At 42.4% G+C, this 60,948-nt stretch overlaps 2 protein-coding genes across 3 annotated transcripts in view; both read right to left on the bottom strand.

The window, feature by feature from the left end:
- Positions 1–1,120: 1,120 nt before the first annotated feature.
- On the bottom strand, positions 1,121–48,302 carry syde2 (synapse defective 1, Rho GTPase, homolog 2 (C. elegans)). Of its 2 annotated transcripts, none has more exons than XM_056378375.1 (8): positions 45,955–48,302; positions 37,663–37,964; positions 37,145–37,538; positions 26,399–27,540; positions 20,648–20,774; positions 11,432–11,613; positions 9,999–10,230; positions 1,121–6,102 (listed from the first exon to the last, which is right to left on the bottom strand). In XM_056378375.1, exons 1-8 carry the CDS (start codon positions 48,056–48,058, stop codon positions 5,372–5,374), a joined length of 5,214 nt encoding a protein of 1,737 aa, XP_056234350.1. In that variant the 5' UTR covers positions 48,059–48,302; the 3' UTR covers positions 1,121–5,371. The 2 variants fall into 2 exon arrangements, with proteins under 2 accessions (XP_056234350.1, XP_056234351.1); XM_056378376.1 differs by having other exon boundaries at positions 47,935–48,302.
- A 9,170-nt stretch (positions 48,303–57,472) lies between these two features.
- The window catches only part of c6h1orf52 (chromosome 6 C1orf52 homolog), a 3,971-nt gene continuing 495 nt past the window's right edge, over positions 57,473–60,948 (bottom strand). The window contains exons 2-3 of the mRNA XM_056379346.1: positions 59,992–60,202; positions 57,473–59,335 (exon numbers count right to left, since the gene is read on the bottom strand). Coding sequence (XP_056235321.1) covers positions 59,181–59,335; positions 59,992–60,202 — 366 coding nt within the window. The 3' untranslated portion in view covers positions 57,473–59,180. The remainder of the gene's footprint in view (positions 59,336–59,991; positions 60,203–60,948) is intronic.

Genomic DNA, 60,948 nt, shown 5'->3' with positions numbered 1-60,948 from the left:
GAGCATTATTCTCCATGTTTAAAATGATATACATTTTCCAACTGTATATGAAATATTTGACTGTCTCCACATAAATTCCAGTCCGAATGTTTATGGAGGTTTAAGACAGGTAGATATCTTCTTTTTTTTTTACTTCAGTGGGGATATAAAACAGGGCTGCAGGGTGTGTGTAAATTTAGTGTGTACATTCTGTACCCTAAAGCTTCCTCATACCTGTGAAGAGAGCCATAAAAACATGATATGAACCCACAGTAGTGACATCAAACAAGTCTGAAAACCATTTAGTGCTGAAAGGCCTGCGGCTGCTCTGACTTCTCATGCTAACTGCCAGAGATGTGTATCACCTCAGCTGCAGCCACTTGGGCACAGTCTTGACAGTCCTGAAAACACATAACATTAAAATGCTGTTTTTAACTGTTTCAGCTAACTGCTTTGGAGTCTACCTGTGGTACACTTAGTAAAGGTTAATTGTGTATATATCTCAGAAAACGTTGCTGGTAATGTTGGTTTTTGGAGCCGCAGCCTTCCAGCAGTGGATTTTACTGGACGGCTAAATGCAGCTGCATCCTGGGAATGTCCCTGAAGCTGAAAGTTGTTCTGGGAGATTCCCACAAGCCAGCAAGGGCAATTCCCCGACTTATTTATCTGTACTCTGCTGAAGTTGGGTTACAATGCTCCCACAGCAAAGAGATGAATCAACAAAAACAAAAAAAAAAAAGAGTAAATTTTCCTGAAGTTAAGATAATCTTTTCCCACTGGTTTTCAATAAAACAAAAACAATCTTCAGAATTGTTTGGGAAAGTGTGGCTGCAGGACTGAGTCATTTCAACAGTGATATGACTGCTGAGCCACATGCAGATTACCAGATAGTGCAAAAAAAAAAAAAGTAAGAACAACGTTTTTTATGAATGAATTCCAGGTTTGTACGTGTGCGTAGGAGTGAGAAGACATTAACTGTGTACTACCACAATTCTGACTGCGTAAATAAATGCTTCTTTGCTCAGACGGGTGCACAATTAGAATTTGTCCTGCAAAATGAATCACAAAAAACAAGCGCAAAAGTGTCCAAGAGCCAATGATGGAGTTCCTGTCACTGGCAAAAAGACACAGAGGCTACGTGTGAATGTAAAATAATATACTTTATTATGACCATACATTTCTCAGGATCAATACAAAGCAATTTTCCGTTTTGTTTAGCGATGCTTTCCATGTGGCATTTTCTCTCCAAAGGACAAAGAGGACAAGACAGGTAAAAAGTAGTGAATTTAGACCTTATTTTAAGTGTTTCAATTTTTGTTTAATGCCAAAATCCATTAAAAAAAAAAAAGACTAGACTAGTTTCAGTGCATCCTTTGAGAATCAATTTGAGGGCCTCTTAGTAAAAACACCTCAGTCAAATTGGATCTTTGAAATGTGTGTTGGCAGCTTTCAGATCTAAAAAACAATCTTCCAATTTCAATGAAGGATCTAAAAGGTATCAAAGAGCAGCCGACGCTCCACACTGACTTCCTTAAATGAGGCCCTGGTTGTTTCTGTGTTGCCTGGGCAGACAGATGGTTTGAAAGGAACCCCGCTGAAACTCACTTTCACCAGAGCTGCTCGGACTGACAGCGGCAGCCACAGCTTCACCGGGAAGCAGCAGGATCATTAACAGATATCATGTAGGAGGGTGTGGAACAAAAATAAAATGAAAATTGTATAAATGCAAATAGATGCAAATAAATGACAGATTCACTTATTGTCAATTCAGTTTCTCTTGTTTTTGCATTTGAGGGATGAAGTCCTAGAAAATAACATTTGATCAAGGTGATTCTGATTTGGATCACATAAAAATGAAATTGAAATTTAGATTTTTAGACTGTGGATGATCTGAGATGGACGTTTTTTTGCAGTGTTTGTGTGGAGATGGATGCGGATTGAATATTTGCCCATGTTTTCAAATAAAAAAATCACAGGTTCAAGCTTGTAACTTTTGAGGAATGAGTACATTTTTATCTTTATCTTATGTGAGAGTACACTACATCTTTGACTTGTGAACTGTGGGTTGGACAAAGCAAGTATTTTGAGGCTGTCACACTGGGCCTCTCAGAATTGTGACTGTGACAAATTGTGAGTTTACACAATTTTCACAGACCAAACGATTCATGGAGAAATTAATTGGACAGTTATTTAGCCAGAACTGCACCAAACTGAGTCACTGTCTGCCTTTAAGTCCTCTGGAGAAAAGCTTGAACAATGCAATTATCTGTCTATTGGAGGTACAGGGTGACAAACAAACGAGCATACATAACAAAATATTCTTTTTACACATAAATATCAAATACAAAGGCAGATGAGAAGGAGCCTTGTTTATGTCAGTAAAGCTTTTGACCATGCAACGTTCAGTACCTTTAAAAAAAAAAAAAATACACATGAACATAGCTTAGTCCACCAGAGACACGAAACAATGTCAAATATATACACAATATAACAAAAATAACAATATCACTTTTTCTGCAAGGACACGATTTTATCATATATTTTACAGCTAAAGTTGTACCATTAGTCCAGCACATTAAGATGTGTACAGGTAGCTTGAAGGGAGGAAAAGCGACTATTGCTACAAGTCAACACTACGAGGTCATCGGAAGTATTTAAATACGGCATTGAAATAGAAGCTGTAAAAATAATATACTCCGAATACATTTATATAATTATATACATATACATATAGGTTAAATACTGATCATTCTGAATCCCTGGATTGCTGAAAACGTCCTTTGTCGATTTAGGCAGCTAGCTAAGTCGCACTAACTGGAGCCCACCGCTAACAGTTCCCACTGCTGCTCTGGAAATTGTGCTTCACATTTGGGCTGTTTTTATTTCACGGTTTTGCCAAAAGCTGGGAGAAGCGGAAGGATTTTAAAGGAGTAGTTTGATGTTTTGCGGAAAATGCACATTCGGGTTCTCGAGAAGAGTTAAATGGGAAGAGCAATACCACTCTAACATCTGTATGGTAAATATGTAGCAGGAGCCGGGAGATGCTTGCTGAGCTGAGCATAAAGATCCTGTAAACTTCTTACTTTTTTTTTCTTTGTTTTGTACTAATTAAACAAACATGATATAACATGTTAAAGGTGCCTGGAGACAGATTGTTTTCTAGTGGTTGATTGTTAAAAAACATTAACCAGTGCATACAGTCAGAGATGTGACTAACTATAGGTTTATACCTGCTGTAAGTAACAGTAGCTGCTCTCATTAGGCAGCTAATGTTACTTCAAACTGTAAACTGAAACAGTTACTGAAGCCAGGCACTGTTTTGTTTACAATGACATCATCACTGAAAATAGCAAGGAACTGAAGTAAATAAAAGACAGGGACAGAGGACAACATCTGGGCTATGTAAAATAGAAATTGAGAAAAATAATATATTTATTTTAGTCACTTTTATTATTGAAGTGAAAGTTTTTGTTACAAATTTAGCTGTAATAGTCCCAGGCTAGAAGTTTCCTCCTGCTTCCAGTCTTTACGCTAAGCTAAGCTGACAGTCTTCGGGCTCTTGCTTAATATTTAGCGCACAGACATGACAGTGATACTGATCTTCTCATATCACTCTGGGCATGAAAGTGAATAAAGAAATTTCCCAAAATGTCAAACTATTCTTTTAAGCCTAAACTGAACATGATGCCATATGAAACACGTGTTCTCTCTTTTTTTTCGTTGCCTGCTCAAAATCAAAACACATCTCTACCGTACGCTTGTGAACAGAGATAAACAGAGATACAACTGTTAGTCCCCTTATCTCGTACCCAAATCTGACAGGCGTGTGTATGCCTGTAGATGGTGTCTAGACATTGAAAATCTTGCTCAAAGAAAATACATTTCAACCCATGGTCTTTCATATTTATCTGTAAGAGGAGGTTTCAGTGGCGGCTGTTTCTCCCTCAATTCAGTCCACAGCCAGAATATTTTTTACTGCATGATCTATAATGAACATCTACACTACTGCCTGCCTCATAAGTGCATTATTGTTGTACAACATTTAGTGTTTCATACCTCAATAGAAAAGCTCTCTGCTGCCTTAAACAAGGAAATCCACCCTGAAACAGAATATACACAAGTTCCTCCTGTGATCTTGGTTTAAATCAAAGGAACACTCCACTGATTTTACACGTGAAGGTCAGTTTACTCATCAAAAGGTGTTCAACACAACCTCAGAAACATGGTTGTTTAATATCTACTATGGCTAGGGGGAGAAGCAATATTAAATTCTTCAAGAACTGATTCAATAAATAGTAAAAGCTTGTTACAAGCTGGAAACTAGATGAAAATAGATGCTTGAAGCATGAATTCAGAAACAAATCCTGGAGTTTTCCGATTCAGCGTTAAGAGATTAATGTTCTGGTAAATATCAGTGGGGTTCAATAAAATATCGGAACATATTTCTTCTGCAGCCAAAAATGACAGAGGGGCTGCCTTGATCAACAGGATGGTTTTGTTGTCTTTGCACATTTTTTTTATTAATTTAATTACTTAATTACATATTTTTGCTGGAAACCACTTCTTAATTGAAAGGCCTAATGTATCCCAGATTTTTTCCTACCACTGAAAGGATGTGGAAATGTCCCACGTCCACACGCTGCCTCAGATTCTGCCAAGACTTGGGGAAACTCTGAAGCACCCAGAAGCACTGGGATGTTTTGGTACGAAAATGGTCAAGTTTAAAAAATGGATAAATACAGTCTATCAGTAACTTTGCTCTGCATGAGTAGAGTCCTGTAGCACCCAGGGTGCATTCATACCTGCTAAAAATATACCATACTGTATTTAGCCTTTTTCAATGTAAAAACTCTACATCACAGAGGTCATCCTGTCGGTGGCCAACACTGTATCAAGATCAGGGGAGGAGATGCATTTTATTCCAGGGTGGATTTTCATATCGACGTACCACCTTCACACAATTAAGGCACCTTTTAAACCCCTGAGGGGTCAATGGGTTCTTCTAATAAGAAGAGAAGCAACAATAACAACATGGAACACAGAACCGGATTGAAACAAACCAACAACAACATGAAGTAAGACAGTCGACAAAATAAAAGGAAAATAAAAACATTAGGAATGTCTATGGGTAAGGTACAAACGTCAGAAGTGCCCCATTACGTTTCTTCTCATGTCATCCTTTAGGTTTTTACAGCAGCACTGCACGCCACATTGCCATGGTGACCTCACATGATCTCCATGGCAACACTGTGGCTGTATCCTGAAGCACCTTGATCGGTAAAGAAGGTCTTCCCCAAACCTCATCAGGCTTTGTGAGAGTGTGTGTGCGTGTGTGTGTGTGTGTGTGTGCTTGTGTGTGTGTGTGTGTGTGTGTGTGTGACTGTGGTAGGAGTCAGTATCCGACATTGAGCTTGTTCTTGTTGAGCTCTCTCTCCAGGTTTCCTATCAGAGTGTCGATGCTCTCCTGCAGGTCTCTCAGGTTGACTCTGTTGCTAAGCACTGGGCTGATGTCCTGGATCTTCATGTAGGCCTGGTAGGTGTGCTCTTTGGGCAACCGGGGCGGCAGGATGTGATCGCACACCCTCTCCTCTTCCTCCTCATCGTGTAATGGCTGCCCGATGCCTGAACTATCATTCTCTCCTTGCTTCTCCTCCTCCTCCTCCTCCTCCTCCTCCTCCTCCTCCGATTTCTCCTCTTCCTCCTCCTTCACCACATCCTCTCTTGGAGGTTGCTCCTGCTCAGTGGGATCATACGCAGAGCTTGTGACTTTCTGCGCTGTATCTTCCTCTGCGTTCTCAGGCTTCTCCTCCCCCTCCTCAGCTGCCTCTGTATCCTCAGAGGGCACATCGTCATAGTCCGCCTCCTCTTTGCTGGGAGGCAGCAGCATTTCAGGGAAGTAGCTGTCACCACAGCCGCTCCAGTCACCAGCGTAGCGGTTGCTGGGGCTGTCCAGGCGCCCCGGTTTGGGCCGCAGGACACCCGCCATCTCCGCCTCAGTGAGGTTCAGGACCTGGGGGCGTTCTTTTCTCCGCCGTAGAGGAGGAACTACCAGTAGGTCTGATGAGGCCTGTGCCAAAAAGGTTGCAGGGGACTGAAAGGAGGACTGGCCATGTGGGTCTATAACTGGAGGAGCAGAGAGGAAAGGAGACAAAAGACCAGCGGAGTTAATCAGATGTGCAGCATACAGGCCATTTGAACTAATATCCTTAAAGGAGTAGTTTGATTTTGGGAAATATGTTTATAAGCTTTCTTGCCAAGACAAGAACATAAAGAACCTCTCCAGGAGAGCTATTTGGTGGAGTTTTTTTCAACCTCTGGAAAGAATATTTCCCAAAATTATGAAATATTAATTTAAAGGGTTTAGTTCACCCATATTACAAGAGGAGAAACATTTCCCCACCCTAGTGGTGTCTAACCATGCAGATAGCAAGTTTTGCAGATGAATGTCTCCGATGTTTCTGCTGCCACGCCAATTCTCATAGGGACTATTTTTTTGATAGGAAGCAGTTCAGTTTTTCCAGTGTAGTTTTCAATTGCTTTCAATGCCACAAACTAAATTCCAGAAATCTCAGAGGCAGGTATCTGAAAACATTGGCACAAAAACTGAAGCTATCTGCGGAGGTAGATCTCACTAGTAAGTGGAAAAATATTGTAATATGTAATCTACATGAACTAACCCCTTAAGTGACACAAATCCCCCTGTCGACAAATTCACAGTGAAACTGACCTTGAAAATCATGCCTTGGAAACAAGAAGCCTTTATTTATTTTCACACATCTAATTCTTACCATTTAAAAAAGGTTTATATCTGAGGATTCCTCAGTCATAGAAATCTAAACAAGTCAACAGTAGGTTCACAAAGTTCTGCAAACCCTGATATATGACACACGTTCTGCCAAAATAATCCAAATATGAACATGCCATGCCGTGCTCAAAGTCAAACACATGCTGAAGCCACACCAACACACTCTGTGACTTTGGTGCCAACCTCTTGTGCTGCTTGTTATCAACTGTTGACTAAAGCAAATCTTTTTTTTTTTTTTTTAAATTAACTAAACTGAGACGCAGTTTGGACATTATGAAAGGAACATCTGACTTGTGCTACAGAAAGGAACAGAGAGCACTCCAACACAACCAGCACAGTCCAGTTACCTGTCTCTCTTTATCTCAGTGTACCTACACTTGTTGACACCTCTAGCTCTCCCTTACTGGATTGGAAAGGAAAAAACAAAACAAAAAAACAAAACAAAAAAAAAAAGTTTAAGCAGTTAGGGCTTTAAGTCACATACAAGAGGTACAATATGAGACAAAAGTGATTCTGATTTTATCTCCAGGGGGGGTGAAAGATATTTCTATGCAATATTACACGCTTCATAAACAAAACTACTGATGAATTGTGATCCATGTTGACTCCGGTTCAATTCATCAGGAGTGGCAGGTGCTGATACAGTATTTATGTGCAGCGGTTGCACGCTTTGCAGCTCTCCTGAGGCTAAAGACTCGAGCAATTATCGCCTAAAACAAACAGAAATTATCCTCCTTTAAGAGGCACTGTGTTATTTCATTTCAGACATGATTCACTGATGACACGATCAAAGTTATTGGCTGTCAGCAGAGAAAATTAAGGCAGAAAGCAAACAAAAACACGGCACATTGCGTTACAATAGGTTTTCATCAGTGGATAAATAGACTTTCAATGAAAAGGCATTTAAAAAATCAGAACCTAATACAATCAAACGCTTTCGCACCCTCACTGCAAACACACACATTCTCCTCTTCTTCCTGTCAGTCAGTCTGTCTAACCATCTGCTCACATCTCCTCACACATACAGTTGGCACACTGCATAATTCACACTCGACTCAACAACACCTCCTCAGCCTCTTCAGCACACATATGCTCATGCTCTCTCACACTTCCTGTAAATAGAAGTGCCAATGATTTTATGCAGAGATGTCCCCTGCACTTGCCCAATGCACACTTGAGGCCCGAGCAACAATGCCTTGGAGGGATGGGTTATGTGTGTGTGTGAGAGGCGTGAAGAGGCGGCTGGAAATATCCTATAATGATTGTGAAATGTTAGGATGAAGCTTCAGGGGCTGAGGGCTAAGGTTAAGCCTGGAATGTCTTTAATTATAGTCCAGGCGTCCTATATGCTCTGAGCTAGGGAAGCAGACAGAATGGAGATGTCACTGAGGGAGTAAACAAAGGTTTGAACCTGGACCATGACCTGGACTAAAAGCTTTGTCAAGGTTATTACAGGTCATTATAGGCACTAGCTGGGTGACATCACCTGCAGACAGGAGCACAGAATCACTTCTTTGCAAATAAAAAAAAAAAAGCCTACAAAAACATGATTACACAGCAAAATTCCTCCAATCTCCTCATTTGACTGTCTACAATTGTGTTCTAGCCTATAAGACAAAAATGTCTTTGCACTTTTCTGTTTATCTTTTTAAAATTCCACTTGTACTTCGCTCAGCTACCTGCAATTATAAGATTCGCAAATGCTGACTTATTCATTTTCTCTCACTCCGTTTCTTCCCCAGTGGATGCACAGGAGGGCAGAGGGTGCTCGACTTCAGCGGTTTACACGGACTTGGTTCAACGTGGGAGTCAGAGGGTGCAGTTAAATTTAGAGGCAGGACCAGACACAGTGTCAGGGCTTCGTCTGACATCGATGGGCAGGTCCGGTCAAAGCTACGGGTCACGGGCAAGAGCTCTGGGGATTTGAGTCTGTCAGGGATGGAGTCTGTCCGACGTGATATTAGGAGGAGGAAGGCTTGGAAAAGATTTTTTCAAGATACAGCATGCATGTGCTTTTGAAAAATGTGTGCTCTCGGGACACACTGAAACAATGCTTGACAAACTTAACAGGATAACACTGCACTCTGAATTGAGAAACAGTAAGCCGGCTAAGTTTGAGATTGATGACCGCGCATGTTTAAAATTGGATGATGGATTTTCAACCACTCTCATTAACCCTAATGTTTATAAAAGTGGCAACAACCCACAGAAGAAAATCCATTTTTTCAAAAGAGGTCAGAACAGGCAAACTGCCAACAGCTGCACCACGGGCTTTTGTCCTGATAGCACTAATGGATTTTCAAATGGAAATATCTGATCAACGCGCCTAGGGAGAGTACACAGGTCAATTTTGTCTTTTTTCTTTTCTTTTTTTTTGCAGCAGTTTTTGCCTTTACTCGCAGCAAACGGCCATGGGTCGGACTCGAACCCGTGGTCGCTGCGGTAAGGACGCACTCTACCAGTTGAGCCACCGGGGCGCCCCAGTTTTGTAATATTTTGATTAACTTCTTGGAGGGGCTGAGACTTTAACTGCTTGACAGCAGCCATTCACACACTGCTTAGAGATGTGGTGAACACAAATACATAAAAATATTGAACCCGCAAGTTTCAAAAACATTTCAAATTAGTTGCTGTGACCAATATAAATTGTACAGCGCCTGCAGCTCTTTTCATCATTCTCAGCTCCCTCCTGAATAATCTTTGGATTCCTTCATGTCTCACACGGAGCAGACAGCTGCAGCTGGCACAGAGCAGCTGTGCAGGCAGACAGATGACCTGTGCTGAGCGAGGCTGGTACTGGGTATCTGTCCTTGGTTGGTGATTTATCTTAAGACAGGGGGGCCACGCCTCGAAACTTTGGTTTACATTAGGGTTTAGTGGCTTGGCTCTGATTGGCTCAGCCTGCCATGATGAAGTACTCTGTGGACAGTTTCGTCTCTGGGGAGCCAACAGATGGTGGCCAATAGCTATCAGCTGTACTTGTGCCAGTGTTGGATGACCTCAACGATCAAAGCAGCCCAGCCCCAGAACAGTCCTTTGTAGAGCTGAACCACAGAGCTGGTGCTGATCTGTGCGAGACCCTCAGGCAAAACACTGGTATATACAGTACAAACATATAATCTCACAGTAAAATAGATGTTTTATAAAGCCATGATACTTTGTAGAACGTATTTAAATCAAAATGTGCTCAGGAAGGGAAAAAAAAGCTAACAACCTGGCCAAAGCTGCAGCAGGTAGTGCAGGACTTCGATGTGCTTTTTGAAGTGCAGGGCGCTGGCCAGCTCCTCAGAGTCGATGAAGACCCGGTTGGTGTGGCAGGACGCCTCCTGACGCTGGCTCAGCAGCACTGGGCCGAAACACACCGCCAGGTTCTGACATGTCATCTTGTTGGCTTCCTGGTAGGACGCCACCAGCTTCAGATGGTCGAGAAGCTTCCGCAGTGTCACCTGATTCATACACACACACACACATGCATACACGCACACGAGTGTGCAAACACAGAGAAATAAGACATGTTATTATTATGATTAGTAGTTGTAGTAGTACCACTGGCAGCAGCAGAGCTACACTGTAACATCTACTTCAACATGCTGTTTGTAGCAGTGAAAAGCTGTTTCATGTAAGAAATGAAGAAAAATTACAGTTTTTGCAGACAAGGCAAAATGTTACATTAAGGTGAATGCTTTACATCTTGCTAGATATCCCATTATTGTAACAGCTATGACAGTAGTTTGGAAAGTTTAAGCAGAGGAGCCTTTCAAATGATTATTCCAAGGGGGATTTCTAAAGACAAATGTCCCCAGAGTTATCTGATGCCACGTGGCCTTGGCAACACACTGTACACTGTAAACTCTAAGCAGAGTTTCATGTGTACTGGTTATATCTAGGATTTATTTATTTATTTATTTTCCACATTGTGTGACCTTAAATCCATTAAACATGTGTAGCAGAGAGTTGAGCATTTATTTCCTGCTGACAGTGAGTCTAAAATGTCTGTGTCATTGTCGCTCCCACTTGCAGCTGCTACTTATTGTCATTATTAGTGCTATAGAACAATAAACTGGCTGAGCAGACACAGTTTAATGGAGGCTCATGGCAGATACTCTGACAACAGCATTTATATTGGTCAATAAAAAGAAGTTGCAGTACATAAAATACAAAGATATTCTTGTAGCAGTTGAAAAGCAGTGTCTCATAATTCATAAATAACTATATTCAAGGGATCCTTAAAATATTTGTATAAGACAAGATAATAAGGATATCTGGGGATTAAACCTCTGCGATCTTTGTTTGTTTTCCATCTCTCTCTCCCTCTCTCATTTCATTTTATATCAAATTTTAAATATTAAAATGCTGAAGTCTGTGTCATCCTCAAAAATCCAGCATCAGTCGGACTTCAGTTTCACTTTGTGTCGTACATCAGTAGTCTGAAAATCCTTATATGCAGGTGATAAGATGAAGATGTGGTGTAGCCACCACTAATATCACCCGATGTAAAAGCCTACGTAATAGAAATTAAACATAGTAATCTTAACATCGTAACCATCATTATCTACGCCACAATTATGCCTTTCACGACCACTTCTGTGACAGTATTCCAGCTCTGTGATGACTGTGAGATCAAGCGGGGGAGTTTATCTTCCTCACCCTCTCCACCTCTGGCAGGTTCTCCAGCAGGCTGACGGTGTGCTCCGAGTCGGCCTGGTCGTTCTCGCAGCCTGCTGCTCCAATACGCAGAGGCCTCACGGCCATGGACTCCAGCACGGCTTCATACAGCTGCTTGGTGATCAGAGGGTAGGGTAGCTCTCGTAGGTAGTCCTTCAGTACTCCTGAAGAGAGGGAGACAAGAGAGAAAATACAGCATGAGAGAGAGTCAACAAATTAAAAAAACACTTCTTTGCAGCAGAAGTGAGTCATTCTTTTTTCCCGCATTTGAACTGAGAAGTACCTCTTTATCTTCCACGCTAGCACCTTTAATTCTTGACAAATCACCAACAACACATCTTTATGAAGTGCTGTCACTGAGAAATAAAAAGCTTTTATTTCCCCCTCTCCTTTAAACAAATGAACCTGGCGCACTCTCTTGGCTGCAAATTGAGGTGCTATTGTTTCCGCGGGTGATCCTGTGGCGTCTGCCGGGATGCCTGATTGGAGTCAGGCGCGACTCTGCAGCCAAAAGTGTTAGGGAGCCCGGTGTCTGTGACGGTGCATTCACACCTGTGACCTGTCACACCCGCAGTTCAGACAAAAACCACAGCAAAACATGAAACCCACGCTGTCTGTCTCCACTAAGCCCCTCAAATAGCCCTGGCATGTCTTTTCATCAAAGGCAAAGGGGGGGGGGGGGGATAAATACGGGAATAAAAAAGGCTCTTGGCAGTGCGACAGCTCTTTGTGGTGAGTGTCTTCTCTGTTCCCTCTGCATGAAGCTGGATCAGTTTTCAGAGAAGGCTGTGGGCTGTGTAATCAGCAATATTGGTTATGCTCCAAAGTAATACACACTGTGTATGAACACTAACAATAATTTTATATTTCTTAAGAATTACAAACACCAAATAATCCTCATATAAAGTGTGTTGTTGGGCAAACCAATTAGAAACTGCAAATAAAACACTTAACTGACAACTTCCTGTTTTCCCACATGCAACTTTAATGTTAGTTTTATCACAAAGAAAGATTTGACAGACTTGAGCTACAAATACTAGACGCCTGTGAGCCAGTATCAGACAGATACGTTGTCTTGTGCTGCTGTAATCAAACGGCAGATACTACACTCGATCAATACATCCACACTGCACCATATACACGCTGCTGCTGCTGCACTGCTCAATTGCAAAGACTTACAAACTGCTGCAAACACTTGCTACTGATGCTTGAACAGCATTTTTCTAAGCAAGCTCACCTGGCAACAGTCCAATCCCATTGCTTCAGGATGGCTTTGTTGAGGAATAATCACGCTGCTACGGCTGCTGGTGTTCTGCAACGTTGTTTTTCAGTCACTTATCTTATCTGCTGCTGGGTTCAAACATGCACCCGAAGCCAGAATGAGAGATTTCCTGCCCGTGATGTTGGCAACTTTGGAGCGTGACGACCACTGAGATGCCAGAGATCACAAGTTTTCTACATCAGTTGCTTGCGCTAACATGCTTATCATGAGATGTCTTGAATCTCTTCTGGGTTCATGTGCTTGGTTAATATCAGTAAGCTGCTGATGCCGATGGCTGTTTTTATCCATAGCCCACAGACCTGCTTTGTGGGCAGGGTTTGTCTTGGTGTCTGCTGGCCTCTGCTTTCTGCTCTTATGAGTCTTCTTTCTATTTGTATGCAGCATTTACATTGCTATTAATGATTATTGATCTTTTTTGTGGCTGAGCTTAATTTTTGGGTTGCTGCTGGTGGTTGCTGATTTATGCATTGAAATATGAATAGTCATGATTTGAGCTGAATGCCTAGGTTGTCCTTGAGGTTGATCTCTGATAGAGGCTAAGACTGTGTGTGAGCTTCAGGGACGTGAACATGACCCGTTCATATGTGTTTTTCCCTGTAATGTTGGCTACATGCTTAACACTGTAAACATTTTTACCAAGACTTCATATTCAGTGAAGCACTAGTGAAATATTTCACTCGAAAGCAGTTGGTTTTTGTTCACTTTAATCTTCAGCTACTTCTAAACACTTGAGTTTCTTATCCACATGTTCTGGGTATATTGATTATGATGATGATATTCTGCTTATCAACACAACATAACATGATAAGATAATTGCCCCAAGCCATGATTTTATCAGTTTTGCCACATACACTGTACATAGAGAACACAACAACAGTACGACTAGGTTTAAAAAAAAAAAGGTTAAAGGTAAAAAGTATCTGTGTCGAACACCATCCTGTTCCTTGCAATTCCCAAAGTAGTGACAAAATCCCTGGAGCTTTTGCAGCAGATTCTGATTAGGATGCTGTAAATAGAGGCTCCTCCATCATCACTTCTACATCGCCGGACACCCGAGGTGTTTTTCCTCTTTGCCTCTCGGCTTCTATTTACAGAAAACTGCAATAAGATTCACTGTAAATCCACTGACATCCCTTTAGGCCCAGTGAGGAGAATGGAGGGCACAACTTAACACGTTAACTTTTTAATCCCCGTAAATCCCCACTCTGCTCTTTAAGTGAGCCTGAGGATTAACGCTTTCCAGTCTATTCCTTACGAATGTCGTCGGTCAGTCCATCACACATCAGTCTGTGTAAAGTGCAAAGACAAATGTTTTTAGGTGATGACACTTAAATGTCCTGTCTTCTTTCCCAACAGTTACACGGGCACAAGAGCCTTTGAATACAGGATTAGAGAGTGGAGGAAGCAACTAAATTCAGTTCAGTGTTACACTACAATTAGGATTAGGTTAGCTCAGATTAGCATTAGGTTCAGTATCGTCACACTGACATTCAGCGCAAAAAAAACTTCAACATTCATCAGGAGAATGATCCACTGTAAACCGCAAGCATTACCTTTACACACCAAACCCATCACAACCCAATCACAATACCACAAAATATTTAGGAGGTAGGTAAAAAGAATATGAATCTCTGTAGCCTCTTTTCTTTGTAATTCGTATTATTGATTGTATTTTTTTTTTTACAGTTGCACTTGTATTTTTTGTGTTGTTCTGTTTGTGTATTTTATATACAAACAAGTCAGGGACCAATATTACAATTAACCTAGATTGTAAATGCTGTAATATGTGGATTTTCACCTCTTCTGAAGCCCCTCCAGTCCTTTCTCTGAACTTGAGATTCAACACGTCCTAACACACGACACACACACACACACACACACACACACACACACACACACACACACACACACACACACACACACACACAGAAATGTTGTGCATTCCTGAGGCAGTTAGTGTTAGCTCTGAAGAAAAACAACCCATACCCAAAACGACATTGGCGTATTATGTCAGCTCGCCCATCTCAGGTAGACAAACACAATGACAGCTCTAACTCAGCGTGGTCAGACTTTAACACGGCTTCAGGCAAACACACACTTAAAACTTGATAAAACGTCCTCGCAATTAAACATGTCCCCTGTGGCCTGTGAGCCAGCGTAGCCGATCTGTGGGTGTATGTTTCCATTTTGTTTTAGTTCTGATTCACACTGATGAATGCTTCTGCTATCTTTCAACTTCATCAGGCTTGGTATGAAATCTGGTATGAGCAAAATGCGATAAGCACACATAAACACAAGATACATTCAGTCTCCTTAACGCTTCCCTAGACATGCTGATTTCCAAAACAGATTACACAGAAATGCTTTGTGAACATCCTCCTGCTTCCCGTTGTCGATCTTTACTGAGACTTTGCAGAGATAATAATAATCTGCTTGTTCCATCGCAGGAAAACAGGCTGCCTGGAAGCAAAGAAGAGCCGTGTGTTTTTATCTTTATCTCTGCAAAGTAAAGCTTTTTTTTGTTACTCGAGTGTGCAAATAAAAAGCAGAGAGGTACCACTTTCCTTCACATGTAAACTCAAGCATGGTAGACCCTGTGACCTTCCCTGTGCTGTGAGGCAGATCGTCTGGAAACAGAAAGCACGACTGTTTCACGTTAGCATCGCCTCAGAAAACTAAACAGCCAACGTTTCTCCTCACATGCGATTTATGAAAATATCATGCACATGTTTAGGCTCTTTCTATTGCAATAATGTTAAAAAAAAGAAAAAGAAACACACCAGTCAGTCCAACCTTGTGTATGTTCATGTGCATGTGTGCTTGTGTTTGTCTGAAGTGAGGAGAAATACAGCCATTCAGGTAAATCATTAGCCTGCTATGAGTCAGTGTTAGTGTTTACTTTAGTGTCTTAGCCCCTGATCAGCACACACACACAGTCACGCACACATGCTCAGTGAAACGTGAACACACACACACACACACATACGTGCACAAGGTCATGGGCTCAGGGGTGAACAGGTGTGCTTCCCCTGCAGGTTCTTCACTCTTTTTCACAGCCAAGCTGACAACAAGCGCACGCTGAGCGTCTGCGCTCTCACATTTAAACTGCTGGGGTTTGGCTTCACACCAGCAGAGATTTGAACTATACATACACACACATCTCCGCCTACACCTACAGGCTGATAAAGACTGTGTAGAGGAATATACTGTAGCCCTGAAATGCCAAGCAGCTCATCGAGAAAAGCAGAACAAAGCCTTGAAACACAGCTTCAGTACACGCACTTAAAGCTACAGATGACAGCAGCTTAAAGTATATGCATGTAAATAGTTTTCTTTATCATTATTTCAGACTATTTCAATGTTTCAAATGTGCCACCAAACACTACGAGGCACACAATGCACTGGGGCACGGCTCTACCTTTGACCTCTTGTTCAAACAAAGCGGAAGGTCACTCCTCTTGTCAGTGCTGCAGTCAACGCCTCGCCTAGAGAACAAACGGGGGTTTGTTCTCCGTCCTGCCCCCTCCCTGCTGTCCTGCACGCCCCCACAGCACTAGGGGGGGCCAGAGGAGATGTGTGTATCTCTGCCTTGTCCAGTGCCACGGTAAAGCTTTACACTGCGGTTTGCTTCAAACTTTCCGTAGCCCCCCTCCACCCCCACCCCCCCACCCCAAAAACAAAACAAAACGTGCAAACCCCAGCTCAACTCTGGAAACAGTGGAACTCATCAGAGATATGTCTGCAACCGGTTTTTGGTCCCCGACCCGCAGTTTAAGAAATATTCTGACACCCACACAGGCCTGGAGCTCTTTGTAAAGTGGTTGCCTGCTTCCCTGGCCGGCCCAGGGTTCAGCTAATCCCCCATGCATGAGCCAAATACCATCTGTGTTTGTTCGGCAACAAAGGGGGCACTTGTTAATGACTTTCCATGTCTTCACTGGAGTACTGCCGAGGGTGGGGGGCAAAGTAGGGAAGTAGACTATGGAAAAGAGGAGTCAGGCAGGGCAGAATTAAAAACCCCAAACTAGGATCAATAACTGTACCCAACTTTCAACCGGCAAGAGTCAGGACACACTAGTTCCTTTTTTTTTTTCCCTCAGAGGACAAATAACTGAACCTGTTTCCCATCACTGGATCACAAGTTCTCTCTCCATACAAAGGCCAAACAGGTCGAGCTGAGGGCTTAATCATTATTCAGCGTCACTAAACTGACCTCGAGAAACACACTTTGATTGACAGTGATTCAGTGTTTATTTGTTTAATCCAACCAGGAATATTTGTAACTGTGTGAATTCTAAAATAAACTGTGATTTACTGTAACGTGTGTCGTAAACATTTTGAGGTCTGCTAATGCTCACTTGTTGCTGTTGTGGCTGAAAGCACTGCTGATGTCACAAAGCTCTAAAACATATACAGTATATAATAAAACTTCATAGCCAACATCCGCTACCATGTAAAGCCTTCTTCACCCAGTAGAAAAACATCATCTGGTATTCTTCTTCTAAATTAGAGCTATTGCCATTTTTAGATTCAGGATATTTACCAGATATTTCAGGCATGTTTCTGATAACAGATTGTTGTCTCTTTTGCACCGTCCATGTCTAAACTATCTGAGAGCAAAAAAGTCCTGCTCCAATAAAGCAACATCTATTACAGAATTAACATTAAAATGGGAAATATTGGGTATATTCAATATAAACTGAAGTAGACAAGAATAAGCAGCACTTCCAACCTATTTAATGGATTAGCTAAACATTTTGGGCAATACTCCAAGTGGTGCATCCAGTCTTTATGCTAAGAAACAAGCTTAGCTTAGCAAAAAGACTGGAAACAGGTGAAACAGCCAAACCAGCCCTGTCCAAAAAATAATAAAACCCACCTACCAGCCCCTCTAGAGCTCACTAATTAACACATCATATCATCATATAAAAACTGAAGTGTAAAAATGTCAAGCTGTGGGTCTATGGGGGGGGTTTCATCTGCCCAACTACCAGATCCTTGCATTTCATCAACACTGAGAGACATCTTTTGCGGTCTGAATGTCTGAATGTCTGAGATTGTCTGTAATTCCTCTGCTGATTCTGGAAATAATCACAGGGAGTTTAATGTGTCCAGTGTTTGGTACATTCAGTGTAGATTTAATTAGTTCCAAATTAAACTGAGCCACTATCCTCACAAGTCGCTCGATGATTGCTAGGAGTCAGTGGAGGTTATGAAGACCTCCGTGTCGTCCCCCATGTTGCAGCTGATCTACAGCAGCACAGACTCTTTCTGTGACTGCTTTCTATAGGCTCATACATAGATTAACTACAGAGGAGAAAGAGTGACTACTGAACACAAACTGCTGAAGATAATGCTGTTTGCCTTGATTTTTCACAGCATGTTGCTCATGTTGATGACACGTTTCTGTTCCCTTTGAGTGAATTGTGGTTTGAAACAAAGGACTGAGATTTGAAACAATGGAGGGCTGCGCACTGAGCATGTTTTGCAAGCTTTGGATTGAACTCTGACCCCTGGATAATCCCTTTCACTACCTCCGCTTTTAAATTAGCCGTGTGACACGCCAGCCCTCTTAGCTCATCCATTTGCTGCTCGCTTATTAGCCGCTCATCTGACTGCACACTGCAGAGACTCCTTTTTAATCCAATATTCAGCACTTCAATTATAAATTCAAATTAGAAGGTGTTTCTTGAAACATGAGGAGATTACATTTCAAAATACTGGCAGGAAAAGTAAAATCAGGTCTATCAACTGGCAGGTTTTTACCAAATATTTCAGGAAAGTATGTTTTAAGACTAAACCCATGATTATATCCCAGATGGACATTTTTGCTGCCCCCCCCCCCCCCCCCCCCCCTCTTTCTGCCCTCTTCCACTCACTCAGGTCCAACTGCAACAGCAACTCGCTTGGCAGAGCAAATTTAGGCAGCGAGCAAAAACCAACAATCCACGCTGGTGCTGGCCCTTTTTTTCTAACCCGCTCAACTGTTAACTGTGTTCTTTGCCCTGCCATGCAAATGCATGTGGATCAAAGCAGGCATGATAGGACGACGCCTATACGGGGCCTCTTCCCAAAACCAACAGCAGTTCCTACAATGCCCAGGGGTTTCCATGGTCTTCCTCTTTTTGTGGGAGAAAAAAAATCATGACCAAGTCATTTTCTACAATTTTGCCCCCACCCTCAAAATCTGTCACACTGCTGGAGTCATTACTCAATCCAGTGACAGGGCTGTTTTTGGAAGCTGCAGACTCTGTGAGATGCGCTGTAATTCATTTTGTTCGTTTACAGAACAGAGCAGAGAGAAGCTGCAACTGACAGGTATTTGAGTGGCATTTAAATTACTGGCTTTAAATAATGAGACGTGAGATGTGCAGCACTGCTTTAGGGACACCCAAACAACATTTACACTTACACTACCTCCATTATCAGGAGTCGCTTACATCTGAAGAAAAACCCCAAAAAAACAAACCCTCGGAGCTGACTAAAACGTGACCTAGAAGGAACAGTACAAAGCATGTCTCAACCACAAACCTGAAGGAGAAAGAATGACCTGAATGTACAGCATGGTCTGATCTGTGTGTGTGTGTGTGTGTGTGTGTGTGTGTGTGTGTGTGGGGGGGGGGGGGCCCTTCCCTAAGGCATTGGCCTATAGCCTATACTGGTATGTTGACTGCTGGAATGCTTTTACTACAAATGGCAGACTCACACATACACTCACAGACGTACGCATGTGCTGACCCATCTGCAGCGGACAAACAGGTTCAGGCACGTTCACTGGAGCAAGGTGTGGATCAATACGACATCCAGACTGCATTGGGGCATTGCGCCATTTGTTTTGTTATTAATGTACATGTGCTACACTGCCTTACTTTCTTCACCGAGTAACTCTTCTTCTTCTCTTCTTTGCTTAAATCACGTCTCTAATCCTACTTTTACTACATCTTACCCTGATTTGAGTTAATCCCATTTTATTCATTTTTACCCACTCCTTGTTTTTACAGCCTCGTGTTTTGATATCTCCCTAGTTTCTATTCTGTTCTTATATTTCTATTTCTTTTAGGTTTTTTAATGTTGTAAAGCTGTGTAAATAAAGTTTTATTATCATTATAAGTGAAAAAAGTCTAAAATAAAGTACTGTTCTGACAGTACTTTAATATAGATGTAATGAATATTTTTGACACATAACTCATAAGCTTGTGCCTCCCTTTCCACAACACATCTCCAAATGTTTCATAAAATGTTTCAATTGTCTCAAAAATAAATCTCCTCCTCTCCTGCTTCATGACGTAACTGAGTTCAACATGTCAAAACTAGAGCTAAAGCAATCAATTGATCAGTTAATTAGGGAAATCGTCAGAAAATTAATCAGCAACAAACTTAACATTCAGTTAATCATTTTTCAATCAATAATGCCCAAAAAATTCACTGGTTCCAGCTTCTCAAATGTGAGGATGTGCTGCTTTTTTTTGTTGTCATTGGTGGGACGTTAATAATTTTTGGTTTTGATTGTAATTTTTAAGACGAAACAAACAACTTGAAGATGCCAACTTGTGCTCTTGGAAATTGTGATGGGCATTTTTCACTGGATCAGATGATTGATCTTGGAAATAATCAGTGGAATAATCCGTCAAAAAAAATAAAAAGTTGTTGCAGCCCTGATGAAGACCCAATGACTTTTATCTGCGGTCGACTGCTCAGTCAGTCTCAGATGTTTGTATACTGAGTGTACTGTATTATGTAATATCCTAATGAAGTACAGGTAAGACGGTATTTTTCAGACGTATCCTAAGACCAGCGGGACATCTGGGCTGTTTGGAAATGCCATCTCGTTAACTAACAGTCCCTAATTACACTGAGTGTGTGTGGTGATCTTGTGCTTTGCGTCTCGTGTTCTCCGTTGCTCATGCTCAGTTTACCTGTGATGACGTTGATGTCAGGATACGTGTTTTCACAAAGCTCCACGCCGTGGCTGTCTCTCTCGAACGCCTCACGTAGTTCCTTCTTTACTGCTGCAGACCCACACAGACGGTAGAGACCCACCACCTGGAAACACACACACACAAGTAGGTCAAATAAACAGGCATGGCTGAAAGAGTCAAACAGTTGACAGTGAGGCAGACATCCTCACAACCCTATCGATCAACTTCTACGTCTGCACTCAAACAATGCGCTGGACAGAAGCCAGAACTACTTTCACAGAAAGTCTCAAAAGTCTTGTCTGCCTTAACTCGACAAAATGACAGTTTATGATACAATTATCTACCAGGACTCACTTTTTCACGAGACACAGGAGGCCCAGTATGACACAGAACCAGATTGTGACAAGCTGCTTACAAAACAACTGAATCCCAGTGAGAAGACTGACTTATCACTATTCTTAATAACTTCTTGTACCACACTTTAATTTTTGTGCACTTACTATCCTAATCCTGTATCTCCATATTGCGTTTCTATGTATTCCTGTCTACTCCGCACACACCGCATCTATTAAATGTATGTGCATCGAGGAAGAGGATCCCCCCCCTTGAATAAAAGGTTTCTCTTTTTATTTGTTGTATTTTTTTCTTTTTTTTTGTGCAGGTTTCTCTGATCTAGATCGAGGGCTGTAGGATAGAGGGTGTCACACTGTATTTTGCACACATTTCAAAGCCCTGACACAAGCTCATGAGAGACAAATAACCCTGACTTGACATCACTGACCACCAGCTGCTTCCTCTCAGCAGAGACAGACAGAAGATAGACTGTTATAACATGTTCATTGGAAACATTTACAGTAAGACTATATAATTGTTGCTGAACATAAAACCTGTGAAATATTTATCTGATGCACAATAAAACAGATGGTCTAAGAGGGGCACAAATAGGAAAAAGGCGCAAAGAGAGCTGCAAAGTGGCACAGCAATGTCAGGCTACAAAGCATTAGCAATGTATATGCAAACAATAGGTAATATAAGCTAACAGTCACACCTGACCATCTGCGGCTGTAGCAGCAAAAGTCTGCCAATTAGAGCAAAAGACTTGACAATGAGTTGCAGGTCACAGCAGAACAAGAAAAGCTGTAGCAGAAAAAGTCCTGAGTGTATCAAGAAGAGCAATGGTACATTTTATTACTTAGGAATAAAAAGACTATTGTGTTAAATATTCACTTTAAAACAAGACTGTGCAACATTTGGCCATTACATGATGATGCTAAAAGCAGCACATCATTAGCCATCATTAGCTAGTGGTCAGACCATAACCAAAGAAAGGCTGTAGCAGTAAAACCCTTGAGTGTGTGTTACTGAAGTGGTGGGTGTGTTGTATTGCTCATAAATTCAGCTTTTCATTTGTAAGAGGAAGATTTGGTTGATATAATTTTTTCAAAAGATATAGTCTCACTTTTCTCTGAAAAAGTAGCCATTAGCATCATTTTCAACACATCTGTGAACATAGTTTCATCACTTGGCTTATTTGAAAATGGAAATGTGTTCTGACTTGTACCTAACTTCACTCAGAAGTGTGATAAAAGTGTCACGTCCTTATGACTGAACGGATAAACACAGAGCTCTTCTAAAAACCAGGCTGACAGGTCAGCATTAAAAATGGAAGCACAAACCATTTATGTTTCTTCACCTACACCTCCAGAGTGTGACCTGAAGGAACTCTTAACAATTTCCTCAAGACGTTGACATTTGATAGTTGAAACTCGGCACCAGTGGTTTCTTTGTTATGTTGGGATTAGGCCTGGCTACAGACATACCATAATTTCTCCTACATGTGTCTGTCTGGTATGTGGCATAGCAGACCAACTGGTGTGGTTGCCCCGGTAACGTGTTAAGTCAGTGGGCTGTGAATGGCGGGTCGGGTCCAGATCCACACAAACACACACATACACACTTGTACACACACACACACACACACACACACTGCTGGCCTTTCCGGGCTCCAGCGTAGGAGCGCTGTAATGTCTCCCCATCCCACCAGACCAACTATTTGTGAGCTCTCCTCGTCCAGTCGAGCAGTGTTTTCTAAACCTCACACGAGAGGGAGAGAGGAGGACAGATTAGGTAGGGATTTGGCTTTGTGTGAGAGTAAACAGAAGTCACTGGGCACAATGAACAACAAGTCCATTCAGAAAAAAAAAAAGAGTCTCTCTCTTTGGGAGAGAGCCGATTGCAGGCGGGGAACAGCTGTTGGCAAAAAGAGGGCCTGCACTCCTGCTCTGCGGCTGCCGGGCAACACAGCAAGCAGCACCAGCAAGGACCTATATGTAGAATAAGGCAGACACAATAACCACAAACCAAAAAACGAGTTCCCTTGACAGGGACGTGGATGCTCGGTGACCGAAGGACCAATGATGGGATCAGTTTCTTTTTTTTTTCTTTTTGTCTGGGATCAGCTTAAGGACTTTATAGAAACATCAAAGGAGAAGAAAGGAAAGAAAGAAAAGTGCATTTGACCGCAATAATGCTCCTCAGTGTTTGAACAAAGTCAGGGAAGCAGGGAAATAATCATCTGTTCACACCTTTGTGACAAAATAACAGCACAACACACTTTGCTGATTATTTTCTCAATTAATCAATTAATTTTTGAAGTGTCAGAAAATGTTGAAAAATGCCTGTCTCATCTTCAAAGATCTAGTTTTGTCTGACCAACAGCTCAAAACACAAAGATATTTAATTTACTATTCCAGAAGAAAAAGAAAACAGCGAAACCTCACAAATTAGAGGAACCCCCAAGACTTTGGGTGTTTTTGCCTTAAAATCTGTTGAAAAATGTATCAATAATGAAAATATTTGCATGTACATGTATATGTTGGTATCATATCTACAAGCCTCCAGGTCACCTTTCTTCCCCACAAGTCAAAATTGCCACCTTACAAGGATGGACAATTCCTTAACATTTCCTACTGGCTCAATACTGAGTAAAATGGAGTCACATTAACAAAAAGGCCACATCTCAAGGACACTGTGATACTCAGACTGTTTCATCACTTCGTATGCACACACAAATTAAAGCACTTAAATAAACCAAGAAACATTAGCATTTCATGTCAGATCACTATATAAAAATGTGTTTTATGTGTTTGTTCAGGGGCACCATCACCGTGTCAGTTTAACTTTAAGCTTTCACTCATGACAGCTGCTTAGAGGATGAATATCTAGCAAAGGTCTCCACATACACCAAGTAAACCAGAAGGAATTTAAGGGGAGTCTACCATTTCTATCAGGAAATTAAATTAATTAGAACAGCTTTTAGGGCATTAAGTTATTAGTGCAGATGACTATGACAGAAAATAATCATCAGATTAATTGATACTTGCAGTCCTAAACAAAATAAAAACCTTTAACATTGCAGCAGCAGGATTTCTGTTCATTCGAATGATGCCGTTTGTAACATGTCCCAAGATACGTGTTCATCTTTTTCTGTCATGTATGACAGTATGTAGGTAACTAGGATAGCTCCTTTAAAAAAATATCTCTTTCAAATAGGCACACATACATAACTCATGTCTTTCCACACAGACATTATCTGCAGTCTTTTCAAAACACAATCAGCCAGCGTCTTAAAAGCTCGGAGAAGCCCTGAGGACACACAATTCTCTGAAAAAGAGTCTCCATCAAAGATCCACATAATCATTTGTAAGAGGCACACAGCTACACGTCTGGCCATGCGTGCTTTAGTGACACAACCTGCAAATTCCTCTGAGATCTGGTGTCAACGCCGCCCTAACCCCTGTCTGCCTGCAACCTGGGGGAGCACTTATACTTGATCTCTGACTGATACCCTGAGCAAAGTCTCCTCTACATCTCTGTAATGAAAGAAGGCAGCAAAACAGAGGGGCAGGGGCGATTAGAAGCAACACTGTGAGGGACAGGAGAGAGTGAGTGGAAAAAAGGGAGACAGAAGGAGAGACAGATAAAACAGAGGCAGACAAGGAGGGAGAGAAACAGATGGGAATCACAATATGGCAAGACAAAGCAAAGTGAATTAGATAAACAGAGGAAACCTGAGTGAACCGAGTAAACACTGTTGGTGAAGTAGAAGCTACAGCTGGCCCGTGAAGAGGGCAGCTGGGTGTATTTGGCCACAGTGCATCAGCTTCTCCATAGTGACTGTACCAGCAAGCTGGCTTCTGGGAAGTGCATGATCCAGCACATGTATGTATATGATGCACTGTTGCACAAATCTGAAATAAACAAACTAAAAGCTATTTGTATTAGAGATTCGATAAAACTTACTCCAAGGGAAATTTGGGGAAACACATTTATGATCCAACTGGCAACTACAGGGATTCTTGGTACTTTTTGGAGAGGTCTAATGTTTGTCTATTGGCCCGAGGGTCCGACTGCCCCTGGCCTGCCTGCCCCCCCCCCATTCACACACACTTCCAGACTGATCAGTCAGGAATAGTGGCCAGACACTTTTACTGCCGCTGTCTCAGTCCTAATTAGGAGAAATGCATCCACCTCTTTCTGGGCTTCAAAGAGCACATGAAACATGGAGTGTGTGTGTGTGTGTGTGTGTGTGTGTGTGTGTGTGTGTGTGTGTGTGTGGTGTGTGTGTGTGTGTGTGTGTGTTGGGGGGGGGGGGTCACCGTCCTCCCCACCACCCTGGTCTCTTAACTCTGAGTCTTTCTCCTCTCTGAATAAAAGAGCCAGTCGCCTCAGGAAGGCTCAGTGACATCATGAAGTGTGGTACATGCTGTACATCTCCTGTATCTCTTCTGCTCATGCCAGTCATCCAGCGTTATTACTGGCTGCAGGCTGAACGCTTGTCTCACAGCAAACCCAGCTTAAAGCATGCTCTGGATGTAGATAACTTCTCTCCCTGTTCTTTCGCTCTCGTACAAAAATGCGTTATATAATTGTATCCTACCAACCTTCCTTTCAAAGGAATCCACATCTGTTTTAAATTTGCAGAATAGGATTAGAGTGGATTTTATCCACACGTACTGTTCAAACATGTCCTTGCACAAGTATAGTAAATATTTTATAGACCTGAAGTAATTAGTAAATTAATTGATTAGTAATCTGTGTTTATTTTTACAATCAATTTCAATTATTTTTCAAGAGCAAATGCAAAACACTTATTGGTTCTACTTTTGTAAATGTGAAGATTTGCTCCTTTTTTTCTGTTTTATCTAATTGTAAATTTCATTTCTTTGGGTTTTGGGGTGTTGGCCAGATTCTCACACTTCTGAAGACATCACTTTGAGGTTTGGCGAATGACTCATTAATTCATTGCACTATTCTCTGTAATTTTAAAAATATAAGGATCAATCGAGAAAACAATCGGCAGATTAAACGAAAATAATCAGTATTTGCCATCCTAAGTGCTGAAATCATTGAGGTCAGTTGAGAGAAAACATAACCAACAATAAATGTGATAACTAATCGATCATTCAAGTGCTTTATAAAATTCTAAATATTCCCTGTTTGCAGCTTCTTAGATGTGAGGGTTTTCTGCTTTTCAGTTATTATATATAGTAACTGTAAATGAATATGGATGAGTTAGTCAGAGGAAAAACATGACATTTGAAGACTTGGCTCTGGAAATTGTGATGTACCTTTGTTAAAATCAGGACCAGGACCTTCACCACAGAGCTGTCTGGTTGACTTGTTAATTGCAGGAGAACTGAAACCTTTCTGTCAAAGTCAAACTCATTGAACCATGCACAGACTCACCTGGCAGCCTCTCTTCTCAATCTCATTGATGCACTTGCTTATAAGCAGTGGCACCATCAGTCCCGTGTTCTCCCGCTCCACCACCCGCCACGCCTCCACACCAAACACCTGGGGCTCCCTGTCTCCATCTGGCCCACCGTCCAGCGAGTTCTGCCACTGCTCCATCAGGCTCAGCTTGACGTAGATCAGCCCCCGCGGCTCCAGCTTCACCGCCAGCTGGTGGCAACGCGTCACCCGGAAAAGTGCAGGCAGGACCACCGTGCCGTGGCAGCAGACACGGTTGCGTCTCGGTGTAGGCTCCCAGCTGAACACCACCAGCTTCAGGTGCTGGGCATTCTCCAGCTCAATGTTGAAGGTGTGATCCATATCCAGGAAAGTAGTGCGACATGTGAGGAGAGCGGTTCGTGCTTTATTAACCGAGTCCACTTGGATGGCGCAATAGACATCTCGTGAGTCGATGCGTGGAGGTTTGAGGTCCTCAGCACCGTAAAAGTGCAGGCTCATGAGTCCGGAGATGTACTGGCTGCACTTGGGCTGTTCTGTGAAGCTGTAATGGCGGAAAGCATCAATGTCCAGCTCTGTTCCGTTGAGTTTCGAGCTTCCGCCTCCTTCCATCTCCTTGCCTTTCCCTCCCTTCGCCTCTGCAGAGCTGTGCTTCCCAGATTTGGCCACCAGCTCTGGTGAGTCACCATCACTGAGGTAGCCACCTTTACTGGCGGACTTTGAGCTGCCGTTACTTTTCTTCTTATTGAAGCTGTGCTGTGTGGACACGCTGCTATCCAGGTGGTAGCGCGAGATCACGTTACGCCTCGCCTGCCCACCCCCAGATGCCGCTAACCTAGGAGGGCCTGAAGTTTGGGACACAGCCTCCGACCCACCCCCATTGTTTCGGGGAGAATGGGCTCTCGGCTCCAACTGACTGCTTCCGCTGCCGTTGTTGCTGTTACTGCTACTCGGGGTCCCCTTGACACTGAGTTTCCGGCTGAGCTCTGGGAGCTTCTTCATCTTCATGGAGATCTTCCTGACGGTGCGTGGGGACTTGATCTTGTCTGGGAAGGACCAGTTGATGGAGCTACTCTTCTTGGCTGGGTTTGGGCTGGAGGGAGGGGAGAAGCCGACAGCATTGGGCAGGTCAGGACCATCTAGAGAGGAAATAACAGAGCAAGAGAAAAAGCTGGTTAAAGGAGAGTCTGACGCATTTTGAATTTTGATTTTTCTTTGGTTGACACTTTAAACAGTTTAAACATTTTCCCTGCCAAATTCTTTGGCAGGAAAATATTTAGAAAGCAATTTTTGGCTCACTCACAGGAACAAATGGGTACCACCAGTCACAAGTTCTTAAAGTCACTGTAATCACTGGTTTCACGAGACAATCCACCTTACTCCTGTGATTACAAGTAACCGTTCAGATGTCCAGTGAAGACAGACAGGAAAGAGAAGACTGAGAAACCAAAGGCAAAGTGTGCATGAGCCATAATTTACAGTCTGTCAGTAAAGCACTACACCTCTGCAGCACATCATCAAGATTAGGTTTACATGCAACCCATAATCCACTGCCAGAGATACATTGAGTAGGCGACGCTTCATATAAACATTTCAGCACTATATAATACAGTTAGAGTCTATAGATGTAAACCCAGACAGTGATTTAGTTAATTTATGGTTTTAAAGAAACAGATTCAACAGATTCAGAAAAAATTCAATTGTTCACCAAGAAGTTTCCATGAGGCCCGTTTGCTTAAAGTGGGCTTCATTCAATCAAACACCGGGGAAATTGAAGTGGAATGTCATTAGCTGCAGCTCCAGGAAAAACAGAGGACTATAAGCAGGGAAATGTCTGTCCAGAGACACCAACTGCTTCGGGGCTGAGCTAGAGTTACTCACTCATTATTCAAGTTGAAAAATATCCATTTGGACTGGTCCTTGAAGGCAGCTCTCGCCTAACTAGACGTCTACACCATGAAATTTCAGGGTCTAGATTTCAATGCAGGAGTGACAGCCATTGTTTAGTCTACAGGCGTGAACTGCGGCTTTAAGTTTTATCCATGTTTATAATCAGTTTCTCACCAAACCAACCAGAATCCTATAATATTTAAACCTGCATTTGTTGTCTTTTTTGTATATCTACCTTTAAATGCAACACTGAAACATTATCACTTTATAGCATTAAGGCTAATCTGTTAGCAAACATTTAGCAAACAAATGAGCTCAAAGATACAAAAAAAACCCCAAAAACCTGTAGAGCTGAAAGAAACTTGTTGTTGAGGGATAATTATCTGTGGGTTCATTGTGGATTCGTCACCATGAGTGACTCCTTTCAAGATACAGATATAGTCCTTTGATCTATTGTGCTTGTTAAAATATCAATTACAGAATCTTTAGGAGCCGGTCGACATTTGCTAACACTATCACTTATCAGTACAACCTGTAGGTCCACATAGTCACATGACTTTGAGTGAGTACTTGCTTTTGTACATTCCATCCATTAGTAGCCTATGTGCTGACTGTATCTGCCATAATGGCAACAGATAACAATGTACCAATGCACCTTGCACATAGTTACTGCCCAGGACATACTGCGCGGTAGTTAGGAATTTTGAACAGACATTAACACAACACAGCATCAATATCTGTGTTTTGAACATTTTAAATTCAGCTACACACTTTTTAAAAGCCCCGTCATTGACCTACATGCAACAATTTCAGTCATTTTCTGAGATTAAAAAAATATGGCTAGGGAAGAGAAAGAAAAAATTGGTTGACACGGAGCCAACCCTGATTTGAGTGATTAAAGTGGAATCTGTAAAATTATGGGCATCCTGCTATTTGCTCAATGGGAAGCTTGAGCCTCCCTCAAACAGAAAAACAGCTATTTTCTACATTCAGTGCTCTTTTAATAAGATTTCCTCTGTGACTAACCTGCGTTTTTTTTTTCACTTTACAGGGAATACCTCACCGCATGAGTTACTGGGAGATTAAGGCTGGACCACATGACTCAGTAGGAAGAATTTACCTTTTCCTTGTCATTTGATGAGGCCTAGATATTAAACACTAAAACACTTAAACACTAAGTCCAGGGGCTGATGAGCTATTTAGACATTAAATACATTCATAACATGGACTTTTTCTGCACTGAGTTTGGATGTGTCATTTCAAATAAAAATGCACTTATTGTTTTAACTGGCTAATTATTTTCTCTGAATAAATCTCTGAGACAAAAGAGTGATTCTGTAAGTGAGAGAGAAATACACAGGGCGAGGGAGATACAAAGTGGAAAGAGGAGCGAGGGAGAGCTTGACCCTGCCAACAGCACCAGCTCTATTTTCAGAGGGGACCTGCTGTGCTATTCTGGGATGAGGGTCTGCGAGTGAAAAGAGGGAGGCAGAGGAGGTCCAACAGGATGGAGAGAAGGGTAAGATGGGGGGCAGGAACAGGGCAGGGTGTAGCCTGCAGATGGGGGACAAAGGCACCCCTTGTCCAGGCTCTCAGAGGTCTGGATGGTCGACTGGAAGGCTGGCAGGCTGGCTGGTGAATGTACAAATGAACACGGCTGTTCTCTCACATTCCTAACCAAACCATGTTTAGCCTCCTTTTCCCACCCTGGCTGAGTAGCCTTCCCTGTCACGGCTTCCTGCCAATAATAGACACAGAGGTGCTCTGAGAAGGGAGAAAATGGGTGGAGGGCACTGTAGGTGCAAATTCACCAAACAACATCTGGGGTGGGGTCGGGTACACAGAGAGCGCCTGGTCAGGTCTGAAACAAGGTTTTCAGGAGAGAAATTCCTTGTGCATGAATCACAGTTGAACTCATTTTTAAATTCTTATATAACCTTTCTTGACATATTGTACTGAGTATTTAATTACAGTAATAATGAGACGGAAACAGCTACTTTCAAAACTGCTGCTCAGTGTTCAATAGTAGTTACATATGCGGTACATAGACTGTGAGACAGCGTCACATTTAAAGAGGCTGTAAGTGACTGTAGAGGATGCTATTACACTCCTGTCTCTTGCTTATACTGGTAATTATTAATAATGTCGGAAGCAGACAACGTTATGGTTTCTCTACTTTCGTAACTTTATCATGTTGCTTACAAAACTCTGTTGTCCAAATTAATGACTTTAATTACAGCCAATTACAATCAACAACTGATGAATTTTGAAAGGGATATTACATAACAAGCGAACACAGTTCATTGTATTGAACATTAATGATATTATTCTCTATGTGTTTTGCACATATTTGCCATATTGTGATTATGACTGGAAACTGGTGCCAATACAAGACTTTAATTTCTAATCAAAAGAATTTTTTTGTCAATATTTGGGGGAATATAAGCAAGTTTTTACCTTTATGTTTCACTGAACAAACACCCTAACTGTTCAGCACATCAGCAAAAAAAAAAAAACATTACTTAAATAAAACGCAGCTTAAAGTATCAAAAGTTTCCTGATTTAGATCAGGAAATATCTTAGCACCATCTTAGGAGTATGACCTCACGCTGCTTGATACTTGATGGTATAGACATTGTGATATGTATCAATAGCAGAGAAAATATTGTGAAAATAATATTGTGACACTGGTTTTAACCAAACTGTCAGCCCCTACTACATGTAATATCTATAAAGATTGAATAACACAAAAACAGCAACCTCTTCGGTTTGAAACTATATTCATTAAAAAAAAATTATGACCTAAATTCATGTCCATTTACTTGACTATCTCATTCTGTGAGATATGCTCCTTCAAAAATCTAAATAACCTGCTGTTGTCCCATTTATTTGATAACCCTCATGAACTGGAGCAACATCCACTCGCCTCTGACAGAATTAATGACTGTTGCATTGTTAATGCATGTGGCTTCACGCACACACACACACACACACACACACGCAGCTGGGTCTTCTGTAGCCTTTGGACTTGTGGCAGCAGCCAAGAGAGTAACGTGACACCTTACTAGCTGAGGTTCAGGGGCAATGGTTTGACACCCAACCCTCCAGGGCCATGTTCCGGGGGTCAAAGGGCAAAAGGTCTGCATTCCTCTGGGTGACACCTGAGCAGGGCAACTTTGTCCACCCCCCCAGCACTTTAACATGCACATGCACTCTCCTTATTACCGTAACACAAAGAGAGAGTGCATGTAAATATGCATACATAAAGACAAACACACACGCACACACCCTCCCTGACCCTGTGACCCTCCTCAGGCACCAGGCCACTGACACCTCTTAACAAAGCCCAGGAATTTATGGCGAGGGCTTTTCACAACGCTGGCACAAAGCAGGTGCAGGTGGAAGGTGGAAGGTGTATGTGTGTGTGTGTGTGTGCATGTGCACGTGCGTGTGTGACAAAGTCATTATCAAATATGTGAAATATAAGTATTTTTACAGCCATCTTGCAGCGTGAGCAGTCAAGGAGCCAAATTGTAATTCTAGCCAACGCCAAGACATAAATAATAGTCAGATAATGTGAAATGTCCTCAGATTCAACAATGTTACACGCTTGGATACAATGTGACAATGTGTGTGTGTGTGTGTGTGTGAGAAACAGAGAGAGCAATTGGGTAAACTCTGATAAGCCTTGAAGGGAGACAATAATCTGCTGTCCCTGATTACCCCTGTAAAACCACTTGTATTCACTTGTGTGGTATGTGTGTGTCCGTACAAGCATGCCTGCCAAATGTGTGTGTTAAAAGTAAAAACAGAAAGGTCCAGGGTGTGCTGACAAACAAGGGCAGTGTAAATAAACGGGTGAATGGCATACTTGTCCTGTAGTTTTCCTCAGTCGGTGACCGAGGCTGGGCTCTGTGCTCCTTCCTCTCCTTTCGGCTCTAAATCACTGAGCGTCGGAAGGCCTTTCAGGGGCCGCGGGAGCCCGGCCGTTTCATTACAATGGTTGCAAAACCCCTGCTAATATATCCAAGCATGCAGGCCTTCTCACTAGCACAACATGGCCCCCTGCCAAAGCAGCCCTCATGTAGTCTTAACTCGCCCACTGCTGGAGGCATTCCTGCTCTGCTGTAACTCAAGCAACAGAGTGGCTGCTAATTCTGGACAGACACCTCGGCCTCGCTGCACCTCCACCGTCCACGCAACAAGGTACCGATAGCAACGTAATCATGTGTTGACAAATTACTTGTTTTTTTATCTGAAAACCAATCAAAAACATTTTCAGTAAAAAACAATCAATGGAGATACAATCTTAATTTAATGGTTTTACCTTGTAGCTCTGCTAACATTAAATTACAGAAAAAAAACATCAATCTTCCTTCATCACACTGAATGAGTGAAGAATTCATTGGTAATTGCACTGTCATCTGCACTGTTAGGATTTTATCGATACTTATTTTCAGGCAGTGCTTTATCGATACTATTATTATATTATATTTTATTACTAAAAAATGTTTTTTTTTAAATCAGAATTTTAAACAAATAATTTCAGAACAGGATATGTATTTATCTGTATTGGAACGTATTGTTTCTTCAGCAGCAACAGTTATGTTTACAACAGCATAGTGACAATATGAAGCCAATACTATTGTCCTTGAAACAAATCTAAAACAAGGGCATCGTGCGGTGTAGTGGTCTAAGCAGGCGCCACATGTGTAGAGGCTACAGTCCTCGCTGCAGTTGGCCCCAGTTCGAGTCCCGCATCGGACGGCCTTTGCTGCATGTCATTCCCCCTCTCTCTGCCTCCCAATTTCCTGTGTCTCTCTACTATCCTGTCCAATAAAGGCACAAAATACAGTACACCAGATATTCAAGGGTTTACATACAGCGTTTTATAGCAACGTCACACATAATATAGTCTAATTTCCTGGGAGAAAACCTTGTATTTGCTGGTTTCAACTCCTCAGATCTGAGGATTTATTGCTTTTTATCAATGTAAACTGAATATCCAAAACAAGCAACATTAAGACATTGGTCTCTGGGAAGTTATTAAGGGCATTTCTTTCTTTGGTTAACATATTAAAACATATTTATCAGTAATGAAAATAATTATTGGTTGCAGCCCTATAGGTAATAGAGCTTTGGGCTTACAACCACTCCTGGAAAACCCTCTCATCAAACACTTGGTCAGGATTAAATGGTCCAACAACTTAACTACAGATACCATTTTGATTCATGACCTCCCATTCATGTACAACCAGTTATAGTAAGGAAGGGTCCTGCATTAGTGCACACAGATAAACTTTTCAGTTTTCTACAGCTGCTCTGGTGATGAAATGAAGAACAGACCAGAAAGAAAGAGCCACGAGAAAACTATGTGACCCGAACTTCACATCTAGCGCCAAGCTAAGGAATCTGCTCTGGTTTTGAAGTGCTGTTCTCACAATGTTGCTCCTCTGAGTTGTTGACTTCCTCCAGACCGAACCATGCAATCGTCAGCCGAGATTAGATTCCAGGTTTGAACTCAGAGGCTTGAACTCTCATGTAACTTTAGCAGCCAGGGGCCAACTCTCCAGCGCGGCAGCCAGCGTGACCAAAACAACCCCCAGAAATAGCTCTGATCCCATTCTGAGCGCAGGCCAAGTCAGATTCCCCAAACAGGCACTAAAGGGAACAAGAGATTGGGAACACACCACGCTCACCACCCCCAAAGTCCATCAATCATTATTCTCCATACAAATAGAGCATTCAGATGGACAAAAAGTCACTCAATAGGCAGCACATGAGGAGTCTGGAGTGTATCCGGTGAGGGAAAAAGAACCAGCCAGCCGAACAGAGGGAAACTATAGTCGCAGAGAGTCATCTACATCTGCACTGCTTCATTAATTCAGCAGACACTCTTATTCGTGCCCAATCAACGAAAAGCCTGTCAAATTTTTAGTCTTGCAGATAAAGTGGAGTCTGTATGAGCTCGCATTTATGAAGAGTCAGAAACAGATGGCAGAAAAGATGGGACCAAAACAGTGAAGTTCAACACTGTGGCTCCACTTAATGTTTTTTTCGTCAAAGATTAGATCAAAGGCCATTATTCCCTAGGAGGCGCGGGTGCATTTACAATAATGTGGTGAGGCAACCCATAATGTGGTAGCCTAAACACACATACAGAAGATGTGGTAAAGATACAGCACGCTGTGGTGGTAACAGTGATGTTACTACCATCAAATGTGTGTGCTTAGTTTCATCTTCTGCTATTTCTGTACACACTTTTAAGAAGCAAAGCTCTAGCTACACTTTTGCTGGTTACTGACTGTTCAGAATACACGCTGAACATGTTTAGTCAGCGAGTGAACAGCTCATCAACCATCTGGTATTTCAGGCTATATCAGCTGGTGCAAGGCCATCAAAGTCTAACAAAGAGAAAGGCTCATAGAAATCTTGTTTGAGTAATAATCCATGTCCCCAAAACAGGCCCAGGTTGACCCTGCAGTGGAGGGATGGGACGCTGAGTGGAGTGAATGCCCACAGCAGGCTCTTGTCCTTTTCACCATCCCCCAACACTCCCAACCAGTTAGGAGTGGAGGAGGAGGAGGAGGAGTGCAGTGTCATCCTGCAGCCAGTACAAACTGTGTTAACAGCAACAACAATACACACAGACACACACACAGTAATTTCTAAAGGTTGAAGTGGAAAGAGGGTGAAGTGATATTATACCTGCCGACCATTCCTTTTGATTTAATAGTCCCCACTGCATTTACAACACACACACACACACACACACACACACACACACACACACACACACACACAACCCTGACACGTAGCTGGGCTTGTTGCTCTTTTTTGTTGCAGTGAAGTGTGGGATGGCGTCGCCAAACCCACAGGAATCAATTGCAAAGTCAACAGGCAGCAGAGAGGGAGGCAGTTCCGGAGCGAGAGGGGGGGAAAAAAAACAAAAAAACAACACTGCTACTCCCACTTTCACAGCTTCCAGTCAGAGCAGCAGTAAACCCACACTATCACAGACCTGCTCCTGTTCAACAGAATCTTATTACAGGATGGAAATGAGGCCTTCGAATGGCAGCAAGCTGATGGAAAACAAATCGGTTTTTGAAAAAGGCAGACAGCTGAGTGAACATTAAATAAGACTCGCCCTTCACAGGAGCTGAGAACAAGATTTCTCCTCCGTTAAAACTGCTGAACGAGCCACTCCGGCCCACAATTTTTGTCCACTCATCTGCTTACCCAGCATGAAAGACCCTAATGACACTGGCAAATTTCATCTAGACTGCAAAATAGGTCTGAAACTGTGGAGGCACAAATAGCTCTAAATTTAATTAGCACTGTGCGCCATGATTAGTGCCTTTCCTGGCCCAGTACACCGAGACTCATTGGGGACCGGTTTAATCCTAATCCTACGAGGAAAGTCTCTCAGGACGGAGAGTTTTGCTGAGCCACACGTGATGTCAGCGAGAGCCAGGAGTTTGAAGCCAGTCAATGAGGATCAAGGAGTTTATCAGCCGCCAATCAAACCTGTGTCCTCGTCAAGGGCAAGTTAAGACTTTCCACTCCACAAGATAAACAGTTTCTTTCTATGTAGTGATTGTTTTAAAACAGGAGAAAACTGCAGCCAAAAGCATAATCTTTTATTTTCAACAACATATCTCAATGACTTGTGGTTTCAACTTTTAAACCCTTCACCATTTTAGGGGAAAGAAGTTATTTCTGAGCTCATTTCAAGCCTTCATCCCTGCAGTAAATCTGCTGCTGTGAACACTAAAGCTCACGTATTAGATTTCACTAAGCATAACCAAACTATTCAGCCTTGCTTTGTGCTCCTACAACTAGGAATGGCTGTTGCGTGCCACAGAAGTGTTGTCAAAAGTTGTAATTATAGGCTCAGCTCAAGATGTGCCACTTGGTTCAAACTACCATGTTGCCACATCAGAGAGAACAAAAAGTCGGAAGTTAGCAAAGACAGACCAAGCTTATTAAGAGACAGGGAGCCGTGTGCTGGCTGTCATTATTATGCCGTCTTTGTAGAGTTGTCAGAGTTGTCCACAAGTTTTTTTTTCCAAACAGACAAATAAATAAAAAATAACCCCAATTCATTCACAGTAATGTTGCTTAAAACTTAGCAGGTCACGAATCTGTGTTTTTGTGTCTGCACACACCGTGAGCGCAGTTTTAATGAGCTAGCTTTCAAGGTGAGATGATTTTTCAACTGAGGACTAAAAAACCAGCAATTTACAAGGCTCACAGCCATCTGTGTGAGCCTCAGTCACACGTAAATGGATATTCTTTCCTCTCAGGAATGCCAGTTCTGAATTCCTCCTGGCTAATGTCTGTCTGAGTTAAACTAATGAGGGACGGTGATATAGAGCGATATGATTCGACAGCTATGGCTCCTCTCTGCACCGATCAAACACAACTGAGCTAGTACAGCTACAGTATATTTCTTATAGATTTCAAGAGGAATTTTGGATTTTAAACTGAGCCAAACTCTGTTTTCGGTCTTCTATTATCTTCAACCTCACTCTTAAATGCTTTCTATATTTGTGAGAGAAGCTATGATAACCCAGGAATGACTTGCAGCTAAATAAGTCCTTAGATTGGAAACATTTTAAACACTAGCTGTAATTAGTGCTCAAGGTGTGCACAACCACAAAAATCTGCCCAGAGTGACTGGCTAAGAGACAAAACGCCAGACAATGATTGGCCCTCGAGCATCGGGCCGAAAGAAGAGTAAGAGAAACAGTGAATGAAGAAGTCGAAAGAAAGCAGGAAGCGGAGGAAAGGAAGAATGAGAGAAGGTGTGGGTGCCTTTCATTTTCTTTTTTTTTCTTTTTTCTGCCTCACCTGTGGTTCTGCTGGTGGAAGGCCCACCCTCCTCCTGAGGTTTGCACGCGAGCATCTGTCTGTGCAGATGTAGCGCCTCTGTGGAATGTGCAGCATTCCCCTGACTCCCATCTCCTAAACCGCCACCAAGGCCTTCGCCGAGAGGCTCCGGCCCTGTGCCTCCGCTGCCATCCAGGGCCCTCCTGCCGTGACCCACATCACCTCCTCCCCTGCTGGGCCTCCTCTCGAGCTCCGTTCGAGGGGGGACCAGCAGCCGGATGGAGGGTCGGTGAGACGTCTCCGGTTCGTCGTCCTCCGGGATCGGGTTGTACCAGATCTCTCCTTCATCGTCTGCGTCGTTCTCCTCGGCTGGGTCTACGCTCCGAGGTTGAAGTGACACCTTGGCTTGACCGACCTACATTAAGAAGGAGCCAAAGTTTAAAGCATGATGCTGAACTGAAATACAACAACCACTGTGCTGGATGTTGTGTTACCTCCATAAACCTCAGCCTTGCAAACAAAGAGATCTTATAGCTAACCTGAGGCAGCTGCAGGTGGACCGGCCGCGGGGTGGCTCCCCTTAAGGGTCTCAGGTGGTCTGGGGAGGGACTGGGAGGAGGCGGAGGCTGATGGGAGGCCTGACCACCCTCATCCTCAGCTCCCAGCATTCCCTGCTGCTCGTCCTTGGTGCAGTGATTCTTCCCGAGGGAGCTCTGCTGCAGCCAGTTGCGTTTCTTGGAGACGGTGATGGTGGTGAGCGGCTGCCTCCATGATGAAGGCTCGGTGGCTCTGCCCACCTCGCGGCCGTTTGCACAGGGGGTTTGGACATTCTCAATGAAAGCTGAGGGAGTGGTGGAGAGAGAGAAGAATGTGAGCGTAACAACTTCATGCCAGGAGACACAAAAAAAAAATCATTTGATTGGCCTTAAAAAGCAACTAATCATTACCATGAATACCATCATTTACATGCTGAACTGAATTCAACAGAATCTGATGATTAATCTTAGGCTATTTGAGTCCTGTCAGGTTGAAGAAAACATCTGTATCAAGAAACCACAGGTGTCGAAATACTGAGCAATGCTATTAAGTGTCATAGAGTATCTCATTCATCGTCACTGCCTTTTAAAGTCACAGAAAAAGCCTCGTCTCTGCTTTGTCTCGTCTGATTGTGACATGTTTTTGGATGTAACATCGTCATATACTTTATTTGGCCAAAGTCAAACTTTCAATCACTTCGCTGCAGGCCCCCGGGTGCACCTTCCCCCTTTTCTCCTCATTGACATCCCATTTCAGGGGTGTCACCTTCAGGAATATGTGGGCTCTGAATTCAGAAGAGATCACAGTGAGACAGAGGGATTGAGCACACATATCTTCCATCACGGCAACTTGGGAAAAAAAAAAAAAAAGAGTTGGCATTACAGCTGTGAAAATAGAGCAGAGAGGGGAGGGTGTGTGAGGGGGTTGACGATAAGTACAGCCGGTGGCGATATGCGCACAGTGAAAGAGGACAAATAATAGAGATGCAACATAACGCAACAAAAGAGCGCCTGCGTTGCCTCAAGCGCGTTGATGCGTTTGTGGACGTTTACTCATAATCAAAAAACAACCTCTGCAAATCATCTGACGTGCTTTTATTTTGCTGATGAGCAGATGCAGGCAGAGAAAAACAACCTCAATGCATGTATGTGTATGTGTGTGTGCTTGTGTGTGTGTGTGTGTGACAGGGAGAGCGAGGTGCTGAGGGCAGGGTCTTGCTCTAACATGTACAGCAGACTCATGTAAAAGACTGTTTTGATCCTCAGCAGCTCCCAGACGAGCCCCTCCACATGCCATAATGACAACTTCTCCTTTCCTCAAGGAAATGCATTTTCATGCGCGCCAGGCTGCATCCACCAAATTATAGAGGTCGGAATATTTTCAGTTTACGGAATAGAAATTGAAAACAGGGCATCCAGTATGTGTCTGCGTGACTGTGCCATTAAAAAGTGTGAATGAGTCAGAATGAACCACAACAGGGTTTTTCTTGTATTATTAATTCAGAGCAGTCCAGGGGAGTAGAAAAGAGGTAGGCTACATTAAAAAAATCACATGGTTTCAGATTATATAACATCTACGAAGGTACTTTTTTGCTTGGTCGCTTTCATTGACAAAAGCGGCACAGAGAGAGCAGGGGGCTCCACTGGGATTTACTTTTCCCTGGAAGTCACCCAGCCTCTCTGGCTTCCTTGTGATCTATAAGGCAACTTCATAAAGCAACGGTCGACTTGCAATAATTGCCGCCCCTAAATCCCATAAACACCAACTTTGTAGTTTGTCTCACCACAACAAAACAAGTCTTGAACTTTGTTCCTCTACTTGCAGCTTGACTTTTTTTTTTTTTCCACTAGAGAAATATGACAAGTATGATATGAAGTGGGATGAAATTGATTCTGTTAGGGATGCCATTCCTCTGCGTTCCAGTTGATTATATAAGCCGCTGAGTGTATAAAACAGCTTTCAGTGGCTGGAACAGGGGCCACTTTAAAGGCATCCCTGATCTCCACAGTGAAGAAATAGCAAACAGGCTGAACAACAAAAACACAACCAATCACAGCCTCTCTGTCACCTGTTTGATTTGAACACTCAAACATACCACAACGCTGCCACGATATAAAGCACATCTTTATGTATTTCTTCCTTTCTCTTCTGTTTAACTTACAGTAGGTTTCCAGCCTGAAATGTGTTTGTATGACCTGACCCAGCATCGTGTTTGCATTAGCCCGGATTAGGGGTTGAGGTTGTGTTTGAGGACCTGGAGCTCAGCAGCTTTAGCTTATGCCGACTCCTGAGTGAAGGAGAAAAGCATGTTTCTGGCTCTATGCAGAGTCCCACGAGTTAATGTGTAGGCCTGAGCTGGCAGGCTATAATAATCTACCATGGTTTGTTTTCAGCTGTTCTGGCCTGGTAGTTCCTTGTAACCCTCTAAACTCTGTCTACAAGCAGAGCTCTTACTTCTGTTTGAAACAACACGAGGGGGGAATTATAGCCTTTAAGAAGGTAGGGTTTGTTGCAGGCCTATGCATTAGTTTTAGCTAAGTGTACCTAATAAACTGGCAACTGAGTGTATATCGGGGGATAGCTAAAATGAAAAAGATGCTAAATTTAAATGCACATAAGCACAGACACTACAAGCCAAGCTAAAAAGAAACATTTAAGAGCTAGATGCTAATTGTTTTCTAACAAAAACGAACTGTCTGACACTTGTGGATGAGGAGGAATGAAATAAACCGAAGGAATCAGGCAGGAAACAAGCATGATATCAATTAAGGAAGACCTTTTTGGGAGGAAGGGGAAAGATCTTTAAGACCATAAGACAACCCCAAAAAACAGCAGACCCTGCCGCCAACGCTAGGCCTGGTAACGCGAGACCGAACAGAGGTGAGATGGTTGTGCGCGGAGCTGTTGTCAGCATGCCATCTTCTTTGAGGGGTCTTTCATAACGGGAAGAGGAAGCAAGTTCTGACATGAACAGCATTCCAGACCACAGCTTCCAGATTTACAGCTTCACCGGTGTGACACTCTTTCACCGGAGCAACACCTTCCCCGAGCAACAGCAGGCCGCTGGTTTGACTTATTAAATGAGATTTTAGCCATTTTCAATGCAGTCAAACGTTCTGCTCTCAGTGTGTCAGCAACGCTCCCCTTCATTACTTTTTAAGTGGAATTTGATTATGGCAGACAATGTTCGTACTGCAGAACATTCAGCCTGATGAAAAACAGATAATGGAATCTCGACTCGAGCGTTAACTGAAATACTCAATTATACAGACATTTTTTTGAGACGGGCAGGAAGAATACGAAAGCTTGAAGAAAAGGGGGAGCATTTAAGAGAGAGAAAACAGGGTTGTTTTACGCCGTTATCAACAATTAACCACTAGGATACTTGTGGAGGGGAAATGGTGAAAACCGAAATGATTCAGCAATTCATCTATTAGTCAGTCATCAGAAAATCAACCAGTTTGATAATCAGTTAATAAAATGTAAAGAGCTTCTCAGTTTTGGGTATTTGTTGCTTTTCTTTGTCTTGTTTAAAAGCTGGAAATTTTGCAGGGTTTGAACACAACAGGCAATTTCAAGACGTCACACTGAGCTTCAAGAAATTATGTTGTGCAATTCTAACCATTTTCTTACATTTTTATTATCAAGCAAGCAGGTGATTAGTTGAGAAAATAATATGCAGATTAACTGATTCTAAATGATCATTAGTTGCATTCCTAGGTGTATATCCAGGGTGAGAGTGAGAGACTGATGACCTTCAGAAGTACCAACTCGTTGCCTATAAACACAATGCAGAGCCAAATAAAAAAAAAATCATCGTTTAAAATCTCGTAACAGAGCTAACAAAGCCTGTGCCGTCGTGGTATGAAGATGATGTGCTCAGTGCACGGAAAACTCACACCCCTGACCTGAAGGTAACAGATGGCCAGAGCACATAGTACAAGGCTGCACATCCGTGTGAGAAAACGAAGAGGATATGGCAGAGAGGGAGAGATGGATGGGGAGGAGCGTTACGGTTTTGTCTGAGGTGCTGAAAGAAATGCAAACTTATAAAGAAAACAGCTTACTTCCTGGATGTGCTGGTATGAACCTGCGCCATGTGAGCCTGACAGTAAACCCAATTATATTCATGTCTAAATCTTCTGAGTGGCTGAGTCGTTTTCTCCTCTTAAGACAAAACACTTGATCCACTTTCCCATAGGCTTTCCTTTTATTTCCCCAAATTCCTTTTCCTTCATAGAGGCTCCTCTTTTGATAAGTGCAAAACACACACCAGCTAGTTTTCTCCTCCATACAGACAACACTTTTGTTGTGTATACAGAGTTTTAGACCCCCCCCCTCCTTCAGAGGGAATCTTTTGCTCTGTGCCATACATTCCTGTTGACACTCATTCATATGGTAATTAGGATTCTCAATGTAGATTTTTCTTTTTACACCAGGGCAGAGTGGAGATCGTCCAGGGTTGCATCACATGTCAACACTTGCATCCCACTGAGGCGTCATGGTAGCGCAGCATGCTAATGCTAACATCCTTTCCTCCTGAGTATATTGGCTTGAAAACCAAATTCCTTTCAATGTTGCTGCTCTTCCAGTCGCTCCTCTGTCTTGTCTCATTGTGTCTGTTTAAGAAACTTCAGGGAGGGAGAGTATACAATCTAAAAAAGTCAACAAAGCTCTACAGCTCCTGGCAAAATGCTGCCACCAGCTTATCAGTCATTTAAAAGTACCAAACAAGCTGCGTGTGTTTGTCCCCACACTCTTTAGCATACACCATCATGTGAGCCATCCATCTCATAAACCATCCTGGTATGAGCCCTGATGGCTCAGGTTTCTCCTCCGTCATATAATCTGTCTTTAAAGCTACCATCCTCCATAAATCTGTTCAAGAACAGTCACACCAGACAAGACAAATTACTGTACTTCCACCATCAGCCACGTGTATTTATGTGAGAAAAAAAAAGAAAGAAACACAGCGGCTCAGTAACAAGGTTTCTGGCACAATGCAGAGACCAAACACCACATCGTTCTGACATGACTTGACAGCAGTCGAGGAGGATTGTCTTACACCTGCGCTCTCAATTCATAGCTATTTTGAATCCACTGAGCAAGCAGGAATTAATGTAATCGAAATGTTGAGCAATACGCTGTGAACCTAATCCAGAGCCCGTCTTTACTTCACACTTGATGTGGTTGGTTTTTAGAGGAATTGTTGGACATTTTTGGGAAATACGCTTATTCAGTTTCCTGCGGAGAGTTAGATGAGAAGAATCATACCACTGTCACCTTGGTGGGGTGAATATGAAACTACAGCCAGCAGCCGGTTAGCTTAGCTTAGCTTAGCTTAGCATAAAGACTAGAAACCGGGGAAGCAGCGAGCCTGGCCCCATGTAACGGAAACAAAATCTTCCTACCAACACCTCTGAGGCTCACTATTTAATTACGAGCTATATCACGTTCAGTTTTATTCATACAAAGTAGGGTAAAAGGGACAAATTTTGGTTTCAAGGAGGTTTGTGTGCCACGCTATTTCTTGTCCAGGACCAGGTGCCAGGAAACCAGCAGACACTCTTACCTGTAGCTTCATGTATGAGACTGGTATTGATCTTCTCACCTAACTCTCTACCAGAAATCGAATAAACATACTTCCCAAATATCTAACTAGAAGCTGCTTTTGCTGAGATGCAAAAAGTAATTTCACTCCTTAAGTATTTCCAGCCATGTAGACTGAGGATGACTGTTCTTTTAGCGTGAACCAGAGGACTGTGAAGGACAAAGCACTTTAAAAAAAAAAAAAAAAAAAGGCAATAAGGCAAAAAGAAAAAGACTATCACCTTCCAGGGAGTGGATCTCCTCTCTTTGTAATGTCTATGGCTCAGTCTCAACTTCAGGCTTGACTGACACACCACTCCTGAGTTCAGGTCTCGCCAAAACATGACGTCTGAATACTGCCTACCTGCTGCCAGGCCAGTGCTCTGCCACAGCACAACGCAACGCAACAAAACTATAAATCCATCCAACTGCAAATACAAACATGCATGTACACAACGGAGATGTGCATATGCACGTTCATGTCCACAATATCCCTCTCCCACTGATATAAAAGAAGTGACACGCTCAGCTATGGCTGATAATATACATTTTTTACAGAGTAATTAAAGGACAAGTCAGAACAGAAATAAATTAGCTCCTGTCTAATTACGCCAATATTTTGGCCTATGGCTTCATAGTGAAGTTTAATTGCTAAGGAATACTCCAGGGGGAGGAACATGCTTATTTCTACAAAGACAGAAATATACAAATATTGGCATATAGTAAGAGAAGACTCATAAACTCAATGAAGAGTTTCAAGCCAAGACAAGCAATTCACTGGAGCTTTTGAGAGCTTTTGGCATTTCTTTTTTTTTTTAAATGGGTCTTTGTGAGGCACTGAGAGGCCCACAGGGGCAAGATAAGCCCAGTCCTGACCTTAATAAATACTTAATCACCCTTCATTTTGTTCATTCATGGTGAGGAATTAAGTGACACAACGCAAACAAGTTAAACAACAGGAATGGCATCCTAAATATTCAATCCAGAGTCTCTTTAAAATGCAAGTTACCATGGAGCTGTCCAGAGCAAATGACTGGGGAGGAAGGTGACATGACAGCCCAACCCCCCAACCCCCCCCCCCCCCCACACACACACACACACACACACTCCCTCTACACTCAAACACACACACACACACACACAACCACAGAGAATAACTGCAGTGGCCTCTCTCCTGCTTTGGATTCCTCTGGCCACAGCTGTGGAAAAGTTCAGTGGGGACAGAGAGAGGGGAAAGCTGAGCAAAATGGGGGGGAAAAAAATGAGAATCACAGGGGGAAGAGACCTTGGAAACTAATATCAAGAAAAGTCCTGCTTTGCTTTAACCAAAGGACAGCAGAGGAAAGAGCTGGAGATGTAAAAGTCAGAGCTCTGCTGTGCCAACGTCGGCTGGAAGTCAAACACAGAGGCCTTCCGCTCAGCAGCCTCAGAGATCACACTCTATTTCTAGCAGCACGGCAAACTGACAGTCAACAACAGCCTGCGCACATGGCAGCTCATCTATTTACTCTGGAAAACATCGCCAGGACAACATCCACACTCACAGGCACGCATGCAAACATCCAAACACATACAAAGCTGCTACAGAGGGTGGGGAAATGAGTGGTAGAATAAAAAGAGATGATGTCTCTGATCCATACAAAGCGAAGCACGTCGCCACATCCTCTAAAACAAATGTCAATACAAACTTTTCCACACGCACAGTTTCCGAATCCTGTGATTAAACTGGCTAACTGCCTCGCCTGCAGTCAGTCCAGGTCAGCATGGTGGAACTGTGCTGTGTGCTAAATCCAAAGACACAGTAACTAAATAAATATGCAGTGTGTGCAACAAGTGTGATGTAGGTTCTCATCACTGCCAGGTCGGTGCATTAATTCCTGCAAATGCTATTAAAAGTGGGTAAACAGACCTCGGGGTGAGATTATTTTGTCGGCTACTGTGTGCGTGGTCAAGGTGGAACTGTCCACCTTCCCTTTTAAGGAAACCTGAACAATAAATACTAAAATGGAAATTTGAACAGCTACAATTTCATGAAAGATTAGGCAAACTCCATGTGCAGAGGAAGGCTGGGTGATATGATCGAAAGCTCCAGAACAACTAGTAAATGGACATTTTGGTGAGATGTTTTACCAAATGAGCAAACCTGGTTAAGACTGTCTCACATTAAAGCTGAACTGATAACACTTGAAAGGTTTCATGATACTGATGTTTTCATATTTCCACACCTCATCACAAGCAGAACATGAAATCACAGACAAGAAAATCATTTGGCATTTTTGAACATAATCAAATATTATACACACAAACACACACACACACACACAAACTCCACCACCAACACCATGAAAAACACCACCGCAACTAGCAGAGGAGAGTGAGTTAGTTGTTACTGGACTACACTGTGAGTGATCCGACCTACAACCTGATGTGCTATGAATTCAGTGTTAAAAATGCACCTAAATTAGTGTGAAGGACAGAACCCGCCACCGGTTAGAGAGTCTTAAAGGGAAAGCAAAGAGATCTGAGGTGTCTCGTCCCTTTGCTTTGCATCCAGAAGAGGAGGAGTGCAGGGTGGACCACCACCAGACGGAGTTTACTATGAGTGGAGGAGGATGACAATAATCAAGACGGGAGGAAGGAGGGTGAGAGGTCTCTGATTTTAGAGGATCCACGGGAGTTGAGGCCACTCCGTGTAGCCTTCCTACCTGGCTGTTGCTGCCGTGGTGACTTGACTGTAGGTGATTTTGCCTTGGCAGATTTAACCCCTCGGCCGGATGTCTGGACCCCAGGTTTAGACCCTCCGAGGTTAGCCTGGGGACAGGACCGGTCCTGGTTTTGGCCTGCACCACGGGGCAAAGATGAGCCCTCTATACGCTGCTTCATCTCTGAAGACAGCAGGCGGCCCTTGTGCATCCATTCTTGCATCTTGTTGACAGTGACACCGTGGCCTTTGTTGACAGAGTTGGCCCCCTGCGCTCGGACTCCGATCAGCTCCTGCTTGTTGTTGTGACCCTGATGTGTTGATGCCTCGGCGTTGCTGTCTGAGGAACCTGTGAGGCTGTTGACCGAGCCGCTGCTCTCATTGAGCCGCCCGCCACGATCCTCCTCGCCACCAGCATCTTGTAGCTGCTCATCACTGCTGATGGCGTTGTGGTCTGACAGCTCACCCACTCCTCTGACTTTAGCTCCTTCAGCCTCTTTTCTCTCTGCAGCCTCTTTATCACGACAGATTTCTGGATTCTGAGTTCCAGTGACCTGCTCGCAGACTGAGAGTCCCCCTGGACACCTGATAGCTCCGTCACTAGCAGAGCGCAGTAATGTGGGCCTTATCTTGGACGAAGACAGGTTCACCATACTCTTACTGTTCAGCCTGCTTTTGAGTCCTGACTCAGAGTTCCCACTGAGGCAGAGCAGGAGTGAGTCAGTGTCAGACACCTGCTGAGGGCTGTGGTCTCCTCCTGAGGACCAGGAGTCACTGTCCATGTTTTTGGCAGATAAGCGTGAGCACAGACTGTCTCTGGAGTGGCTACTACAGGAAGAGGCGGCCTGCTGCTCAGTTAAACCACTACTAATCTGCTGGACATCCAGGTTGATATCATTCATAGCGTTGATGAGAAGGTAATAAGCTTCTTTCAGCTGGTTCCTAAGCCTGTCTGTTTCCTGAGCACTGTTACAGTCATCCAGCTGTCCTTTGTCCTGACCAGCCTGTGGCACCTCAGAGTGTGCAGCCTCTGCCCTGTCACCATCAGTTTTCACTCTAATAGTTTCATAAAAGGGCAGAATTTCATTATCATAATAATCCTCATCTTCACTGTCTAAAGGGTATCTGAGTGAGCCCTCTGTGGCGCACAGGGATGCCATGTTAATGTCGCATATCTCTAACTCCGTAGGGAAAAAGGTCGGGCTCTGCAGACCACCTGCAGACCCTCTAATGTCCCCTGCATACTCTGGCTCATAGCTCTCAATGTTACTGATTAAAACGTGTTCATCTGTGTTTCTTGACACACCGTTTGGAAACACAATTGCCGCGCAATTTGGCGAGTTTGTCTCCAAAGTTGGGTTGTTGTCAAAACTCCAGTTGGCGTTGTGTTCCTGTACAGCCACTACAGTCCCTGCCATGTGCCGGGACTGTCCTCTGTCTCTGGGCTCTGTCCCCTCACTATCAGCACTAGTTACCCGGCCCTCTGGAGGTTGATCGCCCCCGGTATGCGCCTCTACTCGAGCTCTGTACAAAACGTGATTTGAATTGTCCCCAAACCCGATTGAATCCCCGACGCTGCACTGCCGCGGGACCGACACGAAGTGTTTTCTCTGGACATGTGGTCCTCCGAGCGGGACTCCCGCCGGTAACGTGATTTTGTCAGCAGATCTGGGTCCTTTTCGGCTCCTATCTCCTTCCCTGAACACACGTCCCTCAAGCTGCCCGTCTCTTTGAAGTGAGACCCCCAGGAGCTTCTCATTAACCCGAACCCTACCCCCGCTGCTCCGCTCCTGGGGACGTGCGCCGGACAACTCTGCTGCGCGACTCTCCCGGACTATTATGACCCCCCCTGTCTGCACCATCGCCCCTTCAACACAATTCTCGTACGTACTCATTCTCTCTGACGTGCAATCCAGCCCTGCGAGCAACACTACCGGGCGAGCCTCGTCGGAGTCTCGCTGCGTACGCAAAACTTTTTCTTTACCTTCTCGGCCCCCATTCGCCGCAGCTGCAGCAGCAGAGCCGTATCCACCGCCGACCGTCGCTCCTTTCTTGGATTTCTTCCCCCGGAGTTTCGCTAGTAAAGTCCTCCGCAGAGGATCAGCCATTCCTTTCCTTTACCCCCAGTTTATTCCTCCCGGTTTCTTTCAGCACGCTGGCTCCAGAAGGGAAGGACCGAGTGGGTTCTCCTCGCTCGCCGCGGTCAAAGCTCGCCGGGCGGACGGGCTCCTCTCCATTCTCCGCTGTCACCTCCGCTCTGTCGCCTCACTCACTCCTGGATCACTGTGCTGGACTGCACCACCTCTCTCCCCCTCCCTCTGTCTCTCTGTCTCTCTCTCTCTCCCTCTCTCTCTCTCTGCTCCACACACACACACACACACACACACACACACACACACACACACACACACACACACACACACACACACACACACACACACACAAACACACTTTGCCTCCCTCCCTCTTTTTCTCTCCTCTTCTCTCTCTTCCTTTCTCTCTAGCGCCTCACCTCACCTCCTCATGTTTGCAGCTCAGATATTTGGAATATTTCCCTGGCTCAAAGTTCAGGGACCTTGCGCATAAATTAATATTCTGCAGAAACGTCCAATTGAACTGGGTTTGGCATGTAACTGTACTCTGGACTGGTCGTCATTCAAAGCTGTGGAAACTTTATTTGTACAATTAAAGACAAGCACAAGTGAACATCTTAAAAACTATTTCCTATGATTTTACATTAACTTTAGAGTGACACAAATCTCACATTTAAAATACAAGCACCTTATGTCTATTTTTTAATCTTTATATTATTTCCTTGATTGATCTTTGGTCTATAAAAAGTTAGAGAATAGTAAATTAAAAAAAATTCCATTCATAACTAAAGATAATAAACTAAAGACCATGGTGATTTTATCATCATCAAATTGCTTGTTTCTTCCAACAGACCAAAACACAGAGACATTCAATTTAAAATCACGTAAGAAAAAAAGGAAAACCTTATAATTGAGAAGCTGGACCCACAGGAAATGTTTAGCGTTTAAAAACTAGATGGGTGAAACAGTGACTGCAATAAAAGTGAATTTTGAAGAATGCTTAAGATGAGACTTTAAGTCTAATGAATAAATGTATTGATTGCATCTGATTTGTGAACAGAGGACACTGAAAACAACAGTAGCTATAACTGTGAGGCAGCAGAAAGCATTCAGTAGAGCTGAAACCATTAGTTAATTATCCGATTATTCAATCTAGAGAAAATTAATGCAACTATCTTGATGACTGATTAATGATTTCAGTCATTTTTCATTGAAAAAAAGTCAAACCCTCTCTTGTTGGTGAGCTACTGTTTTATGGCTTTAAGAATTGAATCTCTTTAGTTTTCAGTTGTTTGTCAGATGAAATAAGACATTTGAAGACATCAACCTTGACTCTTGTCTTGAGTTGATGTCTAATTACTATATTCTGACATCGATTAATCCATTAAAAGATAAAACAATCGGCAGAATAATAGATAATTAAAGTGCTCCTTAGCTGTAGCCACATTTCTATCACTTGTAAGTATTAATACAACAATAGAAAAAATACTTCATCACGAGTAAATGTGTTGCAATCAAAGTTTTAGTAGAAGAATATCCTCTCTCTAAAATGTGGCTGAAGTCTGAAACATAAACATAGCCTGCTCATTACAGATGCCCCTGTGACAGAGTTATATTTATAGTATATGTTACTGTATCTATCTATACACAAGCTCCTATCAATTGTTCAACATTATAAAATGTGTGTAATGCTTCTAAAGGGTGAGGATGTCTCCAAGTAACATCAAAGTGTTTACTTTTTTTGCACTGCACATGTGTAAATGTGATCTAGTAAGTCCTGTACGCCAGAGGGGACTGTTGGTTTTGGTCTGAGTGATGGTATGTGAGAGCTCCAGCCCCTCCATTGAAATTCAACACATATTTGTCCCCGAAATGTGAATTAAATTCAGTTGGGGAGCAGTGAGCCAAGACTTCAAATTACCACCTTCACTGGTAGCTGTGAAGGCATTTCAGCAAACAGCGGAGAAAACAACTCTCATCTCAGGGGAAAGAAATGTGCTTGACCCTCTGCAGAGAAAGGAAAAGTGTTGGTCTCAGCAAGAAACAATAGTGAGGACGGCGAAAACCTCACAGCACTGAATCGTCGGTTACCTTTTACAAATGAGCAGGATTGTGTCTGTCATGGGGAATCTGTCTTTTCCATAGGTACATCTTCATTACTGCACACACATGAAGGCTATTTTTTATCCTCCAACCCAAAAGCGCAGCCTGCTACATGATGGATCACTGCAGATTATTGGTCTGACACTTTTATCTGAAGTGTATCTTGAGTAATCCTCTTCTCATTGACCTTGCATCTAACCCCTGTCCCCGCTCGCAGCACAACCCGCGGCTTTAAGAGCAGCCGAGACAGCGGAGAAAGGAATGAAACATACTTCACTTGAACCTTAAGCCATTTGTTTGCTGTTGCCTCCACCAGGAATGTGCAAGAGGATGAGCTGCTGAAAAGCTGCAGTGGGTGTACGAGTGCACATGCGCTCTGTAAACCTCCCTCTTTTAAGCGCGCGCACACACACACACACATGTGCACGCGCGCACACACACACACACACACACACACGTGCGCACACGCACACACACACACACACACACACACACACTAACTGACTCTGAATCCATTATAACACTCCTGGCATAACTGTGACTCTATTTTCTAAGGTACAATGTCTACCCATGATTGAGGGCATTTATTGTCAGAGCCATTCATTGACAGGGCCCCAATGTGCCACACTCACCACCTCCCACCCCCCCCTCAACTCCCACTCACACACCACCACCACCACTGCCTCCACTCCCCTCAGTAAAACATGATAAGCATCTGTTATTGCTCTGCAGGAGCCATGTAGGCCCTGACGCCTCAGCCTGCCTCCGCGACTGACTGACTAGACCCTGTCTGGGCAGTTATTTACAGGTCAAAACCTGCAGGCTGCGTGGTGTGTGTTTGTGTGTGTGAAAGAAAGAAAGAAAAAGGGAGAGCCAGGGTGGGGGGGGGGTGTTAGGGAAAAGACGCTACATACATCACAAACCTTTGGACTGCAAATAAGTGTTTTAATTGTTCAGCACACTGACTGCAGGGCATGAGCAACCTCTTTTTGACAAATAACATAAATTAGTGCAATTTTCATAGTGGAAATGTTTTGCATGCCTGACAATGAGATCTTGTCTTGTGATATCACATGATACCTGTACCCGGTTGTGCAGTGGTGCATATGATGGCTTGTTGTATGCACAGAGATGGAATGTAACTTAACTTTACTTTTGAGGTACTGCACTTGCATTTTTCTGCTGACGTAAATACCATTCCTCACCTTTACTTTACTTTTCATTACACTAAGCTGGTAAACAGGTATAGATAATTTGATTAAGATTTTATACACAAAAGCCATGAAAATGAGCTCTCCTCTTAGTATGACAATGTAATATTTTTTTAATTGTACAAATGAAAATGTATAAATGAAATGAAAATACATCCAGTTAGTTGGACAATAACAACATAAGCACTTGTCACGAGATGCTGACTCAAGGGAAAATTAGGAAGTTTGTCTTTTTTCTCTTTTCTTCCTTTTGTTTTTCCTCCACCAGTCACTTGTGCCTTTTGTGAAGGCAGTGGCAGAACATCTGCTTAGCTGGCCACCTTTCAGATGACCTGGCCAGAGAGTGTATGAGGAACCAGTGTGTGTGTGTGTGTGTGTGTGTGTGTGTGTGTGAGAGAGAGAGAGAGGGAGAGAGACAGAAAGAGAGAGAGAGAGAGAAAGGAAAGTAGAGAATAGCCTGTATATGTGTATGTGGGCGCACGTTTGTGTGTGCACGTGAGTGTGTGTCACGATATGGGGCTCTGCAGCTGTTGGGGCTCTCCTCCTGATGGCTGCCCATTGTTCCCTCTCTCTGTGTCTGTGGCTCTCTCTCTCAGACCCAGCCGGTTTATGGGCCTTCCCTTTTTTTCAGCGCACACCACAACTAAATTTATGTCCCTGGACACAAGCCTTTCTCAGGGTATAAATTAGGCTGGATGATCCCTGTCGGAGTAGCATTGCCAAGAGCCTGCTGCTTTACGTTCTAGAGTCACATTATTGTCATAGCCATTCACTCATATTTTACTACTGAGAAAAAAAAAATCTAAAAAGAAGTCTTATTGTGCCCCACTGCATTTATATCCACAGCAAGTTGTGGATGTGAAAGTTTGGTTTTAAACAATATATCTGAGCTTTACTTCATGTTTTAATGGCAACATTTTGTACAGACACTGAAAATCTTTAAATTTGATCCTTTCCATACAGTCAGAGGAAAAACAGTTAAAGCCATTTAAACAGTAATTACACACTAAAAGTCTTAAACAAAAGAGTCCAGGTTAATTTAAGCTGTCTATTTACAAAAGACAGTGTAATTAAAAGAATAATTAAATGTTTTGCTGGATACCTCAGAAAGTTACTGGTCCGGACCAAGAAACAGTCTGACACACAATCTCCTGTAAAATGCCGAATCGTTTGGATTTTATATGGATTAAACAGACAAAATAAAACATCTCATCATAAAACATCTCAATTATTGAGCCTTAAAGTTGCTGATAAGCAGATTTTGCGACCTCTGGACAGGGCAATGCTAGCACCTTGTTTCCAATCTTTATGTTAAGCTAAGCTAACCAGCTGCAGGCTGTAGTATATTTGACAAAATGATGCCTTAAATTATTCACATACTAAAATAAGCCAAAGTTATTGCAGTGTTTTACTGCATCTGTGTTAGGAGGCGAGGGGAAACCATTTTAACCCATACAACCTTCATGTAATATCCTAAAAGGCAAACATCAGTGAACAGATTGGTGTAAACAAAGTATTTGGTATTTTAGTTGGTGCAAGCAAACATCGTATCCTCTCGTCCAGAACCCAGATAAGCTCTTATCTTATTAGATAAAACCTGACTGAGCTGTATATTAACCTAAATATCCTGTTAGCGGAAGCATCTGTGACTGTTGTGGACAGATACACAGCAAAATATAAAAACCAAATAAGGCTTTCTTAGCTGTAGCATCTGGGATAAAGTAAACCTCTGAAGCACTCACAGTGAGTCATAGTAGCTAAATCAGGAAAATGATATTTCATCCATCCTGTGTGATGTTGAAACTCCCTGCTGCAATCACTTTACCAGTTTTACTTTTTGTTGCCAGTAAGACTCTTTAACTTAAATCATTTTTAAGAGAAGCTGTTCATAAAGAAAATGAAACCAATGTGGTGACTAATCAAACGTTTTAGGAACGATTCCAGGAAGGACAGAGATCACACCGAGCATCGTGACCAAGATAAGAGAAATATAATCGACTCAAACTCAGTTTTCATTGTCTTCAGCAGAACATAAAGACTGCAGAATAAATATAATAAAATAACAGAAGAGACAAAGGGACCAGAAAGTTCATACATAGTAAGGGTGAGTTTAATGTATGTTAATGGATTGTTTTCTAAATTTTCACATGCAGGAAAAATAAGGATTTGTGTCATTAATAAATATTATTCAATTGCTTAATTACAGTATTAAATGTTTAAACTATTAACTGTCAGAAAATTGTAAGACAAAAAAGCCTATTATTATCTCTGGGACCCCAAGGTGATGTCTTTAAATTGCCTTTTTTTTTTTTCTACCAACGGTTCACAACATAAAGATATTCAATTTACTGAAATATGAAACATAAAAAGCAGAACATTTTCATGGAGAAGCTGTAAGCAGTAAATGTTTGACATTTGCGCTTTAAGAATAACTTACATGATGAATCATTATCAAAATACATTTTTACAATTTTCTGTTAATCGACCTTCCTTCATCATGGAAAATTATGACTTGATTTAGATCAATCAGAAAAACTTTGAAGGACAATCAGTTGTGTTGTAGCCATACAGATCTTCACTGAGGAGAGAAAAACACTGAAGATCTGAGTGTGTGCAGATTTACACAACCTGCTGCACCCACTTAAACCTGACTGTGCAAAAGCACAGGACAAGGGTCAAGATAACAGAATTCACACAGATACCATCTACTCCATTACTGACCGTCAGCCAGGTTAGCTGACCGCCGCTGGCTCATTTAGAAACATACTCACACTCTCTCACACTCTCTCACACTCTCTCACACTCTCTCACACACACACACACACACACACACACACAACACACACACACACACACACAACACACACACACACACACACACACACACACACACACACACACACACACACACACACACACACACACACAGACACACACACACACACACACAGAGAGAGAGAGCCTGGGCTGTCTTTGTGTCTCCTCCATACCCTTATCAACAGACAACCTCTGACATGTTTATCATGGCAGGAGGTCAGACTGCTTGTCTTGTGCTACTGTTCCCCATCATCTCCGATCCTCATCATGTGATCAGGCTGAACATGTTCAGCTTTACAAGTTAATCTTCATGTTCAAACTGTCTGTGTTGAAACAAAATCACAGTGTTGATATTACATCACTTTCAAGTGTTAACTTTTAATGAGATAAGAGTTTTCGGGCTTTTCAATGGTTTATTCAGCTAGTTTCAGAAGGAGGAGTCTTTTCTCAGGCTATAGAGGAACATGTTACATGGTTTTCTTCAGACAGCGACAAGATCTGACATTCCGTCTTGCTGGCATTTTTGTGGTTACAGCCATTAAATGTAATCAGCTTATATAACATGTCTATGAGAGCTAGTTTCCATTGGGACAAGCAGGCACACAAATATGGAAAATATATGATCATTTGCCAAAAAAATGTATAAAAATACTGCCAGAGATTAGACGTTTTAGGTCATTAATTAATAGAAATGGATAGACAAGCGAGTCTGAATGAGAAATTCTTTGCAGAGCAAGACGTTTAAAAATAAAGTGTGTGATTGAAGACGTTACTTTGTACATTTTTTAAAAAGTGAGTGTAAAAGATTTGTATTGTTGACTGTAGCCATAATCATAACTTGTCATGATACTGACTGATGCTGTTCTTTACCGAGTATCTGATGAAACAGATGTTCTTGGGTGGTACAGAGGAAAGACAGTGCCATGTCGATTTCAAACGGGGGAAATTATGGAAATATTCAGCTGCAATCTTTGGTTAGTACCACAATGTTGCTGTAAATTACAATATTATGTTACTGTCTGACCATCATTTGGAAAATTCCACTCCACGCTCAACATGAAACCGAGAGAGAAGAAGCTGTGGTTCATGGACCGTGGCTCGCTTCGAGCTGTGAGGTTACTTCTTGATCTTTTTTACTTTCTTTCTTAAACATATGATTTCAACACAATGACACACACCGATAACGTACTGTTGTTTAACATGCTTCAAATCTTAAGTGAAAATTGAAATGCCAGGTTAGAAGGGATCTGTTTGTATCCAGCTCCACAGAGATTTTCTTTCCTGCTGAGCATCTGTTTGGCCAGTTCGCTGGTGTGAAAAGCAACTGTTTGCCTCTAGAAAACATCTGATAATGAGTGAAGATTTTAGAGAAGTCAACAAGTCAGTGGCTGTGTTGACATGAAACCAGCATCCTAAACTGACACAGAGAGCATGCAACAAGATAAATTCTTATTTTGGCTCTGTGAATGGTAATGTCGGTCTGTGGGTCCACAACTTTGGTTCAGACTGAAATATCTCAACAACCTTTGAATGAATTACTTTTAAATTTCAGACAGATATTCATGGTTCCCAGATGATGATTTGGTGGTGATTCCCTGACTTCTCCTCTGCTGCTACCATGAAGACATTTTTGGTTTTGAATTAAATATCTTTGTTTGGTTTGTTGTGACCTTATTGAAAGTCCCTAAAGGATTAATTCTACTGACTTTGGAGGTTCTCTGACTTTTCATCTACCAGCTCAAAAAAGGTTATGAGACAACACTCCCAAAACATTCCCATCAGCCTCAGCTGTACTCGGTGTTAAGTACTAACTGACACTACGCTTACAGGATAATATAACATGATGAAACAGGTAAATATCACTTACAATTCATCCGTATGTTAGCACTTTCACTGTGAGCATGTCAGTATTCTGATGTTAGCATTTAGCTCAAGACACTGCTGTGTCTTCAAGCTTCAGAGCTGCTAAAATGGTTGTTGACTCTGCGTCTTGTTACATTAGAGAAAAGTCGGGAGTGTTGGTGGGGGGCCTCCTGCAGCACCACACAACAGCCAGAACTAAATTTACATACAAGCTGCGACATTGTGCTGACTGTGTGAAAATGTCATAAGTCAAATAGTAGCAGCTATAGGCAGCCAGCTCAGTAAAGGTCCCTGAATACTCAATGGCCATTATGAGGTCTTGACCTTCCAGTAAATGTGTCACAGTGATTAACGGTTAGTGTGACTGACTCGTCCTGAGTTATTGGCAGACGCTTTCAATTCACTCACTAAGTAGCAGTTGTTTAGATCCACTTGCTGATCACAAAATCTAAACCTGAAATTTTTATTTAGACATAGAACATTTTAATGAAGCAACATTTAGCAGAGTTCTTTTAGGACTTAAGCAACTGATGCTGATTGTGCCAAGGGTAATTTACAGTGAGACCAAGATGTTCTCTTTCATGAAATGAAGATAAGGTGTTAGAAAAATGCTTTCCTCTGGTAACATGATGTCAATAACTCAAAGAGGCATCAGTTCAGGAAGATTCACACAATTCTAAGAAAAGCACTCTGCAAAACACTAATTTTCTGGGAACTTTCCAGCTACAGGACTGACAGCGAGATGAGTAATTCTTAAACACTCAAAGATGTGACCCTGCTGGCCATTGCTCATATAGTCAGTACAGAAAGAGGAATTATTTGTTCGTTAACATGGCTGATAATATCAGTCTGCTGCTGCTGCTGATGTTGTTGTGCAGGACCAGCTACGCGTTTCAGACAAGGCCAGGCACATACCTGGAGGCTGGAATTTTATCAGAAGCATATTTACCACTATTTCATGTCAAACCATGATGACAGATAGGCCAGGAATTCTTCTGATCACTAAACTGCTGCAAAGTGCAAATTTTTCAGGTTTTTTTTTTTTTTTCAATGTTTGGAAAACCATTATATTTGCTCCAATAGACAGAGAATTTGAATAAATGAATTTGGGAATGTATGATCTATTCTCTGGATAACAATACTAATTTTAAGACTTGGCTTCAGTGAAACTGAGTTTGGTCTATTTGCTGTTGATTATCTGAAACAAATGGATTTCAACAATGCACTTACATCTTAAATAAGACTTGATGACTGACAGAACAACTTCTTCCAGTAAAATATCTTTTATTGCCTGTGTGGTTTATGATGAATAATCTCACTGAAAACAAAACTATAAAATTCTTCATATTCAACTGTTTACAATGACTGAGAAGACTTACTGGCAGAAACATAAAACAGTACAATGTTCCAATAAATCTTTTGTAATACAACTAAATAAACAGGAAGCTGATGTTTGTTTATTTCAGAACACACGCAAAGTGTTGTGTAATACAAGGTACATGAGACTGAATAAACAGTCTGTATGCATCAAGTATCTCAAGAGAACTGAGATGAGACAAACTTCCAAATCGAAGATCAGCACTCCCTTCTTCAGAATCACTACTTACATACACAGACCCTGGTTGTGATTTGGGTGGCCAACATCTACACAAAGTACAGCACACTTCACCATAAACACAAAGGGAGTGAATACCAGTGTAGCTTTAGGGCGCCATCTAGTGCCCATAAGTAGGAAGCGCAAGCACTTGTTTTAAATAGTAACAGATACCTTCCACTGAAGACATTTTGACATGTCACATTATGAAGAACACAAGTGTAAACTAGAGACCATCAGCCACGATGCCCGTCAAGATGTTGCCATACCACACACATCTTCGGACTCGGCCTTCATTTTGATGTCAACTACACACACGTAACATTTCATGACTATCTTGCACAGTTGCACAGACGATACCGCACTGACAAAAATCTGTCCACAAACACCTGCCGAAGTACTAACAACCACCTCTGTGGCAGTTCCTACAACAGTTGGTGTCTCCAGGACAAAATTTACCATGATGACACACACACAGTGTCACGTGGTAAAAACAATAGCAGCCACACTGTCATGGCTGATAATAATAAAATGAAAGATGGCAGAGTTTCATTTAGCCGCTTTGGTTTCAGGGTCCTGGAATTGTACATGCAGACTGACTGTCACACTGTCATGACTTACGAGGAAGAACAGCACCATTTTTTAATTCTCTTAGTGACAACTGTGCTTTTCCTACTGCCACAAGTCAAAATGTCTGCAGTGAAAAAGGACTATTTCAAACTTATTTACAGTAATTTTAATCACATTTTTAAAGGAAAGTCACTGTATTAACACAAGAACAGTCAAAGTTCAGTGGTGAATAGATAATTAGGATAATACAAGACAAACCACAAACACAGACCAAGAAAACCACCACAGCAAAACGTCATTGCTTTTTAAGTAATTAAATAAAAAAGAGACAAAGCCAAATGACCACACTTAATATTTAATGTGTCACAGCAGGATGGCTAAACCCTCATTTAAAGGAAGACTGCAGCGTTTTACAACAATTCAATGTCCCATTTCACCCAGTTGTCTAAACTACATATTCTGAATTAAAACAAAGGTGATGGCAAACTGGGACCTAATCTGTCTGATCACTTGTTTGATAATGCCCAGTGCTCTCTGCACAATGTAAAACTGTATTTAGTGATATTCCTCATCGCAGTCTCTACGGAAGAGAGCAAGAAATTAGTGAAAAATAAAAGGGTTGATGGTCAAAACTATTGAAATACGAGCTAGACTGTAAAACACCAGAATTTTCCTTCAACATGGGGCAATATCCAGCAGGGATTTGCCAGAATCTAAGATCTTAGGTTGCAGTTTTTGCACTGAGACTGTGATATACTCTTGGCCTTGTCTTTCAATTGTGCTGACAGTCATTTGAAAACAGAACATATACTACAATATTGCAATTATGCATTACGGTGTGTCAACATATAGGTAAAATGGTTGCGCATCTTTGTAGCAAACCACCTACTTCACCACTGTGCTAATGTCGCTGGACGTTACCAGCTGAAATAAAATGTTTAAATTAGACACCGATGCCTTGTTGCAGGCAGCTCAGGCCTCACTCGATCTTTTGCCTGAGGATCCTTTTTTCTTCTTCTACGAAGTTCTTGTCAGAGGTGGCTTGTCCCATGTCCCTCTTCCTCTTCTCCTTCTGTTGGAAGGTCTCCACTCGACGTTTCTTGGCAGAGAGGGATCCTTTGTCTGAATCCTCATCTGATCACCAGAGGGGTGGTAGCAGTTGGTTGGAGAATTTTTGGGGGAGTGGGAGGAGGGTTGGAAAATAACGATTTGTGAATAACTCAACTGCGCACTTATACATAACAAGAGACTACAGTCAAACTGAAAGTGGAGCCAACACAAGATTTGTTGTTTTTTCTTTTGCTTGTGTGTAGTTTTGTGGCTCCCAACATCCATTTTTCCACCAAGATGGGTGGAGTGTTGGGTACCTCTAAAGTTTTCCTGAGTCCATTCAGTCCACTGGATTATCACAGATGCAAGCACACAGATCATCTGTTGTAGCTTTACTTGGCAAAGGGCGCATACAGACCAGGCCCAAAATCACATAAACTATATTGATGTAGTATGCTGTTTTACACCCATTAAAAAACTATTGTGTGTTTAATAATACAAATACTAAATGTTACAATAATAATGAGACAGTAAACCTGGTCAAATAGGTGCACTACCTGGCATAGTTCCTCTACAACTATGGCTAGCACTCCAAACAGGTTCAACAGCAAGGAGTAAGCTGGCATAGTGTAATACATTCAAACACCTGGTGTGATAATAGCGGGGAGAATGAAGCCTATGGCAGTGATCATTTCAACAGTTTATTAATAATGCTAAGGGAGAATAATAAATAGACTGACCTGAGTCTGACGGTTGCTCCTCTGCAGGTAGGAACTGGGCGTTGCCAGTGTAAGGCTGCGGCGCGTCTTCCCCATTGTCCTCATACACATTGGACCATTTTATAGCCATGTCCATACCTGGAGGAGGTCCCTTCTTCTTCTCTGGCTCTGCAGTGTAGCTCTCAGGAGGGGGCACAGCATTTGTCTTCCATGGCTTAAACTCTCTGGCAGGCTTAAGGTAACAGAACAAAGAATAATTTGGAAAAGTGATTAAACAAATTCTCCTAGAAGTGTCCAGCATTGCTGGGTTTACATATACTGTATATATATCCTTCTGTCTCTGTCCCCATGTGGTAAAATACAGAGAACAACACATCGGCTTAAATACCACACACTGGTCGCATCTGCCTAAAAGATGGCAACTGTGTCCTGACTGTACTATTCTGCCAAATGCTGCTAAAAATGTGTTGATAACCAAACATTTGAAAATTTTACAAATTTGAGTTTAAGACTGTTGCCTAGACAACACACACAATTTGAAGATTTAAACCTGGGCTCTGGGAACAAGTGATGTGCTTTTCTTTTTATTTCAGACTATAATTCAATTAATAGCTGAATCAAAATAGTAATAATGGTAAACAACAGAAGAATGGACAGTAAAAATATTTGATAATTGCATAAAGAACTGCAGCTCTACTGCCAAATATTACACACAGTTCCCTGGAATTTTTTGTTTGTCAACCAAACAATCCCACAGTGAAGGCTTACACTCAGTGGCCACTTCATCAGGTACACTAATCACCATGTACTACTAATCACTTCAGCTCATATACGGTGGGGGTGAGGAGGGCACGAGTAATCTGTGGCTCGCCCCCTCCCTGTTGGGTCATGCTGGTAACTGTGGATGTGTATGGAAATTATATAAGGAGTCAACTATGGTGGTCAACATATTTACATAATAAATAGTGTAAATCTCCC

This window comes from Seriola aureovittata, chromosome 6 (genome assembly GCF_021018895.1).
Source record: "Seriola aureovittata isolate HTS-2021-v1 ecotype China chromosome 6, ASM2101889v1, whole genome shotgun sequence".
NCBI lineage: Eukaryota > Metazoa > Chordata > Actinopteri > Carangiformes > Carangidae > Seriola > Seriola aureovittata.
The sequence above is the reverse complement of the archived record's forward strand: the minus strand, read 5'-3'. Positions and strand labels throughout refer to the sequence as shown.

Excerpts from the sequence above, each read along its gene's own strand:
- syde2 (XM_056378375.1), bottom strand. The coding sequence starts at position 48,058 with ATGGCTGATCCTCTGCGGAGGACTTTACTAGCGAAACTCCGGGGGAAG. Across the intron at positions 11,614-20,647 it reads TGACATCAACGTCATCACAG|GAGTACTGAAGGACTACCTA; the intron begins GTAAACTGAGCA and ends CCCTCTCTTCAG. Across the intron at positions 6,103-9,998 it reads CCTGCTGCAGCTTTGGCCAG|TTATAGACCCACATGGCCAG; the intron begins GTTGTTAGCTTT and ends CTGCTCCTCCAG.